At 54.7% G+C, this 56181-nt stretch overlaps 1 protein-coding gene across 1 annotated transcript; it reads right to left on the minus strand.

Annotated features, from left to right (window-relative positions):
- Positions 1 to 3408: 3408 nt before the first annotated feature.
- Positions 3409 to 24749, minus strand: KIF25 (kinesin family member 25). Its single transcript, XM_072748037.1, has 11 exons — positions 24723 to 24749; positions 22698 to 22765; positions 15655 to 15729; positions 13008 to 13157; positions 8453 to 8629; positions 7319 to 7473; positions 6599 to 6717; positions 6115 to 6238; positions 5849 to 6016; positions 5333 to 5488; positions 3409 to 4377 (listed from the first exon to the last, which is right to left on the minus strand). The coding sequence occupies exons 1-11, from the start codon at positions 24747 to 24749 to the stop codon at positions 4223 to 4225; spliced, it is 1374 nt and encodes a 457-aa protein (XP_072604138.1). The 3' UTR covers positions 3409 to 4222.
- Positions 24750 to 56181: the final 31432 nt, after the last annotated feature.

Genomic DNA, 56181 nt, shown 5'->3' on the forward strand with positions numbered 1-56181 from the left:
TTGGGTAAGATTAGGGTTTCGTCTTTCAGGCAAAACAGGTATCTTCCCAGAAAACGGGCTGGATGGTTTGTGAGAAGAGGCAGGTCAGGGCTGGTGGGCCCAAGACCATGGGTGACCCCTGCGAGGAGGGGCATGTGGCCCCCAGGGGTGCAGCGGGCAGGGCCACAGAGCAAAGCCCCCACGCACCTCCCTGCGCTACTGCCATCAGGGCTGGGAAGGACGCCCACCCGGAGGTCAGAGGTCAGGTTAGCAGGTCTACATTCACAGAAATCCTGGAAGGCTTGTTTGATGGGATCATGGGCACCCCCCCCCCCCCGGCCTTGTGACCCTGCCTACCCTGGGGTGAAGCACCAGCTGGAGCCCTGCTGTGGCACTTTGGGTGGGCTGCTCAGTGCACGGGGCCTGTCACCCTCGGGGGACCCACAGCCCGTTGCCATCATGCATCCAGGGGAACTCTGCCCTGTGGCCCCGGGGTCGCCTAGCCCAACCTCCTCCAGAGGAGCCAACCCGGTCCGTGGCCAACCGGCCCAGAGCCGAGGAGCAGCACGGGTGGACTGAGGACCGTCCAGGGGACCGGGGGCTCCCAGGAGTCTGGCCTTCTCAGGTCTACCCAGCAGCAGGGGGGCCGTGAGCCCCGTCACTGTTAGGCCTGGGGCCCCATCAGCTCATGGCTGCCAGGTTTTCTAAAATGTACAAAATGAAGACGATCTTAACCCTAAGTGACTAGGACCCACGGACTCTCCAGTCAGGACTGGTTCCATTGCCCCTCGTGGAAGGGCTGTGGACAGAGCAGGAGCCTCTGGGTGCCCCCGCCGGGACCCAGCCAGGGGGAAGCAGTTGGAGGTGTGTAGGTCAGGTTTGGTGTCTGTGGGGTTCATGGGTAACTGTCTCCCTCGGGCAGGGACAGCAGGGGCCTTCAGGGTCTGGGGACAGCGGGGGCAGGCCTGTGGCCCCCCAACCCCTCCAGCCCCCTCCCACCCTCCCAGCCCCCCAGCCCCCAGTCCTCTCCTTCCCCGATCACCCTCACAGGGACCCCAACCACCTCCGCATGGGAAGGCAGCAGGCTCCTTCCACCAAGCTGACCCACTGGGGTCTCCCGAGAGCCTCTGGGAAACGCGGGTGGCACCTTGGGGCCTCGGGCTTATGCTCTTTGCCACATCCTAGCAGTTCTGACTGGATGCTTTTCTACGTCATCGAAGGACTTCGCTCACAGCTAAGAGCACTGGGTTTCCCGCAGGAGACCCCCAGCAGTGCAGGTTCTGGCCTCAGAGCCCGGCCTTTTCCTCACCCAGCGGCTGGGGGTTCCCAGACAGGGTGCCGCAGACTGCCCCCCCACACGCTGACTCCCCTCCCTGCTCGCAGACACGGCTCAGGGCCCCGGGCTCAGGCCTCCCCCGCCCAAGCTGAAATATGCACCGAGGGGGGACATGACTTCCCCCCGACATGGGCCCCGGTGTGCAGACTCCCTTGGGGTGGGGTGGGGACAGCAAGCCCGGGGAGAGAGCTGCCCAGTGAGCAAGGCCCAGGGATTGGGGACACAAGCCCCGAGGGCGTGGGGGTCCCTGTGTGTGGATCCATGCTTGGACTGTGGCTGGGGAAGGTCAGTCTGCTCCGTCCCCAGGGCAGGATGGGCAGGGGGACGTGGGGGTACAGGGGGAGCTGCCCAGCCTAGGACTACAGCGGCGGGGCTGGGAGTCCAATTCCCTGCAGTGGCAACAGGTGACCCAAGGCAACAACCTGCCCGGGCCCCTGAGGACACACGGGCTGCCTCCCCTCGGCCCTCCCGTACCAGACGTGTCAGGGGGACAGTGGTGCCGGGGCCCTGGCCTGTGGAACAAGGTCTCGCCCGCACACCCGCCGTGAGCCCTGTGCCTGCAGACGTGTCCATGTGGGGACCGGGGTGCGGGGGAGGGCAGGCTGGGGCAGGTCCGTTCCTGCCCTGGCTCTGGGTGTCGGGGTAACCGCACGCCCCCCAGGCACCCTCCCTCCTATCTACCGGGCCCTCCCCTCTGGGACACAGGCCCCGAGGGGTGACCGGGTGACGGGGACAGAGGCAGGCTGTGGGTGGGGGCAGGGGGAGGCTGCAAGGCCCGGGGCCGCCCTCCGGCACCCCCACAGGGACACCCACCGGAGGCCAGGCTCCGTTGCCGCTTCCTCCACAGATGACGTGTTTTCTGCGTCTGCCAAACACGCCAGTCGAGGCTGGAGGCTCACGTGGTTATCCCGCCAACTCGGAACAGCGGCCGAGGCTGCGCACTGGCACCCTGAGGCCTGGGCGCTCCCACGGCCACGGCCACGTGCTCACAGAGGCCCCGAGTGCGAATCCAGGCGGCGAGCCTGCCCCCGATGCGCCAGCCCCGCTGTCAGGGTTCGCGCCGCGAGGCTCACACAGGGAGGCCTGCCACTGCCTCCGCTTGGAGAGGCCAGTGCCCGGCTCGGGGGCCCATCCTGAGGTGGCACAGGTTGCCGGGCTGCAGGGAGGACGCTGGGGTGGAGGTGGCCACGCGCGGGGCAGAAAGGCCTCTCTCGGGCAGCGGGCCACACCTGCCACAGCGGCTGGCCTCCTGCCGCGCCTGCGAGTGGCCGGCGACCCGCTTCACCTCTCTCCAGGGCCCGGTGTGGTCCCTGCCCAGCACACCTGGGATGGAGGGACCCGCCCCCGGGCCGCCCTCGCAGACGTTGGGATCTCCTTGAGCCACAGGGTGTCTTGGAGCCAGTGGGTGCCAGGTGCCCCAGGGATCCTGCGGTGACGGGACTCCCCCCCCACCTCTAACACCCCTCAGGCCCTTGCAGGCAAAGACTGCCCGGCTCTGCTTCCCTCGAGGTCTCGGGGGACCGTTTCTGTGACCATCACCCCACTCCGCAGGTGGGGCGTCTCCCACGTCAGGATCCCCAACACGGACTTGTCCTGAGTCAGGATCGAACACTGCGTCCCCATCACGCTCATGGGGCTGCACACACACTCGTGGCCGTCTGTCCTTGAGGAGCTGGTCCATCTGCCCCCTCCAGGTCACCGCCAGGCCCCGCCGTCTGTGGAGCCCACAGCTCCAGCCCACAGAGCCCAGCCCACAGATGGGCAACCCCATCAGCTCAGCACGGGCCCCGCTGGCCGGCTGCCTGGGCGTCCAGCCCCATCCCTGCCACGCGAACCCACGGCCGGGCGGACACTCGGCTCCCGGCAGGTGCGGGAAGGAACGGAAAGGCCAGCGAGTAGCCGAGGCCCTGGATGCGCTGCCCGCCCCCGCGCTGGGGAGACTGAGGCAGGGGCGGGTCCATGCACCTCCCTCTTCACGGCACCGCACCTCATCCCTGGAGCGGGCTTGCGGGCTTTGTGCTAATTATGAGAAAATACATTATGACATTCTGTTCAGTCTCTTGTAAGACAGGCTGAGGTCTAAGCTTCCCCACACTTGGGCTACTTGGGCCGCGGAAACACGGACCGGGACCTGCATCTGAGCGTCATCTCCGAGCCGTGCGGGCGGCACACAGCCAGGGCTCGGTGGCCCGTGGCCCGCAGGCTCAGGGGCTCGGTGGCCCGTGATGCCTGGCTGGGGCCTGTCACCGAACGGCTCCAACCAGACGACCGTGACACTCAGGCTTCTCAGTGGGCGGCCCACAGTCAGGGAGGGTGTTCACCGTACATCCAAGTTCCCAGGGCCCCTGGGTCCCACGCCCCCTGTGGCCCCGCCATGTGTCACGCGTCACGACCAGCTCTGGGACGTCGGCCCGGGACGGCGGGTCATGATGAGGAGGAATCATGACCGAGAACATCTGCTCTTCGGGGTGTGTGTGCACACTCGGCATCTTGCAGGCGGGAACCGGGCTTAACGGGCTAAGGAATCTGTCGGGTCACTTGGCCTCCAGGAGAGCCCCAGGCTGTGGTTCCGGAACGTGGGCGCCGACCCCAGAGCCTCGTCTGGTCTTCTCACCTCCTCACCTCCCCTGCCGGCCGCACACAGCGCAGCTCCTCTGCTCAGCCAAGAGCGCCCACCCCGGGGGCGTCAGCCCCCAAGTCCCCGTCCCCCGGGGGCTCCTCGGCCGCGCCTGCTTCTCCCGGGGAGTCTCCTGCTCCTGGGTGGCGGGTCAGCGCGTCACTGTTTCCTTGGAAGACAACAGGTTTATGAAGTTGAACATAAATGAGCTTATCGCAGGGCACCTACGTGGTCAAGCAATGACAGGGCACGGAGCCCGTTAGCACATGCGACCCGACCACCATCCTCCTTCACCTGGGCTTTTGGGGGGCTGGACTGCCCCCACTCGCTTGGCCTCGCGGGACTTGCCTCGCCCGGGCCCCAAACCCCAGACACCGCAGCGTTTCTGCCACATGCTTCCGGCAGGGGGATACGCACAGCATCACCAGGAGCTTTGCGTCGCCTCCTTTGAAATAAGAAGCAACCGCAGGTGAAGAGAATCCCAAGAAAAAACCCCGTATCGCTAAGCTGCCATGGAGCCCGCGGGGAGTCGGGGCGCCGGAGGCCGGGGTGAGGACCTGGGTGCGGGCCACAGTGGGGCGGAGCCTGTCCCGGTGGTGCGGGCGGGGCCCTGCCCTGCAGGGTGGGGGAGAGCCCCTGGGCCCCCAGCCGCTGCCTATAGACCACAGGGAGGCCCGAGCGGCGTGGAGGGGAGAGAGACGGAGAGCTGAGGAGGGACGGGAAGGCCAGCAGCGCCGGCATGAAGGCCACGGCAGGGGCCCGGCCACGCTCCGCAGGGCCTGAGGCGCCGGGGCCCTCGTAGCGGCAGAGGGATAACGTGAGCCCTGGGCCAGCCCCGCCTCATCCTGTGCAAAGACTGTCTGCAGTGAGGAAGAAGAGATGCCACGTAGAAAGCCCTAGAACATTCCACCCGTGGCTGTCCTCAGGACGGGCTGCAGCCTAATTCCCCCATCCCCGTGGGCAACTCAGCCTGGGTTTCTGGCACCTGCAACCGGTGTGTGGCACGAGCAAGGGGACAGGGCCTAGGGAGCCCAGCACGCCGCCGTGTGCCCACGTGGGCTCGGCAGCGTCCCCCCAGCCCAGATGCCCATGACGTGCCCAACAGGGTGGGACATAGGACATGGAGGCTGCCCTGCCGGGAGCCGAGGACCAACCTGAAGGGCTCGCCAGGCCGCTGCAAACAAGCCAGCCTGGTGCAGGGTAACAGGAGAAAACACGCTGGACACACTGTGGGAGGGACCACAGTGACCTGGGGAGCCAGGAGGTCCCCAGGGAGGTATGGCCAGGAGGAGCGAGCCCCCCACGGGAGTGAGTGCGCCCCAGGGCAGGGGGCAGGAGGGGTGACACGAGCTGGGGGTCCTGTGGTCTGGGGCCTCCCAGGGGTGGGGGGCTCACGTTACCCAGAACGTCCTGGAGAAAGTGGGTGAGCTGGCTGTTGCGGTACGGGATGTGGCCTCTGTGCTCCGACAGGGCCCCCAGGACATCCGCAAGGGCCGCCAGGCTCCGGTTTATGAACGAAGTCTCCCTGAGGGCCGATCCTGTCACGCCGGACACACCTAGGAACGCGCGAACACCCAGCCACATGGTGAGGATGTGCAATGAATATTCTGGCTATGTCAAGGAATGAACCAGGAAAAGCAAAACTGGCGCTCCTCAGGAGGGGAGCACGGGATGGGGAGACCCTCCGTCCCATCAGCGTCCTCCTCCCACACCCCAGATGGCCTCGCCTGGGCATGGGCTGACCCACAGCCGAGCCATGGAGAAGGACACCGCATTGGGATACACGCGTCTGGTGGCCGTGGGGAGACAGCTGCCCCCGAGGAGGAGCAGGTGCAAGACGACTGGACCCTGGGCAGCTGGCTCACGCACCCCCACATCCCCGCGCACCCCAGAGAGAGCCCCTGCTCTGGGCTCACCTGCGCACTCGCTACCCGCCAGGTCCACGAGCTGCAGCTTGGCATGCACCTGCTCCACGGGCTGCTGGGCCCCTGGGGACCCGGCTGGGGCTCTGCCGCAGGAGGCGCCCCCCCTGCTCCCTGAGGCCGGCCGCCCCTCCAGTGGTGGCCGCTCTGCCTGCTGGTCAGCTGCAAGGGGATGACACATACCTGGGAATGACGTCCAGGATGCCTCCCTCAGCTTCCCACGGCTGAAGGACTGGCCCTCACCCCAAGGGCTCACGCACCAGACGGTGCTTCCTCTGACCCACAGACCCCAGACAGGGCAGGGCTGCCCGCAGGAGGGGGACGGGCGGAGGGCAGCGCACTGCCCTCGAAGGTGAAGCTGATGCCCACTTGGTCCCCAGGACGCTGAAGGATGTTCCCAGACACGTTCAGTAATGACGGGAACCTGACAGGCCCTTACGGAGGTCATTCCACAGTGTGTTTCCGAGCCCCCGAGCCCCCCAAGGAAACCCTGACAGAACGCTTCTTCGTCCCGCGTGTGCATCAATGTCATCGTGCATTCTTCCCAAACAGACTTCTTAAGGAGATTATTTTAAACCTAAACAGTATATACTCATTGTGGAAAGCATAAAAAATTACCAAAATAAAAAAGAACATAGAAACTGCTCTGGTCTCACTGCCTTCCCACATGTGACCGTGAGCTCCCTGAACTGCTCGTGTGCACGCGTCCATGCGGGGCCCAGCCCTCCCTGCAGGCGCCCTGGCCTGGGACGAGTTGGGCTGAGTTCGGGGGCGGAGGGGGGGTGCAGTCAGTAATCTCTGGATGGTCGTGCCTCCCCCTTCCTTGGTGGCCACAGGGTTGGGAGGGCGCCATCCACGCTGGCCTGCAACCCAAGTGAGGTGTGGCCTCTCCAGTGGCAGCCCACCAGGACCGGGCGTTGGTTCGCTCTGTGTGAAGGGGGGCCCTGGACCCTCCGCCCTCCGCCAGTGGGCTCTGGCACCGGAGCCTGCAGAAATTGGGGTCCTTGGGCCCATCACCCTTCCCCCCGCCCCCCAGGGGCCCGTTGGCTGGGTGGCGCCCCCGTGCTTCTCAAGCCATGCAGGCGACCCCGCGTGCACTGGCCCAGTCGTCACTGACCAGGACGCACAGACCTTGCCACACGTCCTTACTTTTCTTAAATACCTGGCACCATTTTATATGCTGCCCGGTGACTTTGCAAACCCAAACCACACTCACTGTGCCGCTTGTGGCGCAGGCATCATATTCCCAGGTACGAAGATGCCCGGCCTCCCCGTGTTAATAAAGCCTTCCCCTCCCTCTCAGAAATCCCCTTCCACCGCAGCCCAGCTCCAGATCCCCCAGAGGCGGGTTTGCAGTTCCCGCCCTCGGCCTCCTCGGACGCCGAAGATCCTGCGGGTGCACGGATTCTCTCCCCGCTGCGAGGATTCCCATTCCATGCCCGACCGGTGCGCGTGGCCACTTACAGGGGCTGCCGCCGGCAGCGGGACCCGTGGTGAGAGTGGCCGTTATTATCAGGTGGGATCTAGAGGAACGGGCATGCACGAGGGTGGCCAGCTCCGCCCTGAGCTGCAGGCTTCCGGCAGCGAGCGCCACGAAGTCCTCCGCGCTGTGGACGGGCCTGGAGGAGAGCGCACGGGATGGGGAGCTCGGCCACGGCAGCGGGGACGGACGCCCTCCACCCTGCACATGCACCAGGGCCCCCACTGTAAGAAAGCAGACTGAAGCACGTATTAGACAAAACTAAACATAATAACATCAAACGCCTTCCTTTCTTTGAGGCCTGGACGACCGACGTATCACGAATTGCTTAATCTAGAATTATCAAGGGTCTCAGATCTTTTTACCACCCAGCCTTCTGTTGCATGTCCCTATGGACCCCAATAAAACCCTTCTCCCTACTTCAGTTGGTGAGGGATGACAGCTAGTCAGACCTTGCCTTTGGCAGGACCTACTTTGTCCCGCGTCTTATTAGTCAAAAGCTGAAAGTTCCGGTTGCCTGGTGCAGACTCATGGCTCGATGCATCATCCCCCCAGGATTTTTCCAGATGCGAGAAACAGCTGCAGCCCCTCCCCCTTACTGCCTCTGAGACCCCAGCACAGGCTCACTGCCCTCCTCCTGGTCAACACGGGGAGACGGCTCCCTGCTGCCCGTGAGCTCACCGGATACACGGCCGCGGGTCCAGGGAGCGCGCAGCTGTGAGGAGCCTACCTGTCTAATCAACATGAGGGGACTTCTTGCTTTTTCACAGGACAAATAATTACCGTCTTCTATAAAATATTGAGACGTGCAGGTGGCACCGAGGACGTCCGTACTTAACGCAGGGGCCGCGGGCAAGTCCATGTCTCCAGGCTCGCCCCCTGGTCTCGAATACAGGGAGAGCACCTGTGCCATGCATTTTCCATCAAGATATTTTAAAAGGTTGATTTGTTCATCTGTTTTAAGTGTGATTTTAAAAAGATAATTCCTCCAGCAAATTGAAAAATACACAGCACGTCTTAAGCAGGAGAACAGGGCGAGCCACCTCAGAGACAAACATGCAGATCCAGTGATGCGGCTGGGGTCCCGGGAAGGTGCTGGGGTTGGGGGGGATACTCACTCTCGGGTCAGCAGAGGGACCTCCCGCCTCACGTCCTTGGTTGTCAGTGCCTCACGCCTGCGCCCAGACGTCTCCATGCCACGCGCTTTGGCCAGAAGGTCAAAAATGTTGTTATTATAGACTTCCACTATGGACAGGTCAACCTGCAGGTGCCTCGACGGGTTTTCTGCAATGAGCCTGGTGGGGAACACGAGGGGGGGGCAGGGCACGAGGGACTCAGCTGTGGTGGGCGCTTGGCTAGCCCCAGGAGGAAGCTGTAAGACAAGCACTGTCACAGGGAGAGGATCAGAGTCCTGACGACGCTCCACGAGACCCCAGCCCGGGAGTGCAGGGCCGCGTCTTACCAACGGGGCAGGGGTGGGGGGCTGCACTGCAAGGCGAGCAACCGTCCTGGGAAGAGCTGCTACACCTGAGCTGTGTCTATATCAATGATTTCGGCCATGGGTGCCCAAGATTGCAAGCACACGAGAAGGAAGCAGGGAAACTCCACGGCCCCCATTCAGAAAGCCCTTTGCCTGGGTGTCACGGCTTCACACGAGCCCAAAGCGAGCTGCGGGGACAGGAGGGCTATTGCACCTTTCTGGGACCGGGGTTCACTCTGCTCTGGCGAAGGCTCAACACAGACTTCTGGACCCAGCCCCACGCACCCAGGCCTCCGGACGAGCCCAGCCTGTGACCTCCTGACACCCCACCCGGGCTCCAGAGACAACTGCACATCTTGTGTTTCATCTTGTCAAGTGCTATGTGCTGACTGCGGAGAGGTTTAAAAATACGGATACTACCCGCCTAGAGAAACCCCAAAACCCCAAGCAGGGGAAGAGTGACTGCCAGCCCGGCTCCTCCCCGCCCACGTCCCTGCTGGGGCCTTTCCACAAAAACTCCCCACACGGCCCACTGCAGCCGCCTCTGTCTTCTGGGGACGTCGCTTCTCTGACACGTGCACAGTGAGACCAATCTGACTCTGACTACGGCGCTTCCTCGTCCACAAGGGAAGTCTGGATCTGTGGCCTGCGTGCATCTTGCACAAGCACGGCTGGATTGCGTTTTTCCTAAGGAGCTACAAGGAGCCAAGAATATAATGAGCAGTTAACATCCTCTGATGATACAGTCAAGAAAACAAGAAAGACTAAAATGAAAGAAAAAAAAATAACTTCTCCAGTAAAAATGATTTTGGGCAAAGAGCTCAGATGTGGCTCGTCCTCCGTGCCGGGAGGAGCCTGTAAGAAGAGTAACGGGGGGGTGGGGGGTGCAAAGAGCTAGGTCTGCTGAGCTGGGGGTTCCAAGAACATGTAGGTGCAAACCTGACCTCAGCGTGTGGCTCCGTCCGCTCGTGTGACTGGCCGTGTCCGTGGGCGCCACAAAACCCAAATTCAAAAGTTCTTATCTACGTAATAGCAGGGAGCTAATTTGAAGATTTTCTTCCATGAAATCAAGCACCTGAGGTGCCTCCTGCGTCAACTCATGCGTCCCTCAGGTATTTAGTGGTTTCCCAGATGCTGCAAACGGTGTTGAAAAGTGGCGTTGGGTCCTCACCTTGGAGAAGCCCAGTGTCTAGGAGGCAGGACGCACACATAAGCAATCACTATGCTGTGCTGTACATTTTACACGAAAATGCGCATAGGCTCCTGCGAGGTTACAAAGGGGGTACTGATCCCCCAGGCAGGGCAGGCGGGGGCGCGTCCCCCTGGCTCCTCACTGTCCGTGTTCATTCTGGGCTTTTCGGAGGCTGAAAATGGTCACGCACATGCCCTGTGGTCCTGCGCCTTCAGGTGGAAAAGCCTCCGAACGTTTGTTGAGAAGCTGAGATCAGCCAGGAAGGAGGCCGATGCGGCTCCCGAGAGCGTCCCCAGGTGGCATCCACTGCATTTAAAGCGCCACGGGAGTGCCTTCCTCTGGTAAAGCCACAGACTCCGTAGGGCAAGCGGTTCACAAGACCCGTCCCTGGTGACAATGCCTGAGCTTGCTACGGCCGTGTGCCCGGGACAGACAGACTGCCTGCATTCTGAGCTGCGCACCAAACCACCTGCAGACGGAGCTGAACACATTCCTTTCCAGGTCGTGTCTGCTCGGGCTTCGGAAACAAAGCGGCACAAACTGTTCTGCATCTGGGCTGTTAGGCTTGTTTTTTTGCAAACAGTGACTCCAGGCTAGGGAGGCCACGCGCCCCCAAAATCAGAGATGCAGACCTCCCTCCTGGAGGGAGGACTGGACGGCCCTGGCCCACTGTGCTGCGTGGGCACGCCCAGACCACGTTCAGTTACCATCCATGCCCGACTCAAAACACAGACCACGTCAGAGAGCAGGTGAGTGAACACCTGTCCACGATGCCATTTCTCCACCTGGTGAAGCTGGGGACCCCATGCCTACCGTTCCTTCCTGACCTCTGAGCCCGTGCCATCTGTTTGCCGTCCTCACGGGGAAGGCAGGTCTGTCTACCACCCCGGCTTTCCACAAGCACACAGCTCGCGTTGGGAATATAATGAACCAAGACTCAGAGATGCCATCAAGCCACATCCGCCCTGGCAATCCCGGCCGTGGCTGACTCCCGGAGGCCCCGCTGCAAGATGACGGGGCCAGGAGGCCTGTGAACCTCGGCTCCTGCTATTCTCACCCACTCGGGACCTCGGGCCTCGGCTCTGTGTCGGGGCCTTGAGAGTTGGCTTAGCAGGAAGGAAAAGCCGTGGTTGGTGACTTAATGCCTCGCACGTTCCACCCATCAAAACGGATGTTGTCCAGAGCAGGCATCTTCACGATGCCAAGGGAGCTGGTGAGCACAGGGCTGGAGGAGCGGTCCAGTCCACAGGAGCCGGCGAGGACCCCAGAGCCTGGAACGGCAGTGCTCCCGGGGGGTCCTTCTCCACCACTCCTGGTCTCTCTGATGTCCCTCTTTCCACATGACGCCCAGGAATGCCAAGAGCTGCTGCAGCTCTGCTGTAGTCGAGCCGTGGCCACTGCTTGGCCAAAGTGGCTGCTGCCCGGTGAGGACTCCCCAGAGGAGGACAGATGGCCCTCCTGCCAGCACCGGCCCGGCTCTGCTGAGGACGTCTGTGACTCACGCTGCAGTCCCAGCCCCTTGAAATTCTGAAACTAAACCGAATACTTGATGGAGTGCAGCATCCTCAGAGGAGGTCTCTGCGGCCTGAGTGATGGCCCCGTGTCCACAGAGGCCCTGCCTGGGACTGGTTTACGCCGAGGAGGCCACACACCTCCTCAGATCGATGCCACGAGGGCAGGGTTGATGGGCTCTTCCCGGAGAAGTCTGCAGGGCTGGCTGCAGGCCCCTGACCTTCTCCCGCATCTCGGAAATGCACAGACACACACTGGGGAGTGGTGGCCCCAAGCGGAGCCTGTCATCAGCCTCACGGCCCCTGAGATTCCCAGAATGGCTGTTACACAGCACAGCCTCACCCGTGCCGACAGGTACTTTTCAGAAGTAGTAAGAGTGAACATCATAAACGCACTATGTGCACCAACAGTTACAGGATGTTGATTTGAAGAGACACCAAAATATCAGGCTGTGTGGGGGTTCTTGCGTCTTTATCTGGCCCTGATTTTAAGACATGGAAGGCTCGGCAAGGAGACACGGAGAGGAACCGAATCTCGGGCGATCGGCAGCACGGAACAGCCCTGGCTCCCCTGGAGACCTGCTGCTGGGAGGCGCCTTCTCCTCTCAAGGAGCTGCCAAGTTCACGGGGACGTGACACATAGGCCACAGGGTGAGCCCACAGCACTCACAAAGCAGGTGCACAATGAAAATGAGTCTCTTGCACAGCGGCCCCCTGAAGGCAGGGATGGTCAGCGTCCAGGCCTCAAGGCTGGAACGTCACTTTGGCTGCCAAGGACAACTTGTCATGACTTTTTTTCCAGGTAAAATCATGAAAATGCAGGGCGTGGGGTGGGGGGTGGTCTCTTCTGGGAATGTTTCCCCAGAATAGGAGCATCTTTAACATGCCAGCTCACCCTAACTCCAAAGAAGAAAACCAGATGCATCTACTCTTTCCAGGGCCAGGAGGCAAGGAAAAGACAACAGGGTCTCGCTCTGTCCCCTTCCTGTCTAGGACAGAAAACCTCCCTGCTCCACCCTCTCTTGACCGGGAAAACTGTCTTGCTAGGGAAACTCTACCAAGAAGTTTTGTCTTGGGGTGCCTGGGGGGCTCCATTTGCTATGCATCCGACTTTTGATTTGGGCTCAGGTCATGACCCCAGGGTCATGGGGTGGAGTCCTGTGTTGAACTCTGCACTCAGTGGGGAGTCTGCTGGAGATGCTCTCTCCCTCTTCCCCCTTGGCCCCTCCCCCCTTAAAAATACATAAATAAAATCTTAAAAAAAGAAGCAACTCTTTAAAAAGAAAGAAATTTTGTCTTCACGACAGAACTTCAACATCAATGTGCTACAAGAATTCCTAGTGTTTGTGGTCCTGAGGCCCCGAGTACTGAAGCACCGTGGATTGCAGCACGTTCTCGCAGGAGCAGCAGGTGCGGTCTCTGCAGAGGGGAGCTCTCCACCCCCCACACCCCCTGCTGCTGTGGTTGTCCGCTCACCACCCCCCAGGTACCTGAACAGCTCCCCAGCGGCCCTGGGCATGATTCCAAGTTCGCTGTGCGGTCCCCACGGTGGGATGCGCTCCTCCTTAGAGTGTGGACCCAGCATGGTGTAGCTCTTCCCACATCCTGTCTGCCCGTAAGCCATAATGCAGACGTTGTACCTAAAACCCAACACTGATTTCAGTGCCAGGTATGCCGCACTGGATACCTGGATTCTAAGAAAAACGTTTACTTGGATGGAAAATTCAGGGTGCCTGGGTGGCTCAGTGGGTGAAGTGTCTGCCTTTGGCTCAGGTCATGATCCCAGGGTCCTGGGATCCTATTCAAAAGGGAGTCTGCTTCCCCTTCTCCCTCTGCCCCTCCCTCACTGCTCAGGATCTCTCTCTCAAATAAATAAAATCTTAAAAAAAAAAAAAAGAAAATTCAATACATTTTCTCTGTATTCCTACATCACTTGGTTCCTTACAAATCAGGCTTTCCCAGGACTATAGCTGTGTTTTGCATAATCCGTGTTGCTGTTTGGTTACACGCTGTTGGGTTAAACCACATTTGCCTTTACACATACACAGCATGCTCCTCATCGGCACCTGCTTCGGCTTGGTGATTCGATATTTGCTCTGGGCGTCCACGGCTGGTGCCCTGTGCTCAAGGCCCATGCAGGGTCCCACCCTGAGTAAGACCCCTTTCTCGCCCACCCACTCTGTCAGCACAGGGTTGGAGTCACCCAATGCAGGTGCATCTTGGTAAACCCAGGCTTCTTCTAATGCATGTGAAATGACACCAAATGTGCACACTTTCCTGAGGTTTTCTACCAATGGTTCCACATTACACATACGATTGTGAGCACTGCCGACAGGACATTTGTTACTTATTCTTAGACTCCCTGATTCCAAGGGGCTTGGAGTTTGCACGTCCACAGTCGGCCAGAAGGTGCCGGCACTGTCTCTGTGACAGGCATCACGTCACAGAGAACAGGGACTGTTGCCAGCTCCCTGCATTTCCTTCCAGCTGTTTTTTCAGCCCAAAATGTCAATGGGAAGGTTGAAACATCGAAAGAATATTTGAAATGCATTGATACAACAAGATATGCATTTGTGATGTAAATATACAAATGCTATACATAGATATCCTTACATGAAGGTGCAGGTGATCCAGACCTCAGGGGCTGGACGCCAAGCCCTGACCCGCCTTCATGTCATGGAGGGGACGAGTCTGTCCCCACACGGGCCCCATCTAATGCTCTGATTCCACCCGAGGGCCTTTAATCAGATGCATCCTTCAGCTGGAGGTATTCCCAGAGTCAGATTGACAGGGGCTGAGACTTGGCCACCACAATTCCGAGGAGGAGCTGGCTGGCTGGCGCCTCCAACATGACCAGGGCCCTCCCTCCACCACGATGGGCAGGCCCGGTCCATCAGGGAGCATGTGTTAGGGCAAAAACTGACCAACAGCCTCAGAGCTACCACCCCATCTTTTTTGTCTTCCAGGATGGAAAAGTCTCAAGGTCTTCGTAACAGACACCTCACTGCCTCCCGATCTCACTCCCTCCTGGAGGAGAGGCGTGTGCGGGTCTCTGGTGGCCCCAGCAGGTCAGTGAGCACTCACCCCACCTTTCAAGCCCCTGGGGAATGTGGAGAGGAAAGAAGCCTCTTGAAGAAAGCAGCTCAGGACTTAAAATAATGCCATCTGTTTCACATTTAAAATGGAAAGGCAACTCTGGCAAAGACCATTTAACCACCATGCCTTTTTTATTTCTGGAATCTGCTTACTTAAAAGAGGCCTACTTAAAAAAAAAAGAAAAGAAAAAGACAAAAGAGCCCCCCTATCATTTTCCATGGAAGAACTTTTTTTTTTTTGGCTGCATATAAAAGCCCCAACATTCCAGAAGAAAAGTGGAAGGAGAAACCGTCCTAGCAGGAGGCTCGGCCCAGCAGGTGCATGCAGCGAGAGGCACGCGGGTCTCCTGTGGGGACCTGACCCATCACATCATGTACCTTCCTGGCCCCTGTGATGTGCTAGAGGTGCTGGAGCAACCGTGGGCAGAAACACAGCTGAAATGACAGCTTCCACTTCAGGGACATTGGCCGTGCAGGAGCCTTTGCTGAGCAAACACAAATATGCCTTCTTCAGGACGATGAATGCAGACTCCCCCACCAAACCAGAGTTCTTGCAGGCACCCTGAAGTGGGAAGTCTCAGCGTATTGTGTCTCAGCCACACAAACCTGGTTCCATTTGTTGCTGAAAACATGATCTTTACTCTGAAGGGGTGACATGCAGCCTTGGGAATCAGGGGTCATGTCTCCGGGACAAGAAGCTCCATCCCAAAAGGATGAGGAGTTCCTCAGTCCAGCGTAAACATGCTCCACAGACATTCTGAAAACTCTAAAAGGCAGAAGGAATCCCAGAGAGCACATGAGCAAATGCCCATGGTCTTCACCCTGTGCACGTGTCACCAGGTGTTTACTGACAGCCGATCCTCAGGTCCTGCTTAGGCCTCTTCCTGGCAGGCAGACCTACTGTCCCCTGATGGATGCTAATCGGCCTGGGGCCACCAGTTTGCTCTGCCATCGTATAAAATGCTCATTGTGTAGCTTGAATGAGATCTACCCACCGTTACACGTAACTGTGATCACAGACCTTGAAGGTCTTTTAACTCACCCATCTATGAGAGACGTAAGCAGCGGGCACACATCCCCAAATACCACTTGCTGAGATTCTTCTGGACCATAAACTCTGAGAGGCAAAGCAAATAAGATGCATTATTGGAAGAAACAGAGATTTACATTTGCAACCAAATTTGAAAACCCTCTAAGAACGAGAGCCCCATCCACTTCCCATCTCAGCCCCCAGCACAGTCAAGGTCCAACTCTGCCAACAATGAACATTGATTCCATTACCGTTCAGGCTGACAGAGGTTAAGGAAAACTGAAGAAATGTCTCCTGTGTTATAAAAACACAATTATGAATGCTTGCAAAGCAGAAAGAAAAAGCAAGCAAGCAAGAAAAAAAGAAGAGATACCATGTAATTATCTTGGAACTAAATTAGCTCCACTTAAGTGGGTCCAACAATAATCATGTAAAAATCATATGCTGGGCAACATTTGATATATAATATTTAACTTTTATGTTCACGCTCTTAAAGGATTGTTTTCCTGAGGCCCCAGGTTAGTGGAGCAGAATGTCCATACGTGTAATGGGACTGGAATGTCTGCTATGGAGAAGGGACTCCGATGTGGTTCTGTGTTTATAAGCACGCACAAACACAGCTAAGTAGGAAGGAACTTCCAAAAAATGCAGCTCGCTGCACAATTTGAAGCAAGACTGGAATGCAGCTGAAGAGCAGAATTTGTGCCAGACTGCCAAATATATGAAATAAGCACTCGTGGTCGGTTGCATTGAATTGAATGTGCTTGCATTTAAGCTTAGATGCCTGAACTACAGGTTTTTATTGAGCTGGGCCAAGTGCTTCTCTTCTTTCATTTTCAAAATGTGTCAGGGTTCCATTGATCCCTAGTATCTCTAGGAGCAGGAGTAATTTTAAACTTATAAGATGTTGCTTATGATGCATGATCAGGACGGCATTTAGGGCAAGCGGTGTGATGCTGATCTCTTGAATATTTTTTTTAAGATTTACTTATTTATTATTTTAGAGAGAGAGCGTGAGCAGGGGGCTGGGGCAGAGGGAGAGAGAGAGAATCTCAGACAGACTCTGTGTTGAATGTTGAGTCCAATGTGGGGCTTCACCTCATCACCCTGAGTTCAGGACCTACGCCAAAACCAAGAGTCGGACACCTAACCAGCTGCACTACCCAGGAGCCCCCGGAGTCTTTTTTTTAACTTATCACCAAATTCCCCAAGGCCTGCTACTCAGCACAAGCCTGCAGCCCTCCACCCAGAGCCTATAGAAGCAGACCTCGCAAATATTTCAGTATCTGAAAAGGGTGAAGACTCTTCCAAAAAACATCATGGAATGTTACCATTACCACATTTTAAAAAATTAATGGCAATGACTTAGCATCACCACCCCCCCAAAGTCAGTCTGTGTTCCCTGACATTCCTCTGGTTCTCTGGTAAGCTTATTTTTCCTCTCAGTTTTTAAAAATCATGATTCAAACAAGACATTCCCGTGGTTGCTGGCCGAATGTCTCCTGAATCTCTAATCTATGGCAGGGCTCGGCAAGCATTTCCTTTTTTTTTTTTTAAAGATTTATTTATTTATGATAGACATAGAGAGAGAGAGAGAGAGAGAGAGAGAGAGAGAGGCAGAGACACAGGAGGAGGGAGAAGCAGGCTCCATGCCTGGAGCCCGAGGCAGGATTCGATCCTGGGACTCCAGGATCATGCCCTGGGCCAAAGGCAGGCGCTAAACCACTGAGCCACCCAGGGATCCCCAAGCATTTCCTAAATAGTAAATAGTTTAGGCTTGGTGAGCATCATCAACGCTCAGCTCTTACTCACCACCAGGAACCCAAGGTCAAAGGTCCTGCCACTTGTACCTGGTAACGCTGTACAAAGTCCAATGCTCAGGGCCCCAGCAGTTGGACATAACGAAGCAGCTGAGTGGTGGCCAGGACCCTCATTCCACTAGCGGAGATGTGGCCAGGCATCCAGGCACTCCTATGTCAAAGGACCAGACGCTACTGAGCTAGAAGGGGGCTTTAGCGAGGTTGCAGGCTATCGGGTTTGTGCACAAATGTCAATCGTGCTCACACTTACAGACAACTGAGTAAGAGGATACCATGGGAGGAAGTTCCCATAGATGGCAGGAAAAAAGGAAAACCAAGAACCTAGCCATACGCTTCGTCAGGAATGTCCAAATCCTTTCGGGACAACAGTAATATTAAACTCTCCTGAAAGACACAAAACTCAACTTGAACAAATGAAAAGATGGACCACATACTTGCGCAGCAAGTCTGAGCTCTGTGAGGAAGCTAGACTTTCCAAAGTTACTTTATAAACTTGCCTTAATCCCCCCAAATGCCATATACACCATCAGGTTTTTTCCGGAGCCAGACAATGTGTTTATACAATTTATTTGGCAAAATGAGAGAGCAGAATAGAAAGAAATCCCTGGGCAGGAAAGGAGCGGGGCCGAGGGTGCCCCAGACAAATTCAGGACCAGACCCGCCTGCACGTGGCAGGTGTAGGACGAAGGGGGCACCTCAGATTAGCAGGGAAAAGGTGTGTCTCACTAAGGAGTGTCGAGGTCACTGGGGAGGGACGTGGGCGAAGGTGAAGTAGGATCCATTCCTCAGACATTGGTTATTCTGGGATACATTCCAAATGGATGGTGAGTTTAACGTAAAAAATAAATCACTTGAGTACTGGAAGAACACGTGAGTATATTCTTCTCTAACCCAGTGGCCTTTGTAACCGTAATTAAGTTAAAGGGGAGAAAGCTTTTGCGTGGCTAAGAGATATCAGAAAAAAATACAAATAACAAACCTGGAAAACCAGTTGCCACTTAAAATCATGGACAAAAGATCAATATTCCTGATACATAAAGCGCTCCCTTTCCTAGGGAAGGAAAAGGCCAGTACTCTCTGTGTTCAACTCTACCATGTCCTCCTAATGTAGGAATATGCTCCTTACTAGGTTAGAAATCCTTTCTCAGTCTCTGTAGAGGAGCACGTCACAGAACCGCACGTGGCTCTCGTTGCCCGAAAGGACGTCCAGCCCCGTGAAAGAAGCTGGTGCAGGTGACAATGAAGCCACAGCAGGTGGGGCCCCAGGGGCCAGCATGTCCCTAGGGGAAGCTGCAGGTGCTCGGGGTCGGGTGGCAGGCCAGGCCACACAGGGTGTTCATTCTGCACAGCCAGCACCCCCCTACCGGCTCCCATCTACACCCAGCCCCACTGGGGGGTTCCAGGGTCTCTGACCCTCTTCTTCTTTCTTCTCTGTGTCTTTGACCATCTCCCCACCTGGACTGTCCTTTCTCTTCTCTTCCTGGCTAACTCCTGGCTAACTGAGCTGTCAGGACCCGGGTCGGACGCCCGTGGCTCACCAACAGCCCTCTGCCTACGTGTAGTGGGAGCTCGGGGAAGCCTCGAACTCAGGACCACAGGGGACTCAGCACAGACCAGTTGCGAGTCCACCGCGGGTGGCATGAACGCGCGTAAGGAGAGGACGACACAGCCAGGAGTCCTTCGGCCACCCCATATGTAAATTATACTCGAGACAATAAAATTGCTCGGTATTTTTCTTATGGCATTTTGGGTCAATGGCTGTTCCTTTTAGTTTGCCACTTTAACAAATAGTAACACATTTTTATTCCACTCAGAAGGCAGTGACTATTTGCTGACTCTGGACCCATTCATATTTTTCCTGAATAGTAAGGAGTGTGTTTTCCTTTGACACACACTTATTTTTAAAAAGGGGCTAAGCACTGAAACTATTGAGATTTTCTTTCAGAACTGAAATAAGATAATTTAACGTCTATTAGTTCTGTAAAAAGCTGTTATAAAAAAAAAGGCAGTGTCCTGGTTTCACAAAACCCATCTGCTCCACTGTTTGTGAAGGGAGACAGCCCCGAGCACCAAAACAGTGTTTCTGCAGAATAAATTCCTATGGAGACCTAACTTTACATTCTTGCTTCTCAGCCTCCACATGCAGCGGCGTGCACACATTCCTTCATCTCTTTTTTTGTTCCAACACCACAGTCGAGATCTTTCCCTTCCGTCTGAACTCCAGCGTGCATGACGACTGCGGCAGGGCACCCCAAGGATCCTGGCATCTGAGTGACGTGTGGGCACCCCCCACCCCCCAAACAAGGCCCCCGTGACTGCCGGCCACAGCGTCCCCACCTCCAGCGCCCTCGCCAGCTCCTCTCTGCCCTGCAGGCTGCAGCTGACATCATAGGAAGAGCAGACTTTACTCCCAGGAGAGCTGTGTGACCTTTCCTGACCTGTGCCACCTGCCCAGGTGATCCTGTGAAGGTCCTGTGACTTGATTTACACAGACCTGCTCCGAGTCATCTGAGGAGCCACGTAAATGAGACGTGGATTAAAGAGCTGCCTGGTGGCAGGTGGGCTTTGGGGGGGGGGGGGGTGCGGCTGCCTCCCCCACCACACGCAGGTCACACTGATGACAGGTAACCAGAAATGCCAGACAAGTGCTCCAGGGGCACGAGGAGAGACTGCTGGCCCTTGGGGAAGCCGGAGCTGCCCTGCCGGTGGAACCAGGGTTGGAGCAGGAGTGCTCCAGGTGGGCCCGCTCTCTGCAGGGGGGACACCTGGAGCCAGGGGTAGGAGGTGGCCCTATGCCAGGGCGGGGCCAAGATGGTACAGAGTGTGCTGTGTGCCTCGGGCTCTGGGTCCCCGGGAGGAGCCATGGCCACAGTCCTGCAGGACACTGGAAGATGGGGACAGAAACCCCAAATGGAACAGTCACATGAAGACCGGGTCAGGGTCTGGGGGCTCCTTCACAGCACTCCCTCCTGAGAACAGGCCTGTGCTCCCCCAGGGGCAGCGCAAAACCCCTTCTCCTGACTCTGACAGGCTGACACCCCTCGAGGCTAGAGGTCCTCTGTGCAACAGCTCTGCCCTTGTGCTGGACGATGACCCTGTCCCCGGCCATAATAACCCTCCAGGGAAAGTCTCTTCATGTTATGTCTGTACATGCCCATGTGCCCATGTGACAGCGTGGGACAGGAGCCCCTGTGCTGAGCCTGTTGTCCCAGGGAAGGTGTCATTCAAGGCAAAGACCCGAGACTTTGCTACTCATACAGCGTCACCCAGGACCTTGTGCTTCGGTGACAGACTTGACCCCAGAAGACGATCCCACCACGCTGGCGTCCAGTGTGTCTTGCGGGGACTGTCACCATCCCCACGCCACTGCAGCCGTGACCAGAAGGTCTGCAGGGCGGGTCTGACTGCCTGTGTGTCCTCTCCCGACCTCCTGGGCCAGACCTGCCCGTCCTTCCGTGCCATCTGGTCCACTGAGGTCTCTGGGGCCGCAGCCAGCACTCGGAGCCCAAGAAGCCTTGGAGCTGCCTCTGGCGCCATGGGGTGGCAGGATGGCCAGTGGCCTGAGCCCTCCTGTGTCCTTGCCAGCAGCAGGGTGGCAGGGGCCAACCGCTGTGTGGAGGTCGGGCTCCCTGAGAGTGTCCTCCCCAGAGAGGATGCAGAGGCTGTGACAGCTGGCGGTGAAGGGCGCCGTCATCTCCTACACGGTCCCCAGCCGCTGCAGAGCCTGCCCCGGGACCACACTTCCCCTGTCCCCGTCGTCCACACCACAGTCCTCTCAGACCTGCTGTGGCCAGCTCGTCAGGGGGAGTGATGGAGCTTCGGGCCCCTGAGCCTGGGGAGCCCACAGCCCAGGGATCTCCGTGTCCGATCCTCGCAGCACCCTGACCGGGGGGGTGGTGTGCAAGGTGCGAGCCCGAGTGGCCCAAGGTCCTTTGGTCATTTCGGAGGAAGACGGGGAAGCTGGGGGACTTCTACTTTGCTAGGTGGAGTACCCGCGCTCAAGAGCCTCTGCCTGCCGATCGCTGTACCCGGTTCCGCCGTTCCGGAGAGGGCCGTGAGGTCTCCTACCAAACCTGGGGTTTGCTTCTCTGTCCCTTGGGCCCCATTCGGTCCAGTGTCACTGGTTCTGAATCTCTGGCCTCACACTCAGGCCTGGTCGCCCCCGTGTCGACTGATGCCTCACAGGGACGACGCGCCCCTGCCTCTCCCTGGGGGCTTGTCTGACACCAGGCGGCCACCTGAGCGCTCCTGTACAAAACCCGGGCAGGGCTTTATGGACTGAACCCGGATCCGCACATCACCACCGGTAACTTTGTCTCTGAAAGCCTCTTTGAAAAACAGACACAGAACAGCTCACTGAGTGAGGCGAGCGCTCTGGGGGCGTCGGCACACGCAGGGTGAGGGCACCCCGCGACAGAGCGGCAATCCCGGAGACCCTCGCAGCCTCTGCGGTGACAATCCCGGCCCAACCTCCCGACCCGGGGGGACTCTGATCTGTTCTCTCCCGGCTCCCAGGTTTGTCTTTTCCGGAACGTCTGGGTCACAGAGTAAGCAGGTGTTTAATGCCAGGGAAACTGGCAACTGTCCGAAGTGGCCACGCCACCTTTCGCTTCCGTCAGCGCGGAGATGCGGGGCGGCCAGCACCCGGTGCGGTCAGCCCGGAGGTCCTCAGCAGCTCGCGGGGAACTAATGACGTCGGCACCTGTCGTCTAGTGGGACGTCTGTCTAGACACTTGGCCGGCTTGCTGATGGGGCTGTTTGTTTTCTTGTTTTCTGGGCACAGGTATTTGGGGCACTCTGTGATTTCCAGAGGTTTTCTCACGTGGGGCCTTTGCCAGTTCGTCCCCCTAACAAGACCGCACACAGAGCACACGGCTTCGTTGTGGTCACGGCCCACTGATCTTTTTCTTGTATGGATCACGCTTTTATTGGCGTTTCTCAAGGTCACAAAGACCTTCTCCTGTGTTTTATGGTTTTATGCTTCATATCTAGGTCTAGATTCCATTTCACTGACTTTTTTGCAAAAGGTGTGCTGCACAGGCCAGGGCTCACGTCCTGCCTGCAACGCGCGGCTGCACCAGCACCACGTGCTGAAAAGACACACTTTCTCCACGAGATTCCCTTTGCCGCTTGGCAATGAGTGCAAATGACAGGATACATCGTGAATCTCATTCACCAAATGCTAATGCAAAATTTCTCTTAGTGTAACTTTGCTTCATGCGTCAAAGCACTTACCTCTCAAAGTTATATGTCTTATTAATCAAAGGGTGAGCAGGCTGGGCACATTTCACCAGGACCGTTTCCTGATTTAAAAAAAAAAAAAAAAAGAGTAAACAAAGTGTAAGACTCAGCCAGGGCTCCACGGACAGTACCAAGCAGAGTTGGGCAAACCACCGCCCTGGGGCCAACCCAGCCTGTCGCTTGCTTTTGTAAACAGAGTTTTAGTGGAACACAGGCACACCCTGGTTTACAGATTGTCTACGGATGCATTTTACTCAGCCACACAATTGAGTAACTAGGACAGAGACCATATGGCCCCCAAAGACTGTAATATTTACTTCCCATCTAGGGGAACTGTGGGCCAGGCACTGAGATGAGAAGAAAGTCGCGTCTGTGGAGGAATGCACAGCAGGCCTCCTCCTCCACAGAGACAGACGGGCAATGGACCCGGACAGTGACTCTTGGGGCAGCCCGACAGCTCAAGTCAGGTGTAAGGCTAGCCCAGGAATAAAGAAGTCTCATCTCAGACCTGTTATCATTTAATTATAACACCTGAAGGCACTAAAAGGTCTGATTTTTAAAAAAAAAAACACATCAATTTTAATCTTGTTAAACAATCTTCTTCAATGTCATGTGTCGTGTGAGGGAAGCCAAGGCTGTCTTCAGCAAGAAATGCTGCCTGAGATTACTTTTCCTTAGGCAAAGAAAAAAAAAATATTTGGAGTCTGTTCCAATTCTAAAACAAAATGCAAATTCATGAAAGCACAGGCGTATAGAAAGAAGCAAAAAGAAAGAAACCAACAATTGCAGTGGTGAATAAATAGCCCATAGACATTTGATTTTTCCATGAGAGCTGTTGGAGGACGTGGCTCCCCATCTTCTTACAGGTACCTGGAGAGAGAGAGCAAGAGAGCGATCTGCAAAAATAAGTGCATGTCCAAAAAGTGGCCAGTTTAGGTGTTAAAGACACAGCTGTGCGATTCGGTAGCTATTTGTTCCAGATGTGGTTGTTTTTGTCACTTACTTAACTGCCAACCACTTGGTCTGGGCTGTGGGAGTGATGCTCTGTGCCTCTGGACTCTGTTAGGCCCCCTGGTTTAAACACTGGTCTTGGCAGAGGCGTGAGCCTTTCCGGTCTTCATAATGGAAGGCGACATGCTATAGGAATCACAGGTGTGCATCCGGTGAGTCGGGTTGTGAGACAACTGTTGAGTAGTAACCTTGCCAACACACTCAGTCAAGCGTCTCCCCCCTTTCTGCCCCATTCTGGCCCTCCCGACACCTGCTGCTGCTGTGACCTGCAGGGGACCACCGCTCCCGCCACCCGGGCCAACGGGATGGTCCCCTGGCCCTCCCCCGAGCTGGCCTCGGTCTCCAGCCTGGTGCCCTTCCAGTTCACTCTTTATGTCACTGCCTTGGAAACCTTTCCTAAGTGTGAATGCAGCAGGAAGAGGAGAAGCGTGTGCGGAGTGGGTGGTGCAGAGTGCCAGTGCGGGGGAGGTCACTCGGGGGGCTTGTCCCCAGCTCTCAGTGACTGCATCCGGCAGAGTCGAGGCTGCCTGTTACCACAATGAAAAGTTCAGCACAACAGGTGGGGCCTCCTTCACGTCACGCAGATGCCTAATCTGGTTAATACACAAAGATTTGTATGTGGCCCTGTTCCAACCCGGCTTTTAAGAGGTTTCATTCTCGGGGGGGCGTGGGGGTTGCTAACAGAGTTTTTCTGCTGAGCATTTATTGAGCACCTACTGTGCCAGCAGCTGCTTTAGGAGCTGTCTGCAGGACAGTACAGGAGAGTAGTGATATTACTATGCATCAGTGGTAATATCCTCTGTGGCGGAAGTGGCTCTTACAGCTGTTTCACTCCCAGACTCTGAAAGAAGATGCAAGGACCAGCTCTCTCAGGTACTCGCCAGGATGATGGCACTGACACGGTTTGCAGAGCAGAGCCGGGATTCCTGGCTCCCAGACCCAGAATCTGACCACCGGCCTCGGTCCCTCGCTCCCTCCCAGAGGCATATTTTCATTTTCCTCCATTGCCTGATGGTGGTGGTATTCCTTTAACATCATGCCAAGACGTAACCCCAGGGCCTCAGGATGAATTGCGCAGGGACGCACACCCCAAAGTGTTTTGCTGGATGTTTTCAAAAGCTGAAGTTTTAACCATGAAGAAAAACAAATGAAAAATGCTAAGGTTCACAATGTCTCACCCAAAAGCTCAAGGGACACCATGTAAGGAACATAAAAAGCCATAAAAACAAGCCTGCATCCAAGAGCTCCCCATGGCTATTTAGAGTGTCGTCCCACAGTGTGATCACTAGATGTTAAGCATCTGAAATGATTCCAAGAGCAAACTTCCATTTCACCCAACACAGCTTAAATGTTCTTCCAAACAAATACCTCTTCGTTCGTAGCACTAAACATCCCTTCTCCTCACAAGTAAGATTCATTTCCTTGACCTTTTAACATAATTTCTTTTTATCCAAATTTTCAAGCTCTTGCCCTGTGACATCCTTCCTCTCGGGAGGGGACTGGCCCGGATGCACAGAAGTGATAGATCCAGATCCTTGTGGCTCCCCCATGGGGTGAATGCACCTGCTTGTGGAGCTGCTTGGCTCCCCGTGGGCACCACGTGGCAGGTGCCCAGCTGAGAGCCCATGACTCATAAAGCCATTCTCCCGACATTGAGCTGCTTCCGTATCTGTATCCAACCTCTTAGAGGACACCTTTCAAAAAAAATCCAGGGCATGCAGTTCTTTGCCATCAACTCAGTCATCACATTTTGTAGCTAAAAGTCCATTTTAATCCAACTGCCACATGTTGAGACCAGGAGGAGGTAAGTGAAGTTCATTCAGAAGAAGAACCCAGGGATCTCTGGATGGCTCAGTGGTTTAGCACCACCTTCAGCCCAGGGCATGATCCTGGGGTCCTGGGATCGAGTCCCACATTGGGCTCCCTGCGTGGAGCCTGCTTCTCCCTCTGTGTCTCTGCCTCTCTCTGTGTCTCTCATGAATAAATAAATAAAATCTTAAAAAACAAAACAAAACAAAACAAAAAAACGAGAACCCAGGCCCTGCCCAGCCCATAGTGCGGCTTCCCAGTTCCTGGCCTTCTGCACGGTGACCACAGGGAGCCTGCCCACTTCCACTGGGAAGAGTGCAGGCCGGGGGCACAAGTGCTGTGACTCTGTGGCAAATATCCCAGTTCTCTCTCCTGGGGATGCAGGCACTAAACACGATCTTTGGGGGGTATATCATCTCCTTATTCTGAAAAACCTCCTGGATGGGCCATGAGGTTTGCAAATATAAGGCAACAATCCTCTCCCAGGAGATGCTTGGGTTCTACAGCCCTGCAAAATGACATAAAAGATGGTCACCTCTGTGGGCAGTAGGTCTTTACTAGTTACATCTACGTAGCAACCTGCATCGAGTTGGATACAGCTTAACAAATCCATGTTAGAAACTCAGTGGCCCAAAATACAACTAAAACTTAACCAATGACTTTTTAGGAGTAAATAGAGATAGAAACATTTATATGCATATAAACATCTATAGTTTATACAGTTTTATTTGTAAGTGTAGTTCAGATAAGTTTTATACATAATTTATGAGTATTGTATGTGTCCTCAGTATCTATACCTGTAGTATCTGTTTAATGCAAGGCACCTCAAAATAAGATGTGAAATAGTGACGGTCTTAGACGAGGAGGCAGGGTGGATGCGGTGAAAGTCATTGCCATGTTCCAGCTTCCACACTGGGTGGTGGATTCATAGAGGTTTGTGTGTTATTACTACAAACCTGTGAGCATGGCAGGCAGCAGGCTGGGAAAAGGTGCAGAGACAGGAGGGCCCAGCTGGCGCTCTCGGACCACCTGTCCACAGCCTCGGACGCATTCCTAAAGGATTGTTTGTCTTGAGAGCTGAGTTTTTTCCACGCGTCTCATGAAAGTCTTCAGGGAAACCACTCTGTCATGTTCCATGCTCCCGTGGGTAACAGACGGAACCCCCATCCTGCTGTTTCTTTGTGCACCCTGAGCTGCGAGAGACTGCGAACCTGCAGGTGGGCACGAGCCTTTCTGCCTCAGACACATTCTAAGATGCTCCTTTCGTGTGCAAATTCGCCCCTAGGACATCCCTCTTTCCTTCTCTGGTTCCTGTCATGGGGAACAGAGCCAACATGGGATCCATCAGTGCCCGTCCCCTACAGCTGGTCTGCGGGGCACTGGTCAACCCCCCTTCCACGCATGGCTGCTCCTGCACCACACCCCCTCACCCCGGGAACACAACCCCTTGCCTTGCCCCCTACATACACTCTGCTCACTGGTGTCTCGCTCTGAGAGTCAAAGACTACAGGCAGGGTACCCAACACCAAGTGCCAAATGATGTGTCGTACATTTTTCATGACGACTTGAGGACAGAGACACCTGGTGCAGCTGGCAGGTAACCGAGGAGGGGAGCTCCAAGGACCCCACACGCTGTGCTCGCAGATGGTGAGCGACCATCCTCTGTTTGAATTACCATCACTTACGTCTCAGTATTAGGTTACACTGCTTGACCGCTCACCTGACGAGGACACAAAGGATGGTGTTCATTTCTTATTGGAATTATTTTTCATAAACAGCTGGAAGAATATATTTATTGTTATTTTTGTGTATTGCTAATAAATATTATTAAGCAGCTCCTGGTCCCCTCCACATTCGCAGCGTGCTGGTAACCAACAGGGTGGGCTAGGTGTCCCGTGTCCCCACCTGCCCCCTCCGAGACCGGGAACCCAGTCAGGGAGGGGGTTCAGGCACAGGTGCAGGTGTGCACATGCATCAGGGCGAGGTGCTGGCAGGTTTCCACATGTGGAGAGGGGACAAGACTTCACAGTGTGAGTGATGATGGCTTCAGCGCATCCAGCTCCACCTTGCCCTCAGGGGACCCTGCACAGGGCCTCCGGGACCGCAGACGCTCACAGGCTCTGTGGTTCTTCGGGGTCTGTGGGTGAGAGGCAGCCACAGATGTATTTACAACTAATAGAGAACCTACTTGCTAACTCTGACTCTGCTACAACTTGCATGACCCTGGGGGGTCATTTATCCTTTCGAAGTCTCGTCTCCTGCCATCTGTGAAATGTGCTGGCGTCAGAGTCTGGTCCCAGTGGGACCTCACAGTTGTGTAGCTCGGTAAGTCCACAGTTCTAAAATACAGATTAAATTTGTCATTGATGAAGGAAAAAAAGCAGTAGGAACTTCTACTGCAGTATATACTCTGGGGGCATGATGCAAAAGAGAATCACTTTTGGACCCCAGCTGATACACTGACAGCCCCCACCTGTGTCCACATCCACGCACAGGTCGCTTGGCCACTGGGAGCGCATCTTCCGACAGGAGCGTGTCCTTCCCTGTGATGGTGCACATGCTGGAGACGGGATGAGGGGCAAACTCGCTGAATCTGGTTTAACGATATGAAATAACCTACTAGTAGGAGAAGAAAATGTAAAATAGAGAGCATGAGTTCAAAGTCAACAGACAGGAAGAGAAAGAGAATTTCTTCCTTAAATCCTCATAACTCCTTAAAAATCCAAACATCTTTCTCTGACCACCAAGTCTGTAAAAGTCACACTTGCGGTTATAACAAATTTCAATTCTTCAAAGTTGGTTTATATTTGAGGAACTAAATGTTGCTTCTAGAAAATCCCTTTGAGACCCACAATTTTACTGCAGGAAAGAGCAGATCTTGACAGGCCTGGAAGCACGGCCGAAGCCACCCTGTTCAGCCTCTGACTCAGGTAGTCCGATTTCCACCATAGCTGGTGGGTGCCGGTAAGGATAAGAACGCCCTGAGCCACAGAATGAACTAGAAGTATGTGTTTCATTCGCTTGTGTGCATGGAGAGAGGCTGTGCCAGGTCCTAAAGCGAGTCTCATGGCGAATACATGGTGCGAAGCCTGCTGTGGTGATGTAGACAAATTCACAAATCGGCCACAGAAAAATAGGATTCCACCAAGAAGCTGGAAGAAGAAAATGGATGCAGGGAGGTGGCGCAAATGGTCCAGTTCAGACTGGGACACCCAGGAAGGTTTTTGGAGGCGGTGATGTTTGCACTGGGCAATGACGGTGAGGAGGGCATTCTGGTTGGAGGAAGAGCAGGTGCAGAGTCCTGCAGGTGGCAAAGGGCTTGTCACGTTCAAGTCCAGTGTGGCTGGGGTCAATGCATGAAGGGGCTGGTGCCACAGATGGACAAGGAAACAGAGGTCAGGACCAAGAGTTTTTGACTTTGTCCCCAACTTGTTCTGAATTCATGGAAGAGTTTCAAGCCGGGAGGCCCTCTATCTGATCATGCTGCATCTTCAAGGACTGCTCCATGGCTACGGAGTGGATCAACACAGGAAGGCGACAGAGAAGCAGGTGGGCTGGGTCCAGGGAGGGGACGTGACCCTGAGTGCGAAGGTGATGGTTATGGTGAAAATGAGACCCAGGGAAGGGTTTCCTGCAGAACCCATAGGATCTGCTGAGCACTCATCAGGCAAGTGTCAACGGCGAGGTCTGGCATGAGAAACTGGGTGCTCAGAGTTACCACTTGCAAAGACGAGGTGACAGGAAGAGGAGTCCATCTGAAGGGAAAACCAAGAGCTCAGTGTGGGGTGTCCTCTGTTCGAGATCATGCAAGCCATCCCGAATATCAGTTCCGAGACTCAGGGCTGCCTGGATGAAGGATGCACACGGGAGAGCTGGGGCGTCCCTGCGGGGCTCGACGCCAGAAGACCCAGGGCGCGACCGCGCATCTCTGCTTTCTGCGGACACCGAAGCGGCTTGCGGAGGATGCCAGCCATTCCAGATAAGTGACGACCAGGTGAACCCGAGTTAAATGACAGGGAATCTGTCAACGACCGTACGAAACTCTGATCATTAAAAATTTTGTCTTCATGTGCCAAATCCATCATCCATCCACCTCTCAAAAATAGCTTTGACCTCAACTACAGATAATGCCTAAGAATCATTTGACCCCTGGGCTTTGTTAGCTGCATTCAGACACTCAAGTCTGGGACTGTCAAACTGAGTGGTTCAACCCGAAGGAAACAACGTTAGGGAGGACCGCAGACAGGCAGACGAAGCCGGGGATCTGTTCTTGCACATCTGAGTATCAAACAAGCCACCGAGAACCAGGACAGCGGCAGCTCCGTCTGATGTGGATTCTACGTACAGGCTGAACCTAACGCTATTAAATGTTGAATTCGATGGCGGACTGAAAGGAAATCCAACACAAACACCAGCCCTCTTCCGACTCTGGAGCCGAGAGCTGCCCGTCACGGCCCCGACCGCTCACCCCGTCAGCAGATTCAGAGATACCAAGTTCCTGAACAAACAGCTCCGTTAGGTTGAAAAACAACTCGGATTTCTTTAAGCAAAACCCAAAATGACCCAATCAAAAGAAATGTTATCTTATCTTGATGAGTAAAATACCAAAAAACCCACAGAACCTTCCAACTTCGGAATTTGAAGCTTCAGCGGGACTCTGACATGGACGGGAAAGGACAGACACGGGGTGAAGGTGGTGACAAAGACCTTCAGTAACACGAAGCAGGTGCCTCTGCAGGTCCACAGCCCGGGGCCCGGGGGTCAGGATGCTCGTTCCCACTCCAAACCCGAGGGTGACCAGCGCACCCACAGACTGCACCGAGTGTAGAAGGGCCTGCGCTTAGCCACGAACACTCAGTGTCTTCTCCTACAAAAGGACATTAACAGGATGATCACGACAGCACCTTTTAACTCAAATTCCTAATAATGCAAATTTAATTTGTCTCCTGGTGTCTAAGGCAACATACAATGCATCAAATGATAGGCAAAAGCATCCCTAAAAACAAGGACTTTTTAAATGTTTATTTCCCCAGACTGTCGGAAGGTGTGTTAATACAGCACTAACAGTTTTCTGGGCTTTTTAGTAAAAAAAAAAAAAAATAAAGCTGTGGATCCACGGCCTGAAGAGTCGTTGCAAGTTAGGACATGTGACCCCCTGCCGGAGGGGCTCCAACAGGCGAACTCGCGGCAGAGGGGCCGGGGGCCAAGCGACCAGCCACACGCAGCTGCCCCCGGCCCCACGGTCCAGAGGGCTGTCATTATAGCTGCAGGCTCCCGTTCCCTGTGCTTCCTTTCTTTTTTTTTTTTAATTTTTTTTTTTCCCTGTGTTTCCTAAACTCACGCTGCGATGCTCATAACGTGCTGTGCTGAAGGACAAGCCTAACATATTTTTAACTTTTATTTATGGAGACTCAAACATGCACAGAACTAGAGGAAACAGGACAGTGAGCCCCCGCCTGCCCACCCAGCCTTGCTGACATTTGGTCCATCGTACTCTATACAGATGCTCAACCCATCTCCCATTTCTCTGGCGTATTTTAATTAAATATCAGACAACATATCATTTGATTTAACTGATAAGGAATCTATTTTTTTTTTAGCATACCCACCATGACGTTATTCATCTCACTTTATAAAGTTAATTTGACCCCGTACATACCCCAATTTCTCTGGCTGTCCCCAAAGTGTGTGGTTTACAGCTTGCTCAGGTGCGGTGGCGGTGAGCTTGCAGCATCTCTCGTTTTGTGTCCTGTCTTCCTTGTGTCCAGTGTAACTGACTGCTCAGAGAAATCAGGTCACTTGTCCTGTGAAGTGTCTCACATTCTGGCTGGGCTGATTGTTCCCTCTTGCTCAGAATGTCAGACCCGGAGATTTCGTGAGATGCAGACTCAGTTTCTCCATCGTGGGGCTGGGAAGCACCTCCACACCCCATCACCACTTCCTAATGACTGAGCATCTTGCTTTTAGGGAAACTATGAGTGCTCTGGGTTCCCAGGGATTCCAGGACCTTCCGTGGTAAAGATCCTGTGGACCCCTAACAGTCTGGCACCCACTGAAGGACGTCACCCAGAGCCATTAGGGCTTTTAAGTGGTGACTCCTAGTTTTATCACTTATTCTGAACTTATCAGCTAGAATCTTCTACAAAGATAAACTTTCCCTCCTCAATGATTCCTTTACACTGAATGCATTTCATACAGGAAAGGCGTCGTACGTGTTTACCCCTCTGTAACTCTGATGTTCTAGCACCCTGCAGAGGTCATTGTGAGATTTTAAGGGCATAGTACTTATGAACTGAAGGGTTTTTTTATAAAAAGATTTTTATTTATCCATTTGAGAGAGAGAGAGAGAGAGCACAAGCAGGGCGAGAGGCAGAGGGAGAAGCAGCTTCCCCGCTGAGCAGGGAGCCCGAATCAGGATTTGATCCCAGAACCCTGAGCTGAAGGCAGATGCCTAACTGATGGAGCCACTCAGGTGTCCTGAAACTTTTTATGTAATTACATATTTCATCCTGGCTCTAGTCATGCCTCAAGTTCCATTATTTTACCTTGTGTCAGTGGGCACCCCTTTATGTGGGTTTTGGACACAACCACGTCACCTTTGTCACTTGCCTCACTGCCCGGTGCAGCCCCTGCCCAGGTGCGCCCTGCACTCCTGAGCCCACCATCCTCAAGGACCCCGCCCCCTTGCCAGCAGGTGGAAGCCACAGCCTGGGAGCTGGGTTCCCAGTGCTATTGCCAGGCCTTCTGGGCAGATAAAGCTAGGAAACGCGGTCGGAAGGAGACCACAAAACCGTGACCTGGGGGTAAACCTGTCCATTGCATAAATTTAAAATTAACACGGTTCATGCTCAGCTTCGCCAGCTCTATGCTTGTGCTTCTGTCCTTAGGCTTTAAACTTCAAGTCCCGTGCATGTGTGCACATTGATCGGGGAGACAGTGGAGTGACTCTCCTCACTCACACCCTCAGTCAGGAGCCTTGTGGTTTCACAGGAGGGAAGTGCACCCAGGGCCTCATTAATTCCTCGCTCCAGCGGGAATCAAGAAAACACCCATCTCCATTATCCAGGAGGCATGGGGTGAGGGAGGGGATGATGGTGCGTTCACCCATCTCTGGATGACTCTGGGGACTGTGGGAAGCACCGAACAGAAGGCTTCTCCAAAGACAGCGTGTTGGGAACGTCACTCACATCATCGATGGCGTGGACCACTCCTGCCGGCACCGAGCTGGGGGGAGGACGACAATGACCATACACATCACTGTGCAGTTTCTGTCTGTGTCCCCAGCACCCAAACCCTTCGATGCTCTTTCTTTCTTCCTTTCTTTCTTTTCAGGTAGGTAGGTAGAGAGAGAGAGAGAGAGAGAAGGGGCAGAGGGAGAGCATCTCAAGTAGGCTGCACATTACGTGCAGAGCCCAACACAGGGCTTGATTTCACGACCCAGAGATCACAACCTGAGCCAAAATCAAGAGTCAGATGCTTAACTGACTGTGCCACCCAGGTCCCCAACTCTTTGACCCTCTTCATCCTGCTGAGCCATCCTTCTATTTTCACTTTCCGGTCCTCCCCACTGGTCCCGTCCTTGCCTCTGGGCCCATCTCTCTGCCCCCTCTCCTGCTCCTCACACCTCCCTCCTATATCAACATCTCTCATTTTCTCCCCATTCCTCATTTTCCTCTCTCCTCCTTCCTTTTCATGTTCTCTGGAAATGTTTTCTATCACACTCTGCTCTTGGTTCCAGATCCCCTGTGTGTTGTGAGTGAAATGCACAGTTCTACCCCGGTGCCACCTACACATCCAGCCTTGGCTCAGAACCTCAGGGGTGACTGACGTACAAGAAGCCTTGCAGTGCAGTCTCTGTCCTCAGGAACTCAGGCGTTTGAAGGCAACTGTGAATCTGGGAAAATGCAACAGGCTTCAGAACAAACCCTGAATGAACGTAATGATATAGGAGCACAAATGAGACTTCATGAAGCCTCTGGTGAAGTTTTGAGAAGCTGAATAGCCATGAGCAACGCTGTTCCTCTGACGATGGAAACAGCCCAACAACAGCAATTGAAATGTCACTAAGGTGATGGGAAACCATGCGTTCGTGGAGACACCACGCTGTAGGACCACCGTACTACGCTGTGGTACTTGACACGGCTTGCTCAGGCCCTCTGGCCAATGGCTAACGGCCAACACGGCACAACAAGTATTACACTAGCAAAACAACAGTTGAAGAAAAAAATATTCAATTAATGTCAAAAAGGTACAAAGTGTGTTTTGTACTGTAGGGCCGACCAAGGGCTTCCTGAAGACCTTCTGAAGTCACCTGCTAGACTGTACGACATAAACATCAGTGAGACACCAGAGAGGCCCTTACAGAGGAGCAAAATGTGGGCGGACAAGGGGAGGACCCCGACAGGTGAGTGCCTGTGGCCTTAAGCCCACCGAGGAGACCCAGGAGACGGAAGCAGGGGGCGGGGTGGGCCACCGCGGGAGGCCGCAGCACCTGGAACCTGGAATCCATTCAGCAGGCAGCAGGAAGGACCTTTCCATGTGGATTTGTTTCATCAGGGGAAGAAGGGAAAGTCCTATTGAGTGTGGTTTTCAAGTAAACAGCCAACTAAAGGAATTTCAGAGAATTCTGTGTTATTCATTAACACCATCAAAATCCTAAGTCACAGACACCAGCTGTGTCAATACTAATGACCTCGTCGCATCCCTGAGGGGTCTCTTGAGTAAGTAAAGAAGGATGCCGGGCAGCCCGGGTGGCTCAGTGGTTTAGCGCCGCCTTCGGCCCAGGGTGTGATCCTGGAGACCCGGGACTGAGTCCCACGTCGGGCTCCCTGCGTGGAGCGTGCTTCTCCCTCTGCCTGTGTCTCTGCCTCTCTCTCTCTCTCTTTCTCTGTGTGTGTGTGTGTGTGTGTCTCTTATGAATAAATAAAATCTTTAAAAAAAAAAAAGAAGGATGCTGCCTCCCCTCTGATGTACCCACACACAGAGAAAGGACCAGCCAGACCTCAGTGGGCAGCAGAACCCCTCTGACACGTACAGAGCTTGCTCAGAAACTCTGGCCACACTCCAGCCGCATGCCAGCGGTCTGCTAACCGTTCAGCTCCTTCCAGAAAAGAACCTTCACCAAGAGCATGAGAAATCCTGAAGTGGGACCAGGGGCAGGAGAATGGGATACGTGGGAAATTGCTGCACTTTCTATCTTCTTCCTTAAAATACACACACACACACACACACACACGTGCCAAAACAAATTACCTGTCCTGTGAAGCTGGATCACCAAATTCCTTATCAAAAGGCAGCAGAGGCCGGATCCGACAGTGAACCCTGATGTTCCCTTTCAGCTCCTACAACAACAGAATTAGTACCTGTGAGCTGAGCAGCGAGGCTGAGCTGACCTACAATTTCCTCAAGGAACGCATCCGGAGTACCCGTCCCCAGGATGTGAGCGTTGGATTTCCCACCCACACCCTGGCTTCTGAACAAGTCCCCAGGGACTAGGACTGAGCTGTCGGTGTTCTTTTCAGCTTTTTAAAAATCCACACTGAAATTTGTTCACTTGGCAAGTGGTCATTACAGGGTCGTAAGTATCAAGACAACACCTCTCAACTGCCACCTGCATCCACTTTGTGAGACATTTTAGGGGACGTTTCTGAAATCTGGTACTTCTGTGACTTTCACGGCCCCTGCAAAGTGTTCATCCAAACCGTGACAGGATGTGATATCGTAGAGACAAAGGCAAAGAGTGAGAACTGACTAAACTATGTCGCTCCTGTGCAGAGGAAGTGGAGCTACCATCTGGGACGTTCGCTGATTTATGGAAGCTGGTCAACATGTGCTAGCGATGATGGATCTGACACCTCCTGGGTGACCCCGGCTCCACCAGCACCACTCTCTCTGTCACCATGCTGGTGTCTTTTACCCACTGGTCCTTTATAAGGTTGGGAACACAAACTCTGCCCCGTGTCCTCTAGAAACCATCCATCTCCACTCACTCCCACCAGCGCCCTGGCTTGCAGTTGCGTTGGGCATTCCCCAAATGGCTAGAGGCGGTCTGTTCTTATCCCTCCTGAAGTTCTGCATCCAGAATGAGAAGTACATCTCTAGGTCACGTCTCTGATGTTCTGATGTTCTTCCGTCAGTGCAGCCGAGCAACCATTAGCTTAGGTGGCAGCCCCTGACACACATGACCCATTCTGTGCTCAGGATTATCACCTAAAGCCAAGAATTCTGCACCCATCCCAAGGGAGCCAGCAGCTCCTCTCCATCCCTCAGAGGATAGACACACCCATTGGAAAGGTGGGAATTGTCAGCATGGATACGGCTCTGCCAGGAGGCCAACAATACTCCCAGCCAGAATCCAGCATTCTGTGGGAGGAGGCGTGGCCCAGAACCAAGACCGCACTGTCACAAGACAGGAAAGACTATGGGAAGGACGGGGAGGGCCAGGTAGGAGCAACCTGGAGAAGGCGGGTGAAGGGTGGTGTCAGGTGACCTAAGAGGTGGCCGCATCCATGCAGTGAAGAGGTGTCACCCACAGAGAGGGACGGCCACCTGCACTTCACGTACAGCCGAGCATCATGGGCACAGCCCAATGTGGTCTGTGGAGACCAGGACGCCAGGCTGAGCCTGCGGTCCGAGCTCCTGTGGCAGGGCGGTGAGAGGGACTCCTGCTAACAACCACAAGGATGATGGTGATGATGGGAGTTTCAACATGTTCTTCTGTTTAAAAACTGATCTTAGTTCACAGGATGATGCTGTTGCTGGCAGTCACCTCTCTCGGGCACGTTTCCCACACACCTGCTGTTGTCCCACTTCAACTGCCTGCACCTGTGTACTTGGCATTTCATAGCCTGTTTGCTCAAGTTAAGCCTAGTACTCTAGCCTGTGGAAATATTTTAGGACACTCCCATTCAATATGCTTGCTATCAATCTCTTTCAAATTTCTATTGTCAAATATAGTAGCTTGCTTTGCTGTCTCCATCAAGTCAATAAGAATTAGGGCCTAAGAGTTTGGACAGAGCCCAGAGGCTGTCCCTAGACAGCTCCTCCTGGCTGTCATCTGGGCAGGGATCCCTGGCTGGGCAGGCCTGCCCCTCCCTCAGTGTGTGGCCTCCAGAGGCCAAAACCCAACAGGCACCTGGCCTGTGAGGGACGGCTAGCAGCTCTTCTGTCGATGTTCTGTTCATAAATATTTCATGTCACACTTTTGCAAATGCTTGGCTGCTGACCAGATACTCTACATCTCTCCTATTTTCTTGATGTAATACCTGGAAAGGACGTGAGAACATTGGCATGCTCATAAACTGCTGGTTCCAGTGAGCAACACTTTTTCCTTCCAAGTGTTCAGAAACCATTCTTTGGTGATCCATTCTGAATCTTCCCCTGGACTTGCTGCCAGTTTATTTAACTAGTTGTGAAGCACAGCTCCTTTTACTTTTTGAACACTGAATAAGTGATACACATTGATTGGTTTATGGGTTGTAGGTCCTCCAGGACGCCGAGACCTGCAGTTCCATGGGGTGTCTTCCAGGGCATGGAGGGCAGCTGGAGAGCCAGGCCTCGTCCCACCCTGGCCCTGGATCTCGCAGGGACCTCATGGGAGAGCGGCGGCACCACAGCTCCCTGCTCATCTCTCCCTTGGTCTTTGCAGCAGGGCAATGCTGCTGTTAAGACCAGGTAAGAAAATGCACCAAAGGGCTCAGCTCACAGAGTGGCTGGTGGGCAGGAAGCCTGCAGTGGACATGCTCTGGGGTCATGGTCTAGAGCTTGGGAGACACCGGGAGACACCCAAGCCCATAGTGAGAGTCACTCTCAAGTGAGTCTAACCGCTGCGGGGCCCAGGGCCAAGGAGCTCCCAGGAACACAGGCTTTGCGGCTGCAGGTCAGCAGGACCAAGAGGAGGCCGGGGCTCCAGCACACCATCCAATCTCATGGAAGCAGAGTTCATCCAACAAACCACCAGCTCCAGCCTCACCGTGTGCAGAAATGGAAATCTGTCTTCACACCTCCGGGGCCTCAGACCTCACACTGCTTAAGAGGGGAAGGGCGAGTTGGCCTCTGCATCCTGCTGCCGTTGAGGAAAGCTGGGGGCAGTGCAGGCCAGGAAGGCAGAGCTCCATGGACCCCGGCTCATGCGCTTGGTGGGCACCGTCTGAAGACCCCTGCACACGCGCGCTCAGCCTGGTGTCTGACCACCCACCACCCACTGCCCACCAACCACCCCCGGGGCTGGTCCCATTCACCCCACCCCAAGGCTGCTCAGCCCCGTCCATCCTGCATGTGGGCCCCGCCTTCCCTGACCACGCCTCCTCTGACCACGCCTCCCTGTGGGCCACACCCCCTGCTAGCCACGCCTCCCACTGGCCACACCCCCAACTGGCCAGACCTCCCCTGGCCACGCCTCCCACTGGCCACGCCCCCACAGACCACACCTCCCATTGGCCAGACCTCCCTATTAGCCACGCCTTCCACTGGCCACGCCCCCGAAGACCACGCCTCCCAGTGGCCACGCCCCCAGTGGCCACGCCCCCCACTGGCCAGACCTCCCTCGTCTGGGGGCCGCATCTCCCCCACTGGCCACGCTTTCCAGCTGACCACGACTTCTCGTGTGACACATCCCTTGCTGGCCATGCCTCCACCGGCCACACCTCCCCCTCAAGCAGCACCTCCTTGCTGTCCCTTCCCTCCCCCCTCCCCCGCCCCCCCTTCCCGCCACCCCACCGCACCCCTACCTTTCACTGAGGCGCCTCCTGGAGGTCACCTCTCCCACCCTTCCTGGAGCCCTGAGGTGCTCACCACCAAGCGATTGTGCAGCACCCTCCTCTTCTGCTTCTCCAGCTGGTACCGCGCATCTGCTTCCTGCAGCGACCGCTCCAGCTGACCCACCTTGGACTGCCAAGCTGCGGTGACAATATCATCCGAAGTTCCGGTGAGGTTTGCAGGGGAGGACCTGCACGCCACCAGCCGTGACCTGCTCTGCCTGCAGGAGGCTCACGTCCTTGGGGACAGCCACGGCTCTTCTCCCTTCCAGTTTTCTGTAAGGCCCCTCACTTTTCAGAGCGGGGATATACTACTTCCCACTGGATGACCATCCCGTCCCCATTCCTGGAGCCTGAGACTTGGGAGGACCTCAGGTGTGCATGCACATGCCAGGAAGGTATCCGGCTGGTACCGGGGGCCAAAGCCCCTTCCTCCCTGGGTCCTTGGACAGAGTATCCCCATCTTGACCCAGTCATGACCAAGCTGCGTGAGGCTCTCAAAAATGAAGGAAGAGTGAACAGATGGACCAGATGTCCCACCGCGCCCCAGGAACATCTGAGTCAGGAGGCTCAGTGGGGACACGGCCCCAGTGTGGGGAGCGCATGAGGGTCAGGAGACCCTACAGAGGACCCGGGAACCCCATAGGGGCGCCTGACCCAGACCCGGGCCCCACACTGGCCAGCCAGTGCCTCGGGTGGGGTGCTCTCCCCTGTGTGCCCAGGCGGCCGCACAAAGGAGGGCACATGGAAACCTGAATCCCTGGCAGCTGTCTGTGTCTGAGAAATGGCCGAGCCACCATCGGGTTAGGGCCACGCTTACCCAGCAGAGCCTGGTGGCACAGCTGTGCTCCCTGGACAGCCGCCTCCACTGCAGAGAGACCGTCCTGCAGGTGTTCCCAGCAAGCTCTGAAGGCTGCCAGAGACGAGGCTCGCAGCGCCTTTATGTCTTGCTTCAGTTTCTGTGACACAAGAGCACACACGATGAAGATGGTTAACGTTACTGATCACAGAGCACCATGTTTAGCAGTTACGTACGTGTCTGTAAGGTGAGAACCGGCCACCCCCTGGGAGCCGCGTGGTCCTGAGCACACGCTGGAGCCATGCTGGCCCCTCAGCGCCTCTGACACATGGCCAAGTGCACATGCAGGAGCGTTTAGTGGACTCTGGGGACAATGGGACCGATAAGCAGCATCCCCCACGTCAGGGGCTCTTCCTTCTGAGGCGCTGGGGAGGCAGACTGGCGCCAGGGCCAGAGGCCCAGAGAAGGAAGGAGCCCATGTCCTGCCACTTAACATCTCCTAGATGTTCTTGTTTCTGGTATTTTCTTTTCCATAGAATGGAGACCGTTCCATGTTTGGGTTGCACTCTGATGAAATGCCAATACCTTACCGAATTACAGTATGTTTATGACCTGGAATGCAGATAAATTTAGCCACTGCGGTCAAAGATGGATCCCTGCCACTGAGTGTCAGAAGACAAAGGATTCATTCCGCGTCAACCTATTCTGCATGCACTCCGGCAAACCTCTCAGGGCCGACTAATCAGGTTTACAGATGGCATTTTTGTTGTTGTGATAATGGTCTTTTTTTTTTTCCTTCTAATTTCTACCCCGGTCACATTGTTTGTAATGAAAGGTGAACAATGCTCCTAATCAAACGATGGTATAAAAATACCCCAGCGCGGTTTCGCCCTGGAGAACTGCCAGGCGGGCTGCAGCCACGGCCTCGTTTCCGACTTTTCTTTCCAGACGCCCCCGCGGTACAGCAGGAGCTGCTTCCGTGTGACCAGTGGCACGTGCCCTGGCTAACCTGACCTGAATAGTGCCATCTTCCACCATCGACCTCAGCGTGGAGGAGAGGCCCCCGGCTCCCTGTGGAGCAGGACCAGGGCTGCTCCCCACCGCCTGTCCCGGGGCCTTCCTTCCTTCCTGTGTGCGGGCAGGACCGCGGCCCGCGGGCCCGGGAGCTGGACCTGCGTTGGGCAAGTCCTAGCGGAGAAGGCCGAGCTCCCGGAGCAAGCGCCACCACAACGGGTCCCGGGTGTTGGGATGCTTCTATGGCCTAGGAGAGGAGGCCCGGCCCCCCTGGAAGCTGCGGGGACATCCACCCCGGGAGCTCTGCTTCCTTCAATCAAGGCTCCTTTGAATCCCGAAGAGTAGATGTAATCTGACGAGCAGAACAGCACAGATTCACCAGAAAACAAGCACCGTGAGTCACGGATGTGACATACAGACCTCCACTTGCGGGGCATTGCGCCTACCTGAACTCCTACCTGAACTCCGCGGTGGAGCTGGGGTGCAGCCGGGGTCGTGCTTCTCTGCGGTGGGTCCTGCTCCAGGCACCGGGGGCACAGACCTGCGGCCACGCTGCCAGCCTCTCCCATCATTCCTCGGCACTGTTGAGCCAAAAAGAATGAGAAGGTTCGAAGTCTCAATGCCTTGGAGCAGGTGCACGTTCTCTGAGGGGAGAACATTCACAGGGTGTCCGCTGCGCCCCACCTGCATGCAAGCAGCTGCTGCCCGGCCTTGCACCGCTCACGCTGCACAGGGCCTGCACCGGTGGGGCGGCACAGGGACAGGGCATAGGTGGGGCTCATTGGACGGCACTGGGACGGGGTGGGGGGCGCGGGGGGAAGGCACAGGGATGGAAGTGGTGGGTGCAGGTGGGCGGCACAGGGACGAGAGTGCAAGGACAAGGGTCACAGGGCAGTGGAGCCTGAAGGCATCCATGTGCAGCAGGTGTGCAAGGCTGGGGCAGTCTGGCTGATGAAACGATGGACACAATAGTGAGGGGGACAGGGGTGAGGGGGAGGCCACAGGTGACCAGGGTCACTGCCTGGGTGTTTTGTTCAGGGCAGTGCCAAGCCAGCAGAGATTCTCACAACAGGCACTTGTCCAGAAGGATGGCTCTGGGAGCGAGGTGGAGAAGGACGGAGTGAAGGGGGCTGTAGCCGGGGACAGAGTAGGTGAGTCAGGATAACACTGGCATGTCTGGGAGATGACACAGTGGGACAGGACAGGAGCCCCGCAGCTCCCGAGTCCCCGGCCTGCATGCCGGCTGGCACGGGGCCATAACTCAGGTCCTGAGGGACAGGCGATGGGTCTGGGTTTTTGCTTTGTTTTCCAGTCTGTGTCTGAGTGGTGATCCTTTCAGGCTGAGTCCTTGGACTGTCAACCCCACCGCCCACCTTCCAGGAGGTGAAACACACTGCCGAAAACCACGGTGCCCTCCTGACTTCACCCACGCAGTGAGATAGATTCCTGCGTATTCAGACATGAAGGTCACAGCTCAGAAGCTGGAGGTCATAGCTGGTACTTGCTCACTGCAGCTGCAGGATCGGCTTCTTCTCTTAGGGCAGAGGCAGAGGAGGGTGGGTCAGTGTGGGACATGCCAGGCACCCACCCAGGCCCCTGTAGCAGAGAGGAGAACCGGTGGGGCCCTGGACACGGATGCTCCTGGAGCGTTGGCACCTGACTGGGGACACTGGGAGAGTGTGGGACGTCTGTGCTGGGACAGGCCAGGGTATGCGGTGATGCACCCTGAGCACCCGCGCGGCCTGTTCCAGGAGTGGGGGCCTGACCGCTGAGCATTGGGGGCCAGGGGGCCCCCCTGGTCATGGAGGGTGCAGCCCGGGCAGGTGCCCCAGGGGCAGGAGCGCCTCAGAAACTGCCTTTTCAAGGAGCAGGAGGCAGGCTCATCTGCCAGGGCTTGGGAGATCAGAGATCCTCCTCTGCTTCAGGGGCAGAGACCTGCGGAGATCCTGTCATGGTGGGTGAAGGGCCGCTGCCTGTGGGGTGGGGTTGTGGGTGGTGCAGAGACCCCACCAGAGACTAGCATGGAAGCCTCGGTGGTAACCACGTTGCTATCTGGGTGGCAGCCTCGGGCAGTGTGGGGGCCACTGGGGAAGGCCCACATGGGATGCATGGAGCGTGGTGCTGGGAGGTGGCAAGAGGACAGGCCTGGGGCCGAGAGTCCTGCGCAGATTTGAGGCTGGTTAATCTACTAACAACTTTGTCAGCTTGGACTTTTTCTAAGATCTTTCTCTGTTGCCAAACGTGGTTTCACGGGCGTTTGCTCCTCACTAGCGTGCACTGTACCGCAGGTAGACAGGGGGGCAGAGGCTGGCCCCGTCCACGCCCCGCGGGAAGCCGGCCCTGTGGCTCCACGGCTCTGAACGCTGCAGCCCATCCAACCCCACCTCCGCCCCGGCCACTGCGGGACAGTCCTTATGTCACGGAGATGAGCTCGGGAGGAACGTGATGACTCGGGCTAACGGTCTCACAGGCCTGGGCCGCTCCTCCGGTGACAGGAAATAACATCAACCAAGTAGCAATTTCATTTAATTTAGCTCATTTGCTTGGTGCTGCATCAGGGAGCTTTGGGCCGAATTCTGCTCATAACCTTAGAAGGAGGAAGGCAGCATGATGTTAAATAAATGAATTCTGTCAAGAATATCCAGGGAGGCACCGGAGGGGACAGAGTGCTGCTAACTTCGAATGGAGTTCCGTTCCCGTCTTTTGTTGATGCTGCCGAACGGGAGAAGTCAGTTAAGTTCCAGAGGTGACGGGTGTCCTCGCCCTTGGGATGGACCTCTCCGAATGGCCAGAGCCCGTGCCTGCGGCCTCCCCACCCTGCACACTGAGGCTTCGTGCCAGCTCACACGGTGGTTGAAACCGAAGTCTTCCTTGACTCCCAACTGTTGGGATGGGTGTTTTCTTTTAATCAAAGCTTTTGGCTGTGATGCTGAGGACACCACATCAAGCAAATCCTTCCCCTGCACTAGGAGCAGGGTGGACGCCCAAGCAGCGTGTGACAGTGAAGGGGACACGGAGCTGGCAGCTGGCAAGGGCCCGCGGACTAGGCTGGAGAGTCGATTACTTCTTGATGTGTGAGACCTTCACACGGAGAATCGACAGGACAGGGAAGCTGAGGAGAACCCACCTGTCAGTGGGATCATAAAGACTACAGAGCATCTCCGTAGAGCATCTCCGCAGGGCCTTCAGTGCAGCAGGTGCCACGGGCACGGGCACAGGTTTGCAGACACCTCAGAGACCGGGGATGCCACGCGGTGGGCTGCTCCTGCCCCTTGTGTCTCTAAAGACAAGACTGAAGCAAAATGCAGGCCCTAAATTCAGAAGACTCAGATTCTTTATGGGAAAAAAAAATCATGGACATAAACATGAAGACCTACATCCCAAGTCCCACTGGCTGTGGGTCCAACAGGCATTCAGAGGAAAATGAAGTAGAGAAACCGAGTCCTGCACACTGGTCGCCTGGCTTCCGGGGCTGGTTTACTTTGGGAGAAACAGGCATGAGCCTCTGGGGACAGCACACAGGCTCCCAAAAAGAGGGCCAGACTCATCCTGGGAGAGACATGAAGCAGGAAGAGTGTCCAGGGCAGGAGCAACCAGGCTCCTCCTGCACAGAGAGAGGCTCCCTGACAGTCCTGTGCGTGCCGACCGTCTCCATCCCAGGCCCGGAGCTAAGCAGAGCGTGTGCCACACAGATGACCATGTTCTGTTTTCTAATCATCAAAAATGATCAGGAGGGACTTAGCACACGAACAACAAAAATGTTACAGGCTTTATCTTACTGACATGTTACGTCTAACAATTCCCAATGTGAAAAAAAGAAGTTTTTAATTTCATCTCAGTGATGTTCGGAAACACTGGTGGTGCTTGGCGGCAGCCCTGGCCAACAGAAGGTCGTGACCTCAGTGATCCTACCTGCTGTGCACCACTAACCCCGCAGCAGTGGTAAGGACCCCAGCGGGGCTGGAAGTCTGCTCTGACGTCTGTCCGACAGCTGCCGTAGGAGCCATTCCTGCAGCGGAGCAGGTGAGCAGTGCGGCACCCAGGCACTGCCTCACCGCCGCCCGCCGGCTGCTCCTTCTACCAGCCGGTGCTCCTCGGAAGCTCCGTGGGAAGGTTCTGGCTGCCCAGGAAGGCTGTGGTGCGCGACTGGGGAGATGTGGCTCTCCAGGCCGCCCGCTTGCTGTTGGTGACAGTCCACGTGTGTAGCTGTGGCCAGAAGCACCAGCAACGTCCACAAACACGTTAATACTTGATTTAGGAAGCAGTACAAATAGCCCTACGTTCATCTACAATTGAATGCAACTAACTTGGGTGCGCTGAACCTTGGGAGGGTTATTCAAGGAGCGTTGGGAGTTGGAAGGCTCGGTCCTGCCGTGAGGCCCTAAGGAGAAGTCTGAACAGGTGGTAATTTAAGGATAGGGAACTCACAAGTGCACTAGGTTTCCAGACTTGCCTCCGTAACAAATGACCACCCCCCGAGGAACTTAGGACAATAGAGGTGCGTCCGCTCATGGTCCCGGAGGCCAGCGTCCGGGATGCAGGTGTGGGCGGTGGCGCCAGGGCACAGGCTCTAGGGCAGGGCCTGCCCGCCTCTCCTGCTCCCGTGGCCGCCGCGGCGCCCCCACCGTGGCTACAGTTGTGCATCTGCAGACGGCCCCTGCTGTCTCCACGAGGCCTTCTTCTCCTGCAAGGACTGCCGTGGCACGTGGGGCCCACCTGGGGCCCCTGGGGCTGCTGTTCAGCCCGAGGGCAGCAGGGGCCGGCGGGTGGGAGTGGAACGCACGATGTTCCCTCCCCTTCCAGCGTGACAACACACCTGCAGGCAGTTGCCTCGGATGCACAAACGTCTGTGCCAGGTTTGCCAGAACCGATCTGGAAGCAGCGGGGGGCATGAGGGTCTTTGGGGTGCGGGTGAAGGGGGTGTCACGACGGCGGGGCAACCACGGGCAGACTGAATACTCGCTGGCACATGCCAGCTGGGGGAAGGCATGGCCAGTAAGGTAGACCTCGATACAGCTGTTTTGAGAAGTGCAGGAACCTCATGAATTTATTACTCATTAGTAACAAATTAATATTCAGTAACATTAGTATTTATTATGACTAAACGTTCGTGGGCGCGGGGACTGAACCTCGTGCGGGATAGGAGGACGGGTCCCCGCCACATCACTGGATGGGCAAAGAGAGAGGCCTGGGACGGCCCAAGGACCAGCACGGCCGCAGCCCCGAGTGGCTGTGGCTCCACCTGCCCGATGCGCGGGAGCGCTACCTGTGCCAGTCTCAGGTGAAGGACAGCATTCTCCATCTCCAGTTCAACTATCCGCTCTTCTTTGGCCTACAACCAAGGACCCAAAATGGGAAATTATCAGTGTAATTGATATTCATCAGTAAGCATTCTACCCTCAGAAGGAAGCGAGCACCCACATCAGCAAAGATCTGCGGGGGGGGGAGGTGGTCGGCTGGTGTCGGGGCCGCTTGCCACATGGAGAGGCACCCCCTGCCCCGAGGCTACGACCCGTGCTCCAAGTGTGGTCGCAGAATCCCACACTGTGGGACGTAAACTATACCCCAATCCAGTTGCCCGAAAAGGCCCCACCCCAAATCTACCGGAGTCTGCATGTAAGCTAGTGCCGGGTGACCCCCGTGCAAGTGAAGGCCCAGAACACACTCCCTTAAGGACTCTGCTCATCAAAACCAGCATTTCTTTCCCTGCATTAACTCTTATTCAGTAGCGGTGTGTCAGCAATCTGTCACGTGCAGGCACTTGTCTGGGTGCTGTGGACACCGCTGCGAACCCATGAGGTGTGGGGTTCCCATCCTCGTAAGTGAGCTGGGGGAGCGACACCACGGCTAAGACAGTGATGTGGGTTCAGAGACAGGGCGGCCGCCCGAGGGGGAGGAGGGCTGGAAGGGCCAGCGAGGAAACCCAGAGCAAAGGGGAAAGTTCGTGCAAGGGCCCTGAGGCAGGAAGGAGTTTGGTGAGTTCAGGGGCAGAGAGAAGGTGAGACTCGGGAGGATGGGGTTCTAGGAGGAGGGACAACAAGGAAGAAGGGAGTTTTGTCTGCAGCAGAGGAGTTTAAATATGAGCTATTTACAGTAAACGCTGAGAGAGCCAGCAGCTGGAAGCCTCGGTGGACAGGAAAGCATGGGGTTGCAGGAAGGCGGCTCAGGGACCATCCTGTCTGTGCAGAGTCCCTCCCCAAGCCCGCTGCCTCTTAGAAAACTATGATCACTTTAAGGGCAATCTCTTTGGTTATAAAATCAGAAATCTGGGTATCTAGGCTTTCTGCTACCATGTTCAGCCAATTTTACCTCTTTTTTTTTTTTTTTTTTTTAAGAAACACTGAATATTTCCACAAAAGTCCACTTTTGGCCTCCACTAAGATGTGACCCCTTTGTACCCAGGCAGCTGCAGGAGCTGATGCCGCCCCTGCCTGCAGCTTCCTGGGGCTGTGGTTCACAGAGGTGCAACTCGCCTGCCCACACTGCACAGGCCAGAGGCTTGAGGACACTCACAGTTGTTCCAGCATCACCGAAATTCATCTACTATTCCATCACCCTGAAAGGACACCCACCCTGTGGCCGGCACCCCTGACTACCCCCAACCCAGTTCTAGGAAAGCACTAACCTCCTGACTCTATGCACCATAGGATACGGAATCCCCTATGAGTAGCTTCCTTCCCAGGGCACCCGGTTCCCACGGCTGAAGCGTGTGGCAGCACCTGCCAGCACTTCATTTATCTCCCGGGACTATTTGATTGTAACAGCTGTGCCCCGTGTAATTCTCCACTCATCAGGTGGAAGACGTTCGGGCCATTTCCAGGTTTTGGTCATTGTGAGGAGGGAGGCTGTGATGTTCCTGAGCGAGTCTTGGTGGGACACACTTCCCTCTGCCTGGGTGTGAATCTAGGAGGAAGTGCGTGCGGCACCTCTGGTTAGCACTGGAGGACCTGCCAGCCCGTCCCACCTGCAGTGCCTGGTGATTCCAAGCTGGCCACACGCTTGCCAATACCCAGTGGCTACCTCTCTGGTGGCAGCCATCCGAGTGGGTGGGAAGTGGCGTGTCCTTGCGATTTGATCTGCATGGCCCTGAGGGCGACTGCTGACCGTCATTTTCAATGTGCAAGTCACACACTCCTTGGTTAAACTCCCTCCATTAAACATTTTATTATCTTTGACGATATTGTAAATGGAATTATTTCCTAATTTCATTTTTGTTTCTTTTTCACTGCTATGATGTAGAAATACAATAGATTTTTGCACCTGGATCTTGCATCCTTCAACCTTGCTGAAATCACTTACTAGGGCTAATAGTGTTTTTTGGTGGATTCCTTAGGATTTCCTACATATGAAGTCATGTCATCTGCAAATGGAAATTGTCTTCCTCCTTTGTGATATAAATACCTTTACTTCCGTGGTCTCGCCTAACCACGCTGACGACCACGTCCAGGAAGATGGTGAATGGAAGTGGTGAGAGCAGATCTGTTCATCTTCCTCCTTCCACCTTAAGTGTGTCAGCTGAGGGGTTTCATGAACGTCCTGATAAAGTCAGGTCGAGAAGTTGCCGTTTGTTCCTAGGTAGCTGAGTGTTTTTATCATGAGAGGGAGCTAAATTTTGTCAAAAGCATTTTCTGGATCTATTGAAATGATCATGGGCTTGTCCTTTCTTCTGACTTTGGAATGCTAGACCATTTGGGGATGACTCCCACTTGATCATGGTTATAATCCTTTTTATATCCTGTCGGAGTCAGTTTGCCTGTATTTTTTTTTTTTTTTGAAGATTCTTACATTTATATTCAAAGTAAGACTGCTTGAGTTTTTTTGTGAGGTTTTCATGTGGTTTTGGGATCAGGGCCATACTGGCCTCATGGAATGGGAAGAGTTTCATCCTTTCTATTTTTCCAAATAGTTTGTGAAGGATGGGTATTAATTCCTCTCTAACTATTTGGTACAACTCCCCAGCGAAGCCATCTGGGCTTGGGCTTTTCTCTGGGAGATCTCTGATTCCTCAGGTAGCCCCAGCGCACTGCAGCTGTGTTCATGTCTCCCACTTCTTCTTGAGTTGGTTCTGGTGATCTGTGTTTGCAGGAGTTGGAGCATCTCGTCTAGGTTAAGTTGTCAGCATTGTTCACTTCATTTCTGCAAGTGGGTACTAATGCCATCCCTTCTATTCTTGATCCTATTAATTTTATTAGTCAAACCAAGGGTCATCAGCATTGTTCATCTTTGCACAGGGCCCACTTCTGGTCCTGTAGGTTTTCTGTATAGTTTTTCAGGCTCTGGTGCACTTGTTTCTGCTCTCGTCTCTGTTGCACATTCCTTCTGCTGCCTTTACCGTCTCGCTTCCCTGCTTCATCCAGTGTCTTGAAGCGGAATTTGAGGTCGTTGGTCTGAGAGCTATCTTCTTGTTTACATAGGAATTTATGGCTATGAACGCTCTCAGGTGTGGCTTTAGCTGCATCCTGTAAACTTGGCTATGTGGCATCTTCATTTTCATTCCTTTCAAAATACTCCCTGACCACCTTTGTGATTTCTCCTTTCACTCACTGGTTATTTAGGATTGTCTTGTTTAATTTTCACCTATTTGTGAATTTCCCAAAATTATTTTTATTGTTAACTTCTAGCATCCCTCTACGGTTACCAGAGAACATACTTTATATGCTCTTTATCTTTTTTTTTAATTTTTATTTATTTATGAGAGTCACAGAGAGAAAGAGAGAGAGGCAGAGACATAGGCAGAGGGAGAAGCAGGCTCCATGCACTGGGAGCCCGATGTGGGATTCGATCCCAGGTCTCCAGGATCGCGCCCTGGGCCAAAGGCAGGCGCCAAACCGCTGCACCACCCAGGGATCCCTGCTCTTTACCTTTTAATGTGTTCAGGCTTCCTCTGCAGCCAGTACATTGTCCAACTGGGAGGGTGCACAACGCACACATGAGAGGAGTATGTCCTTCTGCTGCGTGGACTGGGATTTTGTGCACATCTGCCTGTCAGGTTGGGTCAATACTGTCGTTCAAATTGTCCATCTCCCTGCTGGTCCTCTGTCCAGACTGTCGGTCCATTACTGAGAGGGGAGGGTGCACATCTGCCACTATTATCTTTGAATTGCCTTTTTTTCTCTTCAATTCTACCAATTTGGGGGCCATGTTCTTAGCTGCACATAGAATTGTCCCTTCTTATTCTTTTTTTTAAGGATTTTATTTATTTATTCATGAGAGACACAGACAGAGGGAGAAGCAGACTCCATGCAGGTCTCAATCCTGGGACTCCTCCAGGATCACACCCCAGGCTGAAGACAGGCACTAAACCGCTGAGCCACCCAGGCATCCCAGAACTGTCCCATCTTTTGATGGATTGACATTTATGTCATGATCAAATGTCCCTCTTTATCTGCAGTAACATTGTTTTCATCTGAAAGTCGATTTTGTCTGGTGTTAGCACAGTCGCTCAGCTTGTGTGTCGCTGACAGTAGAATGATGTGTCTTCCTCCACCCTTCTGCTTACAACCTGTCCATATCTCTGATTCTAAAGCAGGTCCCCTGTCAACAGACAGCATGCAGGTACGTGTTGCTTCTTACCCAGCCTGACAGTAGCTGCCCTTGGAGTGACGGTGTGTCCATTCATAATGAATGTCACTGATGTGGGTTTATGCCCAACATTTCATTTTGTTTTCTATGTGCCTCGCATCCTGTTGGTTCCTCATTTCCTGCCTTCTTTTGCAGTAGGTGGATATTTTCTGGCGTGAAATCTTAATTTCTTTGATGACATTTTCTACTAGTTTTTGAATAATTTTCTTAGTGGTTGCTCAAGGGCTCATCTGTACCTTGAACCTGAACAGTCTACTTCACATTTACAGTCAGGTTCTAGTGAGATCCAGAAATGCTCCTGTTGTAACTACAATCTATGGCTCTATCTGTTGTGTTAGTACCCATCACATCCATGTATATTACAGATGCAACAATGCACCGTGATCATTGCTACTTTACCTCATTGCATGTTCGTTAAAGAAGCTGAGGGGAGAAGGGACAGCAAGTATATATTTGTAGGGTTTGCTTTGCTGGCCTCCTTCACCATTGACTTCTCTTCACTTGGTCCTGTGCATTCAAGCTACCATCTGGTGTCATTGCCTTACTCCAACAAAACTTTGCCCCTATCCATGTCCTTTGTGTTACTTTTGTGAAATATATTCCTGTTATCGTTCCAACAACACAGTTATACGCTATTGTTTTACACAGTTGCCTTTTAAATAAGTGAAGGAAAAAAAGAAGAAAAATACACCTTTACTTTGTCCTGTATAATTACATGACTGTCTTTATTGGAGTTCTTTGTGGATTTGTGTTTCTGTGTGGGGGCACCTGCTTTTAGCCTGAGGGACTTCTTTAGCATTTCTTACAAGACAGGCCTGCTAGCAACACATTTTCTCCGATTTTGTTTATTTGGAGTTTTTTTTCTTTCTTTTTTTAAGATTGTGTTTATTTATTCATGAGAGACACAGAGAGAGAGGCAGAGACAGAAGCAGAGGGAGAAGCAGGCTCCCTGCAGGGAGCCCGATGTGGGACTTGATCCCAGGACCCTGGGATCACAACCTGAGCCAAAGGCAGACGCTCAACAACAGAGCCACCCAGGTGCCCAGAAATGCTTCTCTTTTGCCTTTGTTTCTATAAGACAGTTTGGCTTGATGTAAGATTTGTGGTTGGTTGGCAGGATTTTCCTCTTTCAGCACTCTGAACATGTCTCCCAGTGCCCTGACCTCAACTCCGGCTGATGCGAGCCTGCTCATAGCTATCATGGACTGACATGGCTAAAGATTCTCTCCCTACTTCTCTTTATTTTTACTGTGATGCAGGGGGTGTGGTTCTCTTTGTATTTATTCTAATTGGAGTTCATTAAGCTTCTTTTATGTTTACCAAATTTTAACAAATTTGGGGAATGTGAGCAATTATTTCTTTGAATGTTTTTCCTGCTCTCTTGCTCTCCCTTCCTGATACTTCCAAGATGTATATGCTGGCGCGCTTTTGGTTTCACACCTTTTCCAGAGGTTCTATTCATTTCTCTCTCTCTCTCTTTTTAAATATTTTATTTATTCATGAGAGACACAGAGAGAGAGAGAGAGAGAGAGGCAGAGACACAGGCAGAGGGAGAAGCAGGGAGCCTGACATGGGACTCGATCCGGGTCTCCAGGATCACACCCTGGGCTGCAGGCAGTGCTAAACTGCTGCGCCACCAGGGCTGCCCTCATTTCTCTTTTAATTGCATAATTTCTACCAATCTGTTTGCTGATTCCTTTTTTGTCCATTCAAATCTAGTCTTGAATCCTCTTGGGAATGTTCTCATTTCAGTTATTTTCAACTCTGGGATTATAACTAAAAGAAAATAATTTCTATCACTCCTCTGATATTTTCTATCTGATAAGAAATTATCATATTTTCCTTCACTTCTATAATGCAGGTTCCTTTAGTCCTTTGAACATATTTATACTGACTGCTTTGACTTATTAATTCCAACATCAGGTTTCCTCATGGGCAGCTCCTGTTCCTGTTTCCCTGCAGTGGATAAGTCTCATTTTCCTGTTTCTTTCATCTCTTAATCATTTGTTGTTGTTGTTGTTGTTGTTGTTGTTGAAAACTGGATGTTTGAGGAAATACATTGTAGAAACTCTAGAGAGTGAGGCCTTTCCCCTACCTGCAGTTTGTTTTTGTTGCTGTTTGTGTGCTTTGTTGAGTGACTGAGCTCGACTCTTCCAGGGAAGTCTGCTTCCCCCTCGGTGGGAAAGACACAGCTGCGGGCATGTGCACAGGCCCTGGGAGATGGCAGCTGAAGTGGGGCTCTTGTTAACCTTCTTTCCCTGATCTCTGTTACCCTGTGTCCCTTGGCATCACAACCATTCCACTAATTATTGATTGTCTTACTGTTTTCAATAGTTGCTTGGTGCATACAGTTTTCCCGGCCTGGTCCAGTTACACTGGGACAGGGGTACTTCTGGAAGGTGGTCTTTGAAATCTGTCCTAACCCCAGACTCTTCTAAGCCTGGAGTAAACTAGGTGGCCTATTGGCTTGCTCCTCATTATGGGCCATATCACTCAAAATTCACCTGTTGAAGTCCCATGTCCAGGACCTCAGAATGTGACCATATTGGGAGACATGGCCATTAAAGGTGTGATTTAGTTAAGATGAAGCCATTAGAGAGGGTTCCAATCCAGTCTGACTGATGTCCTTAGAAGAAGAGATTAGCATGCAGAAGGTGCTCCAGAGATGTCTGCACACAGAGGAAAGAGCACATGAGCGCACCACAAGAAGGCAGCCACACACAAGCCAAGGGCTGGGGCTACACCTTGGTCCCAGATCTCCAGTCTCCAGAACTGAGAACAATGTATTTCTGTGGTTTAAACCACCTGATCTGTTATGGTGCCCACACCAGCTAGTATGTCCTATTAATGAAGAAGAGCTCTTGTTCCTGAACTTCCCCACAATGTGTTTCAGATAAAGTCTGTTCCTCTGGGAAGAGCTTCAGAGCTCTCTCTTCTTATGGTCTGCCTCTCCCCCTGGGCTGAATCTCCAGAAATAAAAATCACCACTCAGGGCACTGGGTGGGGCTGTGGCCTCAGGTCCTCTGTGCTGATGGAACTGAGCTGGGCAAGGGCGGTGGGGATCCGAGTACTCTTGGCCTCTGCTCTGGGGTAAGGCCTCTGTCATGAGTGGGGAACCCTATGAACCCCCAAAGCTTCACCCCACTCATTAGTAATTTAGCCTCTTCAACTGTGTGCTGATGGTCTGTGCCAACTGGTGAGATGGTGACCCTAAGTCGAGAGCTGAGGAGAGGGGTAGGCCCATCTTCTTGGCCACACAAGTCCAGAGTGGACCTTCTGTCACTGAGCTTGGGTAGTGGGATGGAAGGAGCCACAGACTCTCACTGTTCTTACAGAGATTTTTAGCAGATTTCTTGAATATATGTTTCTTCATTTAATGGCTGCCATTAGGGCAGTTTCCAGGGGCTTTAAACCATTTTTCTGGTATTCACCAGATGTGCTTGCTTTGCTTGGGAGCAGGTTCACAGAGGTCCTGGTCTTGCAATCCCAGAAGTCCTGCCCTGCGACTTCCAACTCGATCCTACATCTTCATGCTTGCCCTCCTAAGCACTACTTGCTATGAGTGACATTTTCAACATAAGGATCTGTGTCTTCCCTCTCCTAAAATCTCTTCAATAGTCCTTTCTGGCCCTCAGGATAAAGACAAATGCCCTTGGCTGCTTGACCCTGCACAGGCTGCCCTCCTCCCACCCCTCAGCCTCAACCAGTTGCTGTGTCTCGGGCGCCCTGCCAGTTTCTCTGGTGCCAGCCCCGCCCGCCACACACCATGATAAGGCCCTTCTGTCCTTACCCGTCAACCCGTGCCAGATGGCACCCTACCATCTCAGCAGAGCTCAGCTCCACCCCACACATAGGAGGGTCCCCCACTCTCCCATTTAGCCAGGGTTGCACTAGAAACCCTAATGAGACTGGCTCCCGTCTGCAGCATGATCATGGGGCCCCTGTCACGGTTTGCATTTGTTTTGTGACTGCTGATTCCTTATTCAGGGGTATACTGCACAAGAGCAGGGGACAGAAGGATGGGATGTGAGGTTGCTTAACCACTGTATTCTGCGTTTAACATGGAAAATAGTAAATGTTCAGTAAGTGCTGGGCGGATGACACAGGTGCCCCAGGGGAGGGGCAGTGAGGCCTCAGGTGGGGGGTGGGGATGGGGTGGGGTCAAGACGGAAACGGACTAGGGCCTCACACCCTACAGAGCTGAAGGTGGAAGGTGGCAGGGCCTCTGCCCCATGCGGTCATGGGGTACCATCACCCCAACCCTCCCACGCTGGCCACGCCCCCAAGGCTGAGGCGGGAGGGGGTGGTGGGCCCCGGGTGGGTGGGGCTGCAGGTGTGGCTGCAGCTGCGTCCACCTGCACCTGCTCACCTGCACCTGGCGCTGCAGCTGCCGGGCCTGGTGCTCAGAGAAGCGCCCCCAGCGCCTGGTCTGCGCGGGCATCGCCAGGCCGACCCTCCGAGGACCGCTCCTCGTGGGTGGGCGTTGGCCTCCCCCGCGGTTTCCACGGTGACGGGGGGGGAGGGTGGGGCGGGGCAGGCGGGGAGGGGGAGGGGGGAGGGGCGGCCACGTCTGAAGCCTATTTCCTAAATACCGTGGGTGTCCCAAACCCCGCATAATTACAAGCCTGTCTGGGTGGTGCAGAGGACGGACTCCTGTCCCTTCATTTCTGCATCTGCCAAGTGACCACGGCTTCCCGGAGCGTAGGAAGGCCTGCGGAGAGGGGTCATCTGTGCAGGGACTCAGGTCCGCAGCTGCTGCCTGGATGGAGGCACAGAGTGGGCAGGCAATCAGCACCCTCTTTCCACAGGGCCTCCCGGGAAGGGGCTGCCCACACCTGAGGAGTGACCAAGACGGGCCACGGGGTCGGGGTCCACAGCAAACAGCGCCATGGGGATGGGCGGAGGCCAGGCACCAGGGTGGGGCCTGCCCCCGGGCTCCTGCACGGATGATGCACACACAGCCCCGTGTGACAGGTGCACGCGTGCGCGCTACGGTGCTCCCGGTCCTAGAGGAGAGCCCCTGGGGCCTGGCACCAGGACAGGCGGCCTGCTCGGCTGTGGTGGCCGGGTGTGGCGGTCCCTTCTCCCGCCCTGTGTCCCTGTGGCCACGGCACCCGCCCCACACAGCTCTCAAGGCCAATTCCGGGGACACAGCCCGGCACTTTCATCAGAACCGGCGCCTCCACCACAGTGGGTACAGGCCAAGGCTGCGGGCAGCAACCAGCCCTCCCTGAGGCTGATTCTGGCCACACCCTGGTTCTGGAGGCTTCCCACGACAGAAGCAACTGCCTCATGAGCTCGTTTCTGCGCTGGCGGCGTATGGACAGGACGCTGTTCTAACATTTGGGCTAAATAGAATATATGAAATTTACTTCCCTGGGCGACACCCTGGCCCTCGCGGGGGGCAGGCGGCTCCAAGGGATGAGGCAGCTGCTAGTTAGCGACAGACCCAGGTGGTCTCTGTCCTGTGAGGCCCCCTGCTGTGCTCTCTCCCCACGCCACCAAGCCGCACCCCCAGAGCCACGCGAAGCCTGGGAATGTGCTTTCCGAGTGCACGGCCCTCCTCCCTGGCGCTGCTGCCTTCCGGCCTGGCCCCGGGCTCTTGAGCCCCTGCAGGGGACACTCTCATCGGCCGGGGGGTCTCCTCTGCCTGCAACAGCCCCTCCTGTCATCAGGGGCCCCACCAGGAGTTAGAATGGGCACCCTGTGCACCTGCCATCTACAAACCATTTCCGTAGCAGGGGACCTGCTTTCCTGCACCTGTGGGACACTTGGAACCAGCGTCCCCGCTGACCCGACACAGCAGGTGCTCATGAGTTCTATTTGTGAAATAAATTGTGAGGAATGGCCTTGCATGTCCCACCAGGGAGCTGCACGCACATCCTCTGGGGTGCCGTGACTGAATAAACTGGAGAGTGGCTGTGCACTGGAACCCGTCCCCCGGTGTCTCCCTTCCCGTGGGACCCTGGTGCAGGTGATACTCGGGTGCGGAGGCCAGGCTGTGGCTGCTCCCACTGCCAGTCTCTAACGCTGGCTTCCCACGTGGGGTGCTGGGCTGGCTGTTGGCAAAGCGGCCCCTCCCGATCTCCACTGGGGTCCCGATCTCTGGGCAACCAGGTCAGGCCCCGTTTCGAGGCTGGAGCTTAGGATCCTCTCTGCAGCCCCCAGCAGTCTCCCATGCGATAGAGCAGCAGAAATCCATCTCCAGCGGCACCGGCTGGGACAATTTGCAGTGAAAGCCTCGTCACCCCCATGTGAGGCCGCACAGCAGTGCTCCTGGAGACAACCTGAGTCCTGAGTCCATGTGAATACGGTCCTGTCTCTGTCCTCCCACATGGGAGCAAATGCCATCACTCCAGCATGGCAGCAGCCGGTCCCACCCCAACATTCTCCCCCAGCATCTGCAACCCTTAGACAGCCCCTCCCTCAGGACAGACCTTGTAGAAATGCCCAGCACGTCCGCTCCAGGGCCACACAGGAAGGCTGACAACGGGGCTGGGAGAAGCCC

Source organism: Vulpes vulpes, chromosome 1 (assembly GCF_048418805.1).
Source record: "Vulpes vulpes isolate BD-2025 chromosome 1, VulVul3, whole genome shotgun sequence".
Lineage (NCBI taxonomy): Eukaryota > Metazoa > Chordata > Mammalia > Carnivora > Canidae > Vulpes > Vulpes vulpes.

Coding starts and splice junctions, on each gene's coding strand:
- KIF25 (XM_072748037.1), bottom strand. CDS start 24,749: ATGTTAAAGGAATACCACCACCATCAG. Junction 7,474..8,452: donor GTCCCTCTGCTGACCCGAGA/GTGAGTATCCCC, acceptor GCTCTCCTCCAG/GCCCGTCCACAGCGCGGAGG. Junction 6,017..6,114: donor GTCAGAGGAAGCACCGTCTG/GTGCGTGAGCCC, acceptor ATCCCCTTGCAG/CTGACCAGCAGGCAGAGCGG.